The sequence below is a fragment of the Aegilops tauschii genome, chromosome 7 (assembly GCF_002575655.3).
Source record: "Aegilops tauschii subsp. strangulata cultivar AL8/78 chromosome 7, Aet v6.0, whole genome shotgun sequence".
Classification (NCBI taxonomy): Eukaryota; Viridiplantae; Streptophyta; class Magnoliopsida; order Poales; family Poaceae; genus Aegilops; species Aegilops tauschii.
The window spans coordinates 3,259,804-3,331,892 of record NC_053041.3 but is presented as its reverse complement, the minus strand read 5'-3'; the positions used below and the strand labels follow the sequence as shown (position 1 = coordinate 3,331,892).

General features: G+C 44.6%; 1 protein-coding gene and 3 pseudogenes across 1 annotated transcript; 1 reads left to right on the top strand and 3 right to left on the bottom strand.

The window, feature by feature from the left end:
* Positions 1-2,399, bottom strand: part of LOC109787198 (uncharacterized) — a 4,186-nt pseudogene extending 1,787 nt beyond the window's left edge.
* A 9,983-nt stretch (positions 2,400-12,382) lies between these two features.
* LOC141026418 (uncharacterized) lies at positions 12,383-22,201 on the bottom strand. The gene is made up of 9 exons (XM_073502909.1): positions 21,392-22,201; positions 20,832-20,939; positions 20,557-20,682; positions 20,094-20,229; positions 20,004-20,011; positions 19,248-19,913; positions 17,290-17,442; positions 15,751-15,849; positions 12,383-12,943 (listed from the first exon to the last, which is right to left on the bottom strand). Exons 1-9 carry the CDS (start codon positions 22,199-22,201, stop codon positions 12,383-12,385), a joined length of 2,667 nt encoding a protein of 888 aa, XP_073359010.1.
* Positions 22,202-32,855: 10,654 nt separating this feature from the next.
* Positions 32,856-37,040, bottom strand: LOC141026413 (uncharacterized; annotated as a pseudogene).
* Positions 37,041-37,591: 551 nt separating this feature from the next.
* On the top strand, positions 37,592-47,756 carry LOC109787197 (uncharacterized; annotated as a pseudogene).
* The last annotated feature ends 24,333 nt before the right edge of the window (positions 47,757-72,089 follow it).

Below are 72,089 nucleotides of genomic sequence, written 5' to 3'. Positions count from 1 at the left end.
AGCTAATAAAATAGCTCTAGACTTTTTTCCGTGTCCACAACTTCGAGGAAAATCACAAGGGGGCAAACCTTTCACGACACCGCACAATTCCTTATTATGCCAGAACCATCTGACCGAAGCTTCTTCAAAGAGCCTAGTATGTGGCACTTGCCCTTCTAATTTGTTGTAAGACACATCCATGGATAGGAGGCTGGTCATGCTCTGAAATGACGATGGAATGTTGCCGCTAAGTGCATTGTGAGAAACATTCAAGGCTTGAAGCATATGAAGACCACCTAACACACTCGGAATAGCACCATCAATTGAATTGTCACTTAGATCCAACAGATCTTGCAGGTTTACCAAAATCCCTAGCTCGATAGGAATGGTGCCATTGAGGTGATTATGGCTCAACTTTAGAAAGTGAAGCTTAAGACAATTTCCAATTGATCTTGGTAACTGCCCAGTTAGGTTGTTTGATGATAAATCTAGATACTCCAAATTGTTCAGCGATCCAATTTCTTGTGGCACTTCTCCGTGGAGCAAGTTACCGGAAAGGCTCAAATTGAACAACGTCGTTACACTGCCAATTTCTGGTGGAATATGTCCTTCAAGCTTATTTGATGAAACATCAAGTATCCTCAATTGAGATAATTTCCCTATGCTTGATGGTATTACTCCATTTATATTATTGTTTGATGCACGTAGCTTGGTAAGTTTGTGGGACTCACCCCAATGATGAGACAATTTACCAAATAGTCTATTTGAACTGATATCAATATAGACAAGATTTGGATGAGCTCCCATTTTGGTGATATCTCCTTCGAGGTTATTCCACTCAAGTCGAACCCTGACTAGGCTTGTACAACTTAGCAAGCTTGATGGCAAGGGCCCAACCAACTTGTTGTTCGTAGCGGACAAATGTTGTAGCCGACCTCCCGCACAAAGACCAGATGGAAAGGCACCGGAGAGGTTGTTAAAAGCGAATGCCAATAGAACAAGACTAGTTAAGTTGCCAATTTCTTGAGGAAGTGAACCGGAAAGTTGGTTTTGGTCAAGATGCAAGTTTCCGAGTTTTGTTGAATTCCCTAAACTGTTTGGATGGAACCTGACAGTTTGTTATAACTAAGATCGAAAACTTCTAAGTTCGTAAGGTGACCTAACTCGTGTGGAATTTGACCAGAAAGTTGGTTTTGGTAAAGGTACAAGGCACTTAGTTTTGTCAAATTTCCTGAGTTGTTTGAGATGGAACCTGCGAGTGTGTTTTTGCTAAGACTCAAGTATTCTAAGTTCACAAGGTAACCTAATTCTCGTGGAATTTGACCAGAAAATTGATTCCTTTGAAGTTCCAACCTAGTGAGTTTTGTCAAATTCCCTAAACTCTTTGGGATGGAACCTGAGAGTTTGTTATGACTAAGAAGCAATTCTTCTAAATTCTTTGTGTAAGCCAAGTCGTTTGGAATTTTTCCGGAAAGTTGATTTGCACTAAGAAACATATGCTGCAAGTTCACGAGGTACCCTAATTCTCGTGGAATTTGCCCAGAAAGTTGGTTCTTGCCAAGGTACAAGATAGTGAGTTTTGTCAAATTTGATAAGCTATTTGGGATGGAACCTACCAGCTTGTTGAAGCTAAGGCGCAAGTCATTCAAGTTGGCCAAACGACAAAGTTCCATTGGAATTTGGTCAGACAGTTGGTTCTGGAAAAGGAGCAATGTAGTGAGTTTTGTCAAGTTACCTACATTGCGTGGGATTGAGCCAGAAAGATTATTACTAGACAAATCTAACATAACCAAGTGCTTCAGGTGGCCTACTTCAGAAGGGATATGACCAACTAAGTGATTGTCTGACACGGTGAGTGTCATGAGATTGGTCATGTTGCCTATGTGCCTTGGTATTTCACCAGAGACTTCATTTTCATCAAGCATCAAGGAACGGAGTTTTGTGAGGTTTGTCAGGCCTAGTGGGATTGAGCCTCTTATCTGGTTGCCTTGCAGAAGGAGATTCTCAAGCTCCACGAGGGCCTTGATGTCAGGAGGGATGCTCCCGGCGAGGTGGTTGTGCGAGAGGTCGAGGTGCGCTAGGGTTGTCAGTGCCGAGAAGTTGAGCGACCCGAGCGAACCTCTCAGCCGCCTCCCCCGCAGGGAGATGCCGCTGATCACTGGCCGGCGCCGGTGCCGGTGCATTGTGCATCTGATGCCACGCCAGTTGCAGGACGCGGAGGTGTTCTCCCAGGACCGCAGAGTGTACTGGCTTTGATTATCAAGGCTGGCTTTCCAGGTGAGGAGCGCCCTTGCCTGCTCTGCAGGCACGGCTGCCAGGTCCGGCGCGGACGTGACGACGGTGGCCATCAGCAGCAGCAGCAGGAGAAGTGTGGCGAGAGAGGCGAGCATTTTGCTTGGCTCCGTATCTATGACTATCATTTTGGCTTGGATGGAAATCGCTTCGATGGTTGTGTGGGCGTTGGTGAGAGGTGTTTGCATGCTTGGCACCCCTATTTAACACCACTACGTACGTAGAACTTTGCTAGGTCGACTAAGCATGCAGGTAAATGCTGGGCACCTTCTCCTTGGTTCTCAGCCTAGCTTGTGGATACATCTATTTACGAGACAAGTAATTTCGAACGGAGGGAGTAGATCGATGCTTGTCCAAACCAAACAAACAAACCCCCACATGAGTACTACGTACTACAGGACCCATTGATCTGATTACTACTCCCTCCGTTCCGAATTACTTATCGCTGAAATGGACGTATCTAGCATTAACTTGGTGCTAGATACATTCATTTGAGCAATGAGTAATTTGACATGGAGGGATTACTTCGTTGCTCAGCGGTCTTTGAGCAATTGATGAGTATTTTCTCAGATTCTTTAGCAGTGCTCACATTTGACCGAAGACCGAAGACGTGCATCCCACACCGTCACGCCATGACGCTGCTGGGTTAGCACACATGACCATGTGGACACCATGCATGTTCATCTGGGCGCCAGGCCAGAGATGAATTGACATGCCGTGTGTGCCCGGTCGGTCGTCTTCTCTCTCTGACACATCATGAGCTAGCATGGCACCTCCGCAATTGCCTGTGAGCTTCGCGTTGCGTCGGTCGTGAAAGTTGTACTCTCCAATCATACCACTTTAGACAATTGTGCACTCCAATCATACATAGTACATTTTGTAACTGATTTTCATACAATTCATACTACATAATACAATCAATTGTGCACTCCAATCAGTTTTACGCTCCATCGCATGGAAAAAAGGGAAGACCGCCTACTACTATAGCTACACATGTCAAGCCGTCATGTACCCCAGCCCAGTAACAAATTCATACTACATAGTACGTAGTACATGCCAACTGCCAAAGACTGACCTATCCCGGAATCACACCTCTCAACCAGCCAAGCATCTGTCCACTGCCAACAGCTAGCACTCGTCAAGTCATAACGAATGCATGTCGTTCACATGCAAGCCGAATCTACAACTTGAACCCTCATTCCCACGTCAAATGGGGAGAGACTAGGATAAAATCTGGGCTTGTGTTGCCCAAAAAGAAAAATGCATTCTGGACCATTGGATCGAAGATGAATGGCACATATTCTTGTGGAGGGAGCTCATGCCATTTAATGTACATTTGATGGAAACCACCCTGCAGACAGTTGGATATAAGACACAACTTTTGCAGTAAACACCCTAAGTTTCTCATATCTATTTGTTTGTCCATTGTACGTAAGACTAATTTTCAAATCGTTGTTGATGCTTCAACTTTGCGCATAGTCATTGCATGTATATTCAAGTACAATATTGGCTTCTACTCCCTCCGTTTTTATTTACTCCGCATATTAGAGTTGACTAAAGTCAAACTTCGCAAAGTTTGACCAATATCATCGAAAATAATATAAACATTTACCATAACAAATTTATACGATGTGAAAGTACATTCAATAATAAATCTAATGGTATTGATTTGTTATTGTATATGTTAATATTTTTGTTTACAAAATTGGTCAAAGTTTACAAAGCTTGACTTTGACCAAAGCTATTACGCGAACTAAATAAAAACGGAGGGAGTACTATATCACTAATTATTCAAGAAAACTTAAAAATGTTGATCACCACAATAAGTGTCAATGTATACCACAAACATTTGAGAAGATGAGGAATTTAAGCCATCTCCTTCAAGTATATGACAAACTGGACCATTCCAGGCACAAATATTTGAAATATCTGAGTACATGACAAACTAGAACTTGCACAGATCTTGTCAAACTAGACCTCCCCAGTCACAAATATTTATCAATCTAAAGCATCCCGGACATCCAGAAATAAGAGTAGGATGTTCCTACAAGCTCTCTCAGAGCTCAGCCACTCTCGGCCGTCGGATCGGTTCCCTTGATGCATTCTCGTCCGTCGGATCGAGCGCATGGAAGAGCTGGGCCGTCAGATCTGGGGCTGGCACTATAGGAATGAATAGTTACTCCCGTTTCGTGCCATCGTGCGTAATTAGCCTGCCCCACCGGGGGCATTTTCGTCATTTCACGCATAAGGGGTATAAAAGGGCCGGCTCCCGTGGAGACAACCCTAGCCGGCTCCCCTCCCGCGCGCCTCCTGTCCCCTCCCCTCCCACGCGCCTCCTCTCCTCCCACCTCCTTCCCCGCCGCCGCCCGGCCTCCTCCTTCCACCCCTCCGACCAGCTCCTCTCACGCTCGCGCCGCCTCCTCCTCCCCACCAGAGCCTCCCTCTCGTCCTTCCCCACCTTCGCCCGGCCTCCTCCTTACGCCCCTCTGATCTGGCGCCGCCCAAACCCTAACGCCCCGCCCCAGCCCTGGGTCGTGCGCCGCCTCCGCCGCCCGCAGGAGGGGGCCGCGGCTGCTGCCACCCACCTCCTTGAACCGCGCCGTCGGCGGCCAGATCCACCGCAACAAACCCCCTCCCCCCAACGACGATGAGCAGTAGCGGAGGGAGGACGAGGAGCACGACGGCGGCGGCGGCGGAGAGCAGCAGCAACAGGCGACACAGCAGTAGGCCTTAGGCAAGATTCCTCCGACCCCCGTCCCGCGTCACCTCTCCTCCGACCACACCACCGTGCTGTGACGGCGAGTGGGCGCCCGCCCTCCCCGTCCCGTGACGGCCGAGATCCAGTTCGTCGCCATCGGCCTGAGAAGCGCTTGGGCCGCTGCTCCCCATCGAGCTCGCGTGTGCGACGCATCTGATGGCCAACACAGCCATGTACAACTCTGCTGCCTCCAGCTCGAGCGCCCATCTCCACTATGTCCAGGTTAAACTCTCTCCCTCTCTCTCTCTCTCTCTCTCTCTCTCTCTATCTATCTATCTATCTCTCATCGTCTTTGCTTGCAGGTTGCCGCCGTCGCGGAGCTGGATGAGGTGATGGCTTACTTGACGAGGTCAACAACTAATAGAGGTGCACCACCTTGTGCTAAATCATGAGGTTGGTTACTTTTTAGGCTAATGCCCTGCTGGATGCCGTTTTTAGGTTGCAGTGTACATGCAGATAGTTATTTGTTGCCTAGGTTCTCCATGGTCCATACCTATCTATAGGAAGGAGAAATTACTTGATTAGATCTTAGTTCTTTCTTCACAGCAATTGTAGGGTATTTTAACTTTCCATTCTAGGTTATTTACTTAGATCAAGGTTCTCTTTTTACTAGCAGGATATTTTTAACTCAAATAGGATATAAATAGCAGTGTATTTTAACCTATAGTTCTAGGCTATGCAAATAAACATGTAAATAAACAATAGGTTGTATTTTTCTTAGTAACCCATAGGGCTATAAATGATAATTTAACATAGGCAAATCAATCTACAAGGTCTCCCTCATTTTTGCAATCTGTATCAACAGGGTGTGTTTGTATGACGCATAGGTTACCATATTACTAAAGCAGTATATATCTGGTCTTCTAATGTATGACCTGGTGTTTTTCTATTGAATCATTATCTTGGTTTACCCTAATTGTTGCCTTAAGTAGCTAATAGTCTTTTTGTTCTGCTATGTGATGTATTTAGGTTGCTCGAGAAGTTCTCTCTTGCTGTTTCTGTTCATTACGTTTAATACTTGAAGCTTGCTAAACTAGGTGGACTTTATTTATGTCCAGCACAAGACTGCTGCCAAGATCAATGCACATTTTGATCTAGAATCTCTCTTGTTGTTTCTGTTCATTACATCTAATACTTGAAGCTTGCTAAACTAGGTGGACTTTATTTATGTCCAGCACAAGACTGCTGCCAAGATCAATGCACATTTTGATCTAGAATCTCTCTTGTTATTTCTGTTCATTACATTTAATACTTGAAGCTTACTAAACTAGGTGGACTTTATTTATGTCCAGCACAAGACTGCTGCCAAGATCAATGCACATCTTGATCTAGAATAAAGAGTATCCAATGGGCTCATTGACACGGATAATGCCGACAACAAGGTAGTAAGCTGGTGCATTACTATGTTCAATTGGTGCATTAGTTACTTCCTTGGTCGACAATTGGTGCATTATTAAGTATACTTAATTTGATTTTATAGATAGGGTTGCTACTTTATATTCTGGTAAAGAAGATGATGCTGTTTTGGTCCTGAGAAAACTGAACCAAAGAGATGTGCAAGGCGAACTAGGATTTATTAGCAGCATGATATTATAATTGATGTGGTTCTTCCATGAACCCGTATGTGATTATTTCCAGTTTTGCAAGGGAGTGAGTAACTACAAACTTTAGCGTGTTCTAATACTTAATGCATATGTATCGTGGGATTGTGGAAATAAAAATTTAATATTCTTTGATCGCAACATCAAATGATATGTTATCTATTTGTCATTGACCTTTGCAAGTTAGAACTGCCACTATAAATTTTTTTATTGTTGTTTTGTGGTCGATTCATCTGCAAAAGCAGATATGCAAATTTGAGACCAATGATATTGTGCTCACTAAAAATAACAACTCTAATAATTGCATAGAGGATAGGTCTGAAACTTCTATTTACATATTTAGCTTCATTTTATCTGATAAGAGTATCCTCAAAGTATGGCAACTATTCACTTATTTAATTGTTGTTGGCCTTTTCTTCCTTTACTTGTACTCATTGAAACCATTCCCTTTTGCTTGTAGTGGTGTCAACTATGGACTGGAGAGAGGTGTTTAGACACCCTAAGATGGCATGTGTCGCTGAGGAGATGTGATCTCCGAGCAGCCCTCCTCATAGCTCGCAGTCCAGGTACTATTATTAGCGGTCGTCTAGATACTCTACAGTTCCAGTGATAGATGAACTGGTCTATCAAATATGCATTGCTTTGTGTATTGCCTAGCCCCGCTTCGATTACATTGTCTGTTGTACTAGATGTCTATTCGCCTGTTGTGATAGCATATCTGATTGTTTATATTGTTTGACATGTATTCTGTGCACAGGGTCACTTGGTTGTTTCATGCGTTCGTGCTCGTCGGCCGGACAATGCAAGGCGCAACTCCGGCGCGGTTCCTTGCCGGTTGGACGGCGTTCAGGCGCAACCCCGGCGCGCACTGAGTACTGCCTCCGCTACAACCTCCCTCGGTGAGCTCCATCTTCCTTATGCTCCTCTGCTTCGGCTACTGTATGGGACATGGCCGTGGCTATATTGATGTGGTGCTCGTCTGGTTGATGCTCTATGCCCTACTCATGCATTGGTTCCTAATTGAGCTCTGTAGTTGTGGATCCATGCTATTTTAGGGTTTGTAGGCTGTTGTTCATGTTTAGTTGCTATCATAGGAGCTCGTGTGATTTGCTCTGATTTACCTATGGATGCCCTGGTCCTATAGCTATGCTCCTCGATTTGCTAGATTGATCAGTGGCGTTCGTGCTAGGGCGGTGATGATTAATCGTGGCTGAAATTAGTGTGCCTATAAGAAATCGAGGCACTTGTGGGTATCTAGTTGGATCCTCCCTCTTGTCTCCAGAATCCTTTTTGATCCTGTGATACTTGTTGTTGTCCTTGGATGGTCATTCTTGTTGAGTGATAACCAGGGCAGCTCCATTGTATGAAAAGCTTGATGTGGTGATAAGAGATGACGGGGGTAAGTTATATGATCGAGGAAAGGAGAATCTGAGCCCACTATGCAGTGAACCCACTATCCAATGAACCCTGAACCATTTTTATTTGTATTTAAAGGTGTTGCTTATTTATGCTCAAGTGGTCTTCGTGTTAGGGCAATGATGATTACCTTGGCTGAAATTAGAGTGCCTTTGAGAAATCGAGGCACCAGTGGGCATCAAGTTGGATCCTCCCTCTTGTCTCTAGAATCCTTTTTGATCCTGTGATACTTGTTGTTGTCCTTGGATGGTCATTATTGCTGAGTGATAACCAGGGCAGCTCTACTGTATAAACAGATTGATCTGGTGATAAGAGATGATATGGGTGGGTTATATGATCGAGGAAAGGCGAATCTGAGCCCACTATGCAATGAACCCTGAATCCTTTCTATTTGTACTTAAAGGTGTTGCTTATTTATGCTTCAGTGCTTATAGCCATCTTATGTAAAGATTTCTTCTCTCATATCTTGACTTAATATAAGTTGTTCTTTATCTTTTATTCTTTGTTGTTGATTCTTAATTTAGTCTGGTAAAGAGTAAGTTGCACTTTGTTGGTCCATTTGGGTTGTGGATTTATTTATGATGATGGCGAGACACACCTATGGTGAGATTCTATTTTGATGATGATGTGCACTCTTCACACCTCGCTCTGAATTGGCACGAGAAGATCGTTCTAGATTGGAATCCATATAACTTTGAGAAGGTCAGCTTTGGACCTTATTTGATTGTTCATTTCTTTTGTTCCTCAAAATGGCATATGATATTTACTGTCTACTCTGTACTATTGCAGGTTGATGTCTGTTCTCTCTCTCTCTCTCTCTCTCTCTCTCTCTCTCTCTCTCTCTCTCTCTCTGACTACCTCTCCTCCCATTGACTTGGCATGCTGGTCACCGCCGTGTCTCCTGCTGGCTTGCCCCTCGACCTCGTCAGGAGGGTTGTGTGGGTCGTCCTACATTTTAATCCACATAACTTTGAAAAGGTCAGATTTAGTCCTTATTTGATTCTTCATTTTTCTCTCATAATGCCATATGATATTTACTAACAAGGAATCATATGCTCGCAGGTCGCCACCATGCCGTCTCTCTCTCTCTCTCTCTGACCGCCCCTCCCGTTGTCTTGGTTTGCTGGTTGCTGTTGTGTCTCCCGCCGGTTCGGCCGTTGCCATCGCTAGAAGGGTTGTGTAGTCCGCCGCTCATGCCAGTACTCTGCAGTGACCAGTGAGGACCATGGCATCGAGACAGCCCAAAAGGAAACACCGCCGACTATAGCACCAGTGGTGGCCTCCCTGTCTGTCAGCCCACAACAGGTTTGCATGCTTTGCCCTTGCCTCCTACTTTTCTCGCCTTGCTGGTCCCTGTACTATGCCATGTCGCCGAACCACTCGCCATGGGATGCTTAACGTCGTGTTGGATGATGCCACACATGATTTTGGGCAACAACCCTGCCACATAGGCCCAATAAGCAGACATTAATTTTTTTGGTTGTGCTGTTTGTTAGCATCATGCCTTCACCTTAATGTAGCGAAATAGTTCATTATTGATTTTGTGGGGTTCTTTTGTTGCCAGTTTCTTCATATGACAAAGAATTTATGGTGGATGATTTCACTATGGGAGGAATTATCAGGCACACAACCAGCGAGCGGTGGCAGAAGCAACTTCTCCCTTGAACTACATGCCAGGTAAGATTCAGACCTTTAGAGGTGAAAAGAAGTCTCTGTGATATTGTTTTCTTCCCTTCCTCTGAAGCGCCTTACCTTGAACCGCGATCTTTTTGCAATGATAAAATATGTATTTTTTCTTTATCTTCTTGATGATTGTTTCTAATACATTTAATTTAAGAGGAAACACGGACATAAGCTATGTGGGAACACTTTATCCTAAATAGATTTTGTTTTAAAGGAATGTATATGTTCTCGAATGAAGGGAATGAAAATATCAATTAGATGAAATCTGGAGATCAATAGAATGCATTTGCATTCATAATGACATAAGTAGACAGTGCAATTGGTGATTACTTTGTTAAGAACAATCCTCCATAATTGTAAATTAATTTGATCTGAGAGAGAGCCAAAATATATAGCATCTGGTGATTATCATTTTGATTTGAGCAAGGATTGTGCATTTTGACCACTGTTGTTTATATTTCGTTCTGAACTGAATTTTAACTCTGTTTTCCCTTAGTGGTATTGGAGGTGTATTGATGGTGAGATTAAAGTGTCACGGTGATCCTGGGCCATGACTTTTACACCATGTTCTTCACAAACACTTCAAAGTAGAACCCTTCATTCCGGGTTAATGATAATGCTTCATGTGCGGACGCATTTTTCTCTTAGCCCTATGGTTGGCTTTGGCCCCAATAACTTCCAAATGTCATACCACTAGCTGCTGTGATGTGTTATGCGAACGTCTGATTGTCCTTGCCTTATGTAAGAGGGCACCACTCTAAGAATTATGGCATTCTTCATGTTGGCCACTATATATTAGTTATATTGATGCATAGCTGGTTCTTTATAGCGGAAGTATATAGGATTGTTAAAACTATATAGGAATCTAATATGCTGCTCTGGCTTGCTTTCGCTGTCTAATAACCCAACTATTTTATCTACTTAACGAGAACCCATCGTTTTGGCTTACTTTTGCCACTAAATATATATCTCCCCTTTCTCATGAACTTCTGGCTTGTCTTGCTTTTCGTATAACTGACTGTCTCGCTCTTCTAATATTGCTATTGATCTAAACTTACCGTATTGGGTTGATCTATCCTGCGCAACACGCGTTTCCTATATTTTTATTTTTTTTGTGAGTAGAGGCGATCCTTACCAGCAAAATGTCTTTCCAGTATGCACTACCAAGTGACTACTCCTTTTTATTTTAGTCCTTCCCTTGCCCTCCACCTTATGTTTTATTTTTAGGCTGATGATAAAGTGGGGACCTTAGAAACCATTTACAACAGCTTAGTGCCCAGGAGATCCCTCTCTGATTTAGTTGAGTAGTATATAGTTGGTTGATAATCAGGTTGTAGGTTAGTGTTTTGTAGTCGTGCATCATCCTTTTTCCTTCGTTCACACCACAATAAAAATAAGAAACACAGTCCGTATTGATATACTGTTTCCTTGACAGGGCAACTTTATTCTAAGAGGCTCCAAAATCTGAAGAAAGATGTGGCTATACAGGATGCCAAGCATCGCAAGACTGAGGTGGCTAACACAATGGAGCTAGAACATCGACCTTTTGTTTCGTATCGCCTAAGCCAGCATGTTTGCCCTTTTGATGTTCTTCTGAACAGGAAATGTATAGCGTTTAGATTCCTGTTGTCGTCTTTGTAATGGAAGGTAGCACCTTTTGGCATGTTGCTATTTTCACTTTGCTCTGAACAAGGCATGTATAGACTTTAGATATTGATTCCTATCTATGTCGTAAAAAGTAATGTATGGTCTTGTTTTATCTCTATTCAAATGAAAGCACCGAGCTTGATTCTGTCTTATAACCTGATGTTCATCTTCAATTTCATTATGTTTTGCTTCTAACACAATTGATTGGCTGCACATGCTATACCTGGGTTCCTACCGACAAATTGTTACACGCTTTGTCAAAATGTTGTGACCGGCACCTTTGCGCCAAGGCGCGAACCCGATCTAGTACACAAGAGACATGCGTACATACATATGAAGCACATGCGGAGCTCTCGGTAGGGCGAGGCTGGGCGCTCGCCCTACCTTGATTCCCTGCCAAACGTTATATATACGTACGTATATACACATAGGACAGATCGATCGCCAATTTTTGAAGGAACTAAATCGCATCGCTGGAAAGGAAAATTGGCAAAGGCCTTTGGTCTATCTGTTGTTGAGCCAGACAGCTAGCGAGGCCTCATGCACGATCCAGTGTATGCATTTAAAAAAAAATATGCGATGAACATTATTACAAACAATGTTATATACTCCATTTCGAAAAGGAAGGAGAACTAATTTGAAAAAGCACATACATTTTCCATATTCATGAACATTTTTTGGCATACGAGAATATTGTTTTTAAAATGCAAGAATATATATTTTCATTTGATAACTTTTTTGTTATAGAGAAAACAATTTTTTCAAATAGACATAAACATTTTTTATATCGGCGAATACCTTTTGAAACACATGGATATTGCATGGTTGGATGGTTAGAAGGACAGCGGTATGCTCAGCCGTTGTTGAGAAAATCTTCCAGCTAATACCTTTTTTGACCCGCGCTGTTGCTAAATTTCTGTGTATAAGGTTCTCCCTTGTAGTGGTTGGGGGAGGGGGAGAGGGGAGGGGAAAGGTTACATGGAGAGCTTAAGCTATAATCTCGCAGCTAGGTGAAACAACATGGAGCCCCAATCTCTAAGCAGAATCTGATTGGCAGAGTTGGCACAGGAGACCAGAGGCGCAGGTCTTCCCCAGCGGAGCGAGCCACCAAGTGAAGACCTTGATGTTCATTCCTGAAAACCTTGGCGTTCCGTCTTTTCCAGATATTCCAGAGGACGGCCATCAGGACTGTTGACCGACACTTGTTGTTGAGCTCTCCCTCCAAGGCGTGAAGCAGACCCTGAGGAGCACCTTGACATAGACTGTTTAGTTCGTCCCAAATTGGGGCAAGCTGGTGGCATTGGAACAACAGGTGAGTGATTGATTCACAGCGGGTACAGAAGGGGCATGTGTCGGCAGTAGCAATGCCCCGGCGGAAGCGGCGTTCATTGGTGAAAAGATGGTCCTTCTGGGCAAGCCAAACGAAGATGCGGCACTTGTTCGGGGCATAATTTCTCCATATTGCCAGCGCCAGCTGGTCCCTAGGTCGTTGCTTCCAAACTGCTTTGTATGCAAGCTTATTGGCGAAAGGTTTCCCTCTGTCTCTCATAGTTCTTCTGTCGGCAGCCTGCAAATTCAAGTTTACTGTAGCCAAGGTAGCACGCAAAGATATCAGATCGCAATTTGCCGCATGCGACAACCGAGGTGCAAGGTCTAAGGTTAGGTCGTTCGAAGCCAAAACCCTAGCTACCGAGGTGTGGGTCTGGTGGAGTGGGAGAAGAGGGCAGGGAAACGCTGGGCGAGGGTGGAGGTGGAGTGTGGGATCCACAGGTCAGACCAGAAAGACGTCGTAGAGCCGTTCCCAATGTGAACCATAGTGATGGAGCGGAAGAAATCGAGCCCTTTTAAAATATCCCGCCAAATCGGAGAGTGAAAAGAGTGGGACACCACCAGATCGTTGGTGGTAGACCAGCCATATTTGAGGCGTAAGTAGGGAGAATCCTGGGTTGGCTCGGAGGCATGAATTTTTGATAAGTGGTGAGGAGGAGACATTGGTTCATCTGGTCTAGATTCGTGAAACCCAGCCCTCCATGAGATAAGGGAGCGCACACCAGGTCCCAAGCAACTTTGCATTTACCACCCGTAACTGAATCTTGCCCGGCCCAGAAGAAAGTGCGACACCGTTTGTCTATCTCTTGCAGGGTGCCCACTGGGAGCCGAAGAACGCTCATAGCATAGATTGGGAGAGCGCGAAGGACCGCCCGGACAAGAACAGCTCTACCAGCCAGAGACAACAAAAGGCCTCTCCAACCAACCAAACGACGGTCCACCTTGTCGATGATGAAGAAGAAGTTCGCAAGATTTAGTTTATGGGTCGAGAGTGGCAACCCCAAGTAGGATTGAGGGAAGGAGGCCACCGGACAGCCAAGAATTGCCGCGAGGTCCGTGGAAAGGTCGTGATCGACGTGAATGGGGGTGAAGGTGCTTTTTTGAAAATTAATGGTGAGCCCTGTGGCCTCAGAGAACTGGGTCAGGATATGTTTAAGGGTGTGGAGCTGAGCAGCGTCGGGCGGAAGGACGATAAGCGTATCGTTGGCATATTGGAGGACCGTGCAAGGAAGAGAAGCGTCGAGAGGGTGAGAGAGATGCCCATCAGCAGCAGCCTGGATAATAAGTCTCTTAAGGACATCTGCAACAATGATAAAAAGATAAGGGGAAAGGGAGCCCCCCTGCCTAAAGCCCCGGCGGCATTGGAACCAGGGCCCAGGTTTTCCATTTAAAAGCACAGAAGAACTCGCCGAACGGTTCAAGTTTTCAATCCAGGAGCACCAGAGAGGGGGGAACCCTTTGGCGCGCATAATCAGGGACAAGGCTGTCCAGGAAACTGAATGAAAGGCTTTGTGGAAGTCTAATTTGAGGACAATAGCCGGACATTTTCTTTTAAAACAAGACTGAACGATGTCCGCCGCATGGGGAAAATTGGAAGCAATCCCGCGGCCTTTGATAAACCCGGTTTGATCATAGTGGATGAGAAGATTGATTAAAGGCTGGGCCCGAATAGCGAGGCATTTAGACGCCAGCTTGATGGAGCAGTTTTGAAGAGAGACCGGCCGGTAGTTCTCCGGGCTTGCCGCATCGGCCTTTTTGGGCAGCATGACAATGTGAGCTTGATTGATACGCTTAAGATCCGCCCTGCCCGAGTGGAAATCAGTGAGAAAATTGAACAGATCAGATTTGACAAGGTCCCAGTTAGACATAAAAGGTCGGGCCAAGCCCATCCGGACCCGGGCTAGCGTTATCGTTCATGGCCCAGAGAGCTTCCTTGATTTCGTCCATGGAGAACGGACGAGAGATATCTAAGGCCTGGGTAGAGGTAAGCGAATTCGGAAGCAGGAGATTGGAGAGGTCAAGGGATGTGGAAACGACAGGCTGAACCCCCACAAGGTTTTTGAAGAAGTTATGGAGGACAGCCTCCTTGTCGGAATGAGCAGAAAAGGTTGAGCCATTGCTAGTGAGGGTTTTAATCTGGTTTTTGCGGTGGCGAATCGAAGCGCAAATATGTAAGTAGGCAGAGTTCTCGTCCCCAAGGACACAGTCCCAGTAGGCGGCGATGACCGCATTATGATGGTGGAGGGAAAGCTTGACTGCCGTCCTAAGTTGGGCTTCGATCGAGGAAAGCGGTCTAGCTTCTTCCAGCTTATCAATGAGATTAATGGTAGTGTGACAGTTGAGAGCTAGGATCTTGGGCGATCTGCGACCGGCAGTCCATTTTTTGGCCATGTTTCTCATGCGCTTGATCTTAAGGGAGAGGAGCCCCGCAGATCCAAGGTGTAAGTGCCTAGCCCGCACGTTGTTCCAGTTGACAGCAACCTTTTCTTTGAATTGTGGGATGGCTAGCAGCGAGCGATCAAGGCGAAACACAGAGGATTTCGGGATAGATGTTGCTGCCGTTAAAAGAATGGACACGTGGTCGGAGGTGGTTCTGGTGACCGAGGAGAGCGAGGTATCTGGAAATTGTGACGCCCAAGAACGTTAGCCAGAGCCCGATCGAGCGAGCAAGGACGGGCGCGTCCTGCTGATTTGACCAAGTGAACCGCCTGTCTAGAAGCGGAAGATCCTGGAGATGGAGAGAGTTGATTGTCGATGCAAAGAGGTTAGCCTCGTGCATATTAAAATGAGAAGAAGATTTATCCGCCGGTCTTAGGGTTAGATTGAAGTCGCCAATGATAGCCCATGGACAAGAGATATCAGGTAATAGGTCCATCAAGGACTGCAAGAAGGCTGGTTTGGCTGAAGCATCGCACAGACCGTACACATTTGTGATAGCAAAACTAAGGTCATCTGCCCTAGCTTCGAACCAGCAAGTTAAGGAGTAGGGGCCGCGGAGAACTCTGGAGCAGAGAAGGAGATCGTCGTCCCAAGCAGTAGCAATACCGCAGAAGCACCGATGGAAGGGATGGAGTGGATATTTCTAAGATGGGGCAGCAGAAAGGAAATAGCCTTGAAGAGAGTAATCTCCTGCAGCTTGGTTTCCTGGAGACAAATAACCGAGCAGGGGCAGGAAGAAACGGCAGATTTGACGTCGGTGCATTTTTTGTGGCGTCCAAGGCCGCGGACGTTCAAAGGGAACACCAGAGGCAACACAGCCTAGGTTACACACACACTTAACGCTGGAGCAGTGGAGAACATAACAGATACGGGGGCACAAGGGCAGAAAAAAGAAAGATACATAGGGTAGGGTAGAACGACGCGCCCTGAAAACTAAACTGCCGCTAAAAAAGGAGGTGGAGCCGTAGTTGCAATACGAGGCCAGCAAGAGCGAGCGCCGCCGAGGAGCATGCTTGAGATGGCCGTCACACATCATCACTTCAGAGAACTTTTACCATGGTCCTTCATTCAGTATGCTGTTAAAGGATCATCTATCTGTATGCTGTTGACAACGCTATGTAAGAAGTCTGACCTAAGAATTTTATTTTAACAGTTACAGTTAAAGCATATCAAATTTACAGATTTTGCAGTGTTTTTTTTTCTTTTTCTTTTACTCCTACGTACTAGTATCTCTGAAGTCTGAACTAAGAATTGACAGACAGAGCAAGTGGATGTCAGATAAAAGAAAATGCAGCCTCCTCTGCCCCAGCGGCTCCATTTATCGTCTAATGGCAGATGCTATCCTTTTGTTGGAGCGGGGACTCAGAGTGCCGGGCCACCTCCGCCACGGCCGCTGGCAGAACCATCCCCTCACCTCTCCGGCATCTTTCTCTCCTGGCCGGAGAGACGCCTTACGTCCGAGATGCACGTGTGCTTGAGCAAATCACCGCGCCGTCGGATGGCCACCAGAACCCATGTGCGATATAGTAAGCCCTTTTTGTTTTCAACGGCATGCGATGGAAGAGCCAAATCATGGATCATGAATCCAATTCCGAACTGAATGTGCTTGTTTCCGAATGATTTCTTCTTCAGAATCTGAACAATCTTCAGCACGAAAGAGAATGTTAGGCGATCTCACTCTCTATTACTCCATTGATTTCGAATTCGAGCTACAATCTGAGAGAGGAGGGGAATTGGGGGAGGAAGATACAGATACACACGCAAGCCTCTCGGCAACTAGCCGTTTGCCACCGCCTGCCTTACACACACACCGATGACCCCTTTAAGTAATGGGCATCCTACTGAGCCCATTCCGGCCCAGCTAGCCGAGCGGGTCGACGAGGCTCCCTTCTGGGCTGACCCGATGCTTGAATCTCCTCCTCGCGCTCTTCTGATGCACTTCCACTGGCTTGATCGCTGACAATTTCCCCCTTTCTTAGAAACGGCTTGTCCCCAAGCCGGAGCCGGTGGAAACAACTGTTTCAACGACTCCTTATCCTCCCAAGTAGCGAGTTCATCAAAAGAACCACTCCAGCGAATCAACACTTGAACCAAAGAGCTAGAACCACGTCGGATCACACGCTGCTGTAAAATTTCTTCAGGTACCTGAAGATGAGCATCAGAAGGAGGTAACTGTGAAAATGCTTTGCAACCCGGAGCCAAAACCTTCTTCAACAACGAAACATGGAAGACCGGGTGAACTTTGCTAGAAGCAGGCAAAGCCAGTTCATAAGCCACTTCTCCCACACGAGCAGTAATCTGGAAAGGTCCATAAAACTTAAAGGCCAACTTATGATTAGCGTGTGGAGCTGATACGTCTCCAACGTATCTATAATTTTTGATTGCTCCATGCTATATTATTTACTGTTTTGGGCAATATTGGGCTTTATTTTCCACTTTTATATTATTTTTGGGACTAACCTATTAACCGGAGTTTTTTTAGGCCCAGCCCAGATTTGCTGTTTTATGCCTATTTCAGTGTTTCGAAGAAAAGGAATATCAGACGGAGTCGAAACGGAACGAAATCAACTGGAGAAGTTATTTTTGGAAGGAAACCTACGGGATAGACTTGGACCCTACGTCAGAAGATGAAGGAGGTGCTCACGAGGGTAGGGGTCGCGCCCACCCCCCTGGGGCGCCCCCCTGCCTCGTGGCCCCCCCTTCGGTCCACCGACGTACTCCTTTCACCCATATATACCTACGTATCGTAAAACTTCCAGAACAGAAGATAGATCGGGAGTTCCGCCGCCGCAAGCCTCTGTAGCCACCAAAAACCTCTCGGGACCCTGTTCCGGCACCCTGCCGGAGGGGGATCCCATCACCGGTGGCCATCTTCATCATCCCGGCGCTCTCCATGACGAGGAGGGAGTAGTTTCCCTCGGGGCTGAGGGTATGTACCAGTAGCTATGTGTTTGATCTCTCTCTTTCGTGTTCTTGATTTGGCACGATCTTGATGTATCGTGAGCTTTGCTATTATAGTTGGATCTTATGTTTCTCCTCCCCCTCTTCTCTCTTGTAATGGATTGAGTTTCCCCTTTTGAAGTATTTTATTGGATTGAGTCATTAAAGACTTGAGAACACTTGATGTATGTCTTGCCGTGATTATCTGTGGTGACAATGGGATATCATGTGCCACTTGATGTATGTTTTGGGTGATCAACTTGCGGGTTCCATGAACCTATGCACAGGGGTTGGCACACGTTTTCGTCGTGATTCTCCGTTAGGAACTTTGGGGCACTCTTTGAGGTTCTATGTGTTGGTTGAATAGATGAATCTGAGATTGTGTGATGCATATCGTATAATCATACCCACGGATACTTGAGGTGACATTGGAGTATCTAGGTGACATTAGGGTTTTGGTTGATTTGTGTCTTAAGGTGTTATTCTAGTACGAACTCTAGGGCTGTTTGTGACACTTATAGGAATAGCCCAACGGATTGATTGGAAAGAATAACTTTGAGGTGGTTTCGTACCCTACCATAATCTCTTCGTTTGTTCTCCGCTATTAGTGACTTTGGAGTGACTCTTTGTTGCATGTTGAGGGATAGTTATATGATCCAATTATGTTATTATTGTTGAGAGAACTTGCACTAGTGAAAGTATGAACCCTAGGCCTTGTTTCAACACATTGCAATACCGTTTACGCTCACTTTTATCATTAGTTACCTTGCTGTTTTTATATTTTCAGATTACAAAAACCTATATCTACCATCCATATTGCACTTGTATCACCATCTCTTCGCCGAACTAGTGCACCTATACAATTTACCATTGTATTGGGTGTGTTGGGGACACAAGAGACTCTTTGTTATTTGGTTGCAGGGTTGTTTGAGAGAGACCATCTTCATCCTACGCCTCCTACGGATTTTTAAACCTTAGGCCATCCACTTGAGGGAAATTTGCTACTGTCCTACAAACCTGTGCACTTGCAGGCCCAACAACGTCTACAAGGAGAAGGTTGCGTAGTAGACATCAGGAGCCACAGAAGACTGTAAGTATGGCTGCAACTTGAGGAACACAAATTCTCCCACCTCAAAAGAACGTTCAGTGCGATGCTTATCAACCTGAACTTTCATTCGCTGTTGCGCCCGAAACAGATGCTGCTGAACTGAATCCAAAATCACCTTGCGCTGATCAAGCCACTGTTTCAGATCCTCAGACTGAATTGTATCATCCACAGAAATGCCAAAATGATGAGGAGCGTGCCCATAAACAACCTCAAATGGTGTTTGCCCAGTAGCTGAGTGCCAATTCGTGTTATGCCAGAACTCACACAAAGGTATCCATTGTGCCCAACGAGCAGGGTGTGCACCGACAAAACATCGAAGGAAGCATTCCACCTGCTGATTCACACCCTCCGCCTGACCATCCGTCTGTGGATGACGAGCAGAACTCGTGCGAAGTAAAACACCTGTCTTAGCAAATAACTCCTTCCAAAAAAGACTAGTAAACACCCGATCACGATCTGACACAATGGACAGTGGCATGCCATGGAGACGATAAACTGAATTCAAGAACGCCTCAGCCACAGACACAAGAGTGAAGGGGTGGTGCAAAGAAATGAAGTGGCCATATTTTGTCAACTTATCAATGACCACAAACAAACAATTATACCTGCCAGATGTGGGAAGACCTTCAACAAAATCTATGGTCACCATTTCCCAAGGCAGATTAGGAATAGGCAAGGGTTGCAACAATCCCGGGTATGGTATACGGTTAGGCTTAGCTTGCTGGCAAATCAAACAGTGTTGCACAAACTTTTTAATAAAACTCCTCATGCCTGCCCAGCGAAACAACTGTCTCACACGCTTGTAAGTTACAGGGAAACCTGAATGTCCACCAATGGCACTATCATGGAAAGCACTAACCAATTGATGATGCAACTGGGGTTTATTGCCAACCCAAAATACACTGATCAATGCGCAGAATGCCAACTCTTAGTGAAAACTTCTTATCAGACTGAGGATGAAGTGCCAATCGTTGCAATAATGCAGCAGAAAAGGGATCATCAACATAACTCTGTATGATTTCTTCCAACCACAGTGGCTGAACAGATGAAATATGATGGAGTTCAAGAAGTACTTCATGTGCAGAATGAGGTCTCCTAGATAAGGCATTAGCAGCTCTGTTCTCAACTCCTTTTTATAACAAATGGTGTAAGTAAGACCAAGCAATTTAGTCAAAGCTTTTTTGTTGCCAGACTGTGTGCAAACGCTGGTCAGACAAACTGGCTAAACTCCTCGGATCTGTCTGAATAACAAATTCAGACAATTGCAAATACTTTCGCTAATGATCCACAGCAAGAAGTATAGCTAAATACTCTTTTTCATAAATAGACAAGTCCTGGTTCGTAGGGCCCAAAGCTTTGCTAACATATGCTAAAGGGTGACCATCCTGCATAAGAACTGCCCCAATGCCCACATCACAAGCATCTGTTTCCACAACAAACATTTTGGAAAAGTCTGGATGAGCTAACACATGTGCTGAAGCAAGAGCTGCCTTGAGAGCCAGAAAAGACTGTTGTTCAATATCTGTCCAATGAAAATATATACCCCTTTCTTAAGCAATAAAGTAAGGGGTCTGCTGATAACTCCATACAACTTAATGAACTTCCTATAATAACCAGCCAAACCCAAAAATCCCCTGACCTCCTTAACAGATACAGGGACTGGCCAATCCTGAATGGCAGAAATCTTAGCAGGGTCAGTGGATACACCTTGACCACTAATAATATGACCCAAATACCCAATTTCTTGCTGTGCAAAAGCACATTTGGATAATCTGACTTGCCACTGGTGCTTAAGTAACAACTGAAGTACTTATGCCAAGTGCTGCAAATGAAGTGCATAAGTTGCACTAAAAACAAGAATGTCATCAAAAAAGACTACTGCACATTTCCTCAACACAGGAGACAGGTCACTATTCATAGCAAACTGAAAAGTGTTAGGCCCCCCAGTCAATCCTTGTGACATAACCAAAAACTCAAAATGGCCATTATGAGTTTGAAGTGCAGTCTTATACTCCTCTCCAGGGGCAATCCTTATTTGATGATAACCTGATCTCAAATCCAACTTAGAAAACCATGAAAACCAGCTAATTCATCCAATAGCTCATCAATCGCTGGAATTGGATATTTACATTTAGAAGTGATAGCATTAAGATGCCTATAATCAAAAATAGGCCTCCAAGAGTGATCCTTCTTTTGTACCAACAACATGGGGGAAGAGAAGGGACTGTTACTAGGTCTGATCACACCAGAGTCCAACATTTCTTGCGCCTGCCTTTCCAATTCATCCTTCAAAGAAGGAGCAACTCTGTAAGGTCTGATGGCCACAGGCCCAGCTCCAGGAATGAGAGGAATTGTATGATCATACTTCCTTCTAGGTGGTAAACCACTAGGAGCTGCAAAAACTAGAGCAAATTTCTCAATCAGCTCTTGAACTTCCTGAGGCAATTCAGATAGAACAACTTCTTCAGTTACTAACAGGGCTGACATTTCCATTACTGCACACAACTGAGGACTAGCATCTGCACCAAGCAATGTGATCAAAACATGATCCTTCTGAAAAGAGATCCAATGTTCAGCCCAATCCACTTGCATAGGGCTATGAGCAGCAAGCCAATCCATGCCCAATATGCCATCATAAGTTCCCAAGGGAAAAACCTTAAACAGACTAGTAAAATTGTAACCACCACAAGACCACTGCCCTGTTTTCAACTGACTAGAGCAAGGAATCAATTTACCATAAGCCACTCGAACCATGGAAACTGGCATTTCTAAAACACCTGACATGGAAGCAGCTACAACTGTGTCAAGGAAAGTGTGACTACTACCAGAATCCACTAAAAAATACAATGTACGCCCTTGCAACTGAACTCTGAGCTTCATAGTGGACACAGCAGGAACAGTAGGATCACCAATAGCAGCTGCAGACAATGTCATAGCATTAGCTTCACCCAGCATCTCTTCCTCTGAATTACTGAACTCATCATGCCAGCACTGCACATATTCCAACATCTCCTGAACCACATGCAACTGAATTTCCTTCTTACACTTATGATCTCGAGCCCAACGCTCACCACAGACAAAACATAATCCCTTGGATTTCCTGAATGCACGCAAAGCTGACCACCTATCTTCAGTCGTGGACGATTTAACATAGTCAGCTACTTTCTTCTCTTCCAAGGGCTTAATTGGACCTGAACGACTAGACCCATCGTCCCTGACGATGTTGAACGAGGAACAAATGGAATGGGATGAGCCGACGAGTTAGCAGGGGCAGACCCAGGACAAAAATGACCCGGGGTCCCATGTGTATCACATATATGTGGATATCAAGTCATAATATAGATAACCCCGCAAAAAAAGTCATAACATAGATAGAAGTAACACACTTAACAGGTACGTACAATATACCTAGAATACGATATGACGATGAATATGATTGCCAAAGGTCCAAAACAAAGAGTTCGCTCGAAATATTAGTTGATTGCTGGAAATTGAATAGTAAATGAGAATCAAAGTGTCCAAACTATGAATAAAGTATAACCGATGATGAGAAAATGCAACAGTAGATCTTGATTGCCTGCAAATAAAAAAAACCACTTAAAAGCAAAAAAAACCACTTAGCACATATTAATTATAGTTGTGTAATAAGTAAGTTAAAACCATTACCTTTCTAAAATGGTTTCCTGCGTTCTTTCATGGCCTCAAAGCGATCAGTTACTGCATCATTTGTAACCTTCCTCATTTCGCTTTTCTCCACATAACAAATAAGGTTGTACTTCAAGGCGTCGCCGCCAAGACGATTGCGCAAATATGTCTTCACAATTCTCATAGCTGAAAAAGATCTCTCAACTATAGCAGTGGCAACATGTGTCGGTGTCAAAACCGGCGGATCTCGGGTAGGGGGTCCCGATCTGTGCGTCAAGGCCGATGGTAACAGGAGACAAGGGACACAATGTTTACCCAGGTTCGGGCCCTCTCGATGGAGGTAAAACCCTACATCCTGCTTGATTAATATTGAAGATATGGGTAGTACAAGAGTAGATCTACCACAAGATCGTAGAGGCTATACCCTAAGAGCTGGCCTATGATGGTATGATTGTGATTGTGATCGGCCGTCTAAGGACCAACCTCTCCGGTTTATATAGACACCAGAGAGGGCTAGGGTTTACATGGAGTCGGTTACAAGGAAGGAAACATAATATCCGGATCGCCAAGCTTGCCTTCCACGCCAAGGAGAGTCCCATCCGGACACGGGCCGAAGTCTTGAGTCTTGTATCTTCACGCTTCAATAGTCCGGACGTTGTATACAGTCCGGCTGTCCGGATACCCCCTTATCCAGGACTCCCTCAGTAGCCCCTGAACCAGGCTTCAATGACGATGAGTCCGGCGCGCAGTATTGTCATCGGCATTGCAAGGCGGGTTCCTCCTCCGAGTACTCCAAAGTTCCTGTTATGACGAATAGCGTCTGGCATCCCATCAATGTTGTACTCCTCGGCTTCAGCGTATCAATAATGACCACCTCCACGCGTCGAGCGAATGCGAAGAGTCGAGTTATTTTTGCACCTGCCATCTTCAATCCTCCAGGCTGACCGTCTATTTGAAGGGACGGGGATTTACAGATCCAAACCTCACTCTCCCTCCCTGAGCTAGCATCCAACAGAGCGCTCCGCAAAAAGCCATTCTAACATGGCCGGCCGTCGCAGCTCTTCTGCTCGCCCTCCTCGTTCTATGTCGGGGGATTGGGGAGAGTGTTCAGTCCCTCATAGCCATTTAGTAGAGCTACAAACCCAAGGGTTTCTCCCTCCGGCGTTCATGGTCCCAGTCTGAGTCGGAATTGCCGCTTACGATGGAGGGGAACAAGCGGAGAGATCTCCAAATCCTTCTCCAGAGGAGCGTATATGCCTCATCCCGCATCTGCTGAGGGGCGTCGGGTTTCCCATCCATCCGTTTGTTCACGGACTCCTGGAGTTCTATGGCCTCTAGTTGCACAACCTCACTCCTGCCTCTATTCTGCATATAGCGGGGTACGTCGCCCTTTGCGAGTTATTTTTAGGTTGCGAACCACACTTCGGATTATGGAGGAAGCTGTTCTGCCTTGTCCCCCGCACCCAGGGAGAATCCCTAAGTCAAGTGGGCGGGGCCGAAGTATGGCGCATTGCCGAGACCAGATACCTGTCCGGCACTCCAAAGAAGGCACCAGAAAATTGGTCTTCAGAGTGGTTTTATATCAATGACGTTCCCCTTCCGGATCCAGTCCGGACCGGTCTCCCCGAGTTCAGTATCGCCCCGCCGAGGGCACGCCTCAGCTGGCGTCCCCGGGGCCCCCAAGAAGAGGACACGAGGGAAATACACCTCCTGATGAGCAGGATAAAGTTACTGGCCAAATCCGGACTGACGACAGTCGAAGTTATGGCAATATGCATAAGGCGGGGAGTGCAACCGCTTCAATATCGGGGGAAGCCCATGTGGCATTTCAACGGGGAAGACGATGCCACCCGCTGCGGCCGTAAGGGTCCGGACTCCGCCACTGCTTTGGCAAGGATATTGTCCGATTTATACCAAGGGGAAGAAGAGGAATTCCTCCGCATCGAAATACGGGATGGATTCTCCATGTACAACCCCCCAGAGTGGGTAAGTCGTCATTTCTTTCCCTGTTTCACTTACTTTTAGCGTTCTTCCACTAAGATTGCCTGCATCGATGTTTCCGAGGAGGAACTGAGGAGGGCCGTAGAAGGAATCTTCAGCCCCTCCCCGCAACCAGAGGACCCTTGAAGGGCCCTAGATCCAGGTCTCAAAGGAGATCCGGATATCACCGTGGAGCTTATCGATGGGGTATTTTATCAAGCGAGCTGGGATGGTACCATGGTGGCCCTTACGACTGACCATCCCGGACTGCTCCCTGCGTCGCGCGTAAGCCTGAACTTTAAAAACCCTATCCTCCGAAGAGGACTCCCCTCAGGTATTATGATTCACCCTTGAGGTGTCGCGCTGTTTGCAGAGGCGACGGCCGGAGCGCGGGGCCCCTGGGGACTCATCAACCACAGGCGTCCGGATCGGGCAGGCTCAAAAGAAAGGCGGTGAGGGTGGACACACCGCTGCAGAGGTAAAGTAATAACCTGACTTGCAATTATAGTATTTGAAATATGACAGCGCCCTTCGTGTCTGGCAGGAAGAGGAGTAGCCGGACTATATCCGGGGATCCTACCAATCACGCTTCCACCAGCCATGTTCCAGAACCGGCTCCAAGGGCGGAAGCGGACACGGGGCCCGTACCGCATAGTTCTTCGACAGAGGATGCAGATATGTGTTCGGCCACGAACTCCGAAGTGGAGAGCGCCATGAATCACCGACGCCGGAGGGCCGTGCTTCGGCACAACATCTTTTCCAAAGAGGCATTTAATGCCTTCAATTCGGCAGATGCGTACATCCGAGCTGCTCAAGGCGGGATTGCCCAAGCGACGAACCAGTATACCAAAGATATACGGGTAAGAAATTTTGATAAGTATATATAGCAGTAGCCCTTGAGACTTGAAATGGTTGGAACAACTGTTTGAAGGATCAACCTATACACAGGTGCTCGTGGATAAGAATGAACAATTGGCTCGGGAGCTGGAGGAATGTAAGTCCCAGCTGAGGGACGCGGTTACCAAATTAGAGGAATCCCAGAAGGCCTCCCTTGGTAACATTTATCTCAATTGTACAAGGATGCACCAGTTAGTAAATGGCTGGTATGACTAGTCTAACAGAAAATTCTGCAGACAATCCCGGGGTGAATCCGGAGGGCGTAACGGATGACGACTCGCATCTTAAAAGGCAGCTAAAGGCTGGCGAGCGCATCCTTACGCAAGTGAGGCAAGAGAAGAACAATCTTCAAGATGCCAATATTCGGCTGGACATAGAATTAAAGGACGTCCGCGCTCAACTGGCGGACTCCGTGAAGGAGAACCAAAGGCTGCGACGTGGCATTTATGGTGAGTGCCCTGACGAACTGTATGATAGTTCGCCGAGGAAGTATATTGAAAGACTGTTGCTTGGAGGGATGTTAACGGGTCGCCCTGAAGAGGAGATGCCCTCATCTGCAAGTGATTTACTGCAAGAAATGTCACAATTGCACGAGCGAGCTGGGCGGGTGATGAATGGCATTGCTCAGGCCTTGTGGCCATCAAGCCTCCTGCCAAATGGCATGGGGGAACTTGTGGACCTGCTTCAAGGAGCCCGGCGGCGCTTCCGACTGTGGAAGATATCAGCGTGCCGGCAAGGTGCCAGAGAAGCCTGGGCAATGGTGAAGACGCGCTACACCAAGCTGGACCTGAACCATATGGCCGAAGTAGGACCGGCGGGGCCCGATGGGCAAGAAATTCCCGTGAATCTGGTATATGACCAGGTAGCGTTAGCCGCTAAATATTCTCAACAAGATTGTAAGCTAGATAGTCTGTTGGATGGTATAGAGGAAGAATATAGTCAGTCCAAGTGACTGTTTAATGTAATGGGCGTAAGAAGCCCCTAGCAGGATTAAAATCATTTGTCATGGCGGACCTTTTCGCTTCAGCCCCCGGGGTCCGAATACCCGCTCAGTTATACAAAACCGGGGTATGCGTGGAGACCAGGCGGGGGTCATAAGTGCTTGAACAGACAAGTACCCAACTAGTTATGTTATATTACATGGATAATAAGAAACATCTTCCAGGGACAATAGTTCCGTTAGGGGTTCCTTTCCCTAGGTACGCATGCGGCAATGCGCATGCCCGTACTGCGAACGATGGCGCAGGATAAAAAACTTCTGGGGATTTACGTTGTAATAAACGAATACATCTTTTGTTCACCGATCGAATATTCTCTTAAGGAAACTAGCTTTCGGCTTCACTCAGTCTGAGGTACACATCCGGCTGAACCGGCAGTACAATCGCAGAATTAACGGGAACGTAGGGCATAAATACAAGAGCCAGGCAACCCAGCTTGGCCACATCTTAAGTCATATCGATGCATATAATGGTGAAGAAAAGGCACATATGAAAAAGAAACTCATATGCGATGGGCAAAAAGCCATTTGAGTAATTATTTTTAGCTTCCGTGCAGGAAGCCCCCAGGTATTGCTTACACACATAGTGCGGCCGGAGTAATCCGGGAGTCCGCACTGTATGAAATACTTTGTGTGAAGAGAAAAAAGTTCGAGAAAGGAAAAATGGGGTGGAGCATATAAAAAAAAGAAAAGAGGGAGCAAGGAGACGAACTTTGAGTTCGGCGTTAGGCGTAGAATCTCCGGAGTCTTGCCGCGTTCCATGGGTTTGGCTCGAGTCTGTTATCGGATGCATTACGTAAGCGGTACGCTCCTCCGGTGAGAACTTTGTCAATGACGAAGGGACCTTCCCACTTGGGTTTTAATTTGTCCTCCTTCTCCGGTAGGCGTAGGACGAGCTCGCCAATATTGTAAGTTTTGGCCCGCACTTCTCTGCTTTGATATCGTCGAGCCTGCTGCTGATAGAATGCGGAACGGGCTTTTGCGACATCGCGCTCCTCTTCCAAGGCATCCAAATTATCCTGCCAATCTTACTCGGCTTCCTTCTCTTCGTACATACGTACACGTGGCGAATCATGTATTATGTCGCCGGATAGTACTGCTTCCGCCCCGTACACCATGAAAAATGGTGTATATCCGGTGGTGCGATTCGGTGTGGTCCGCAGCCCCCAGAGTACGGAGTCGAGCTCCTCGACCCAGTGCGTATCTGACTCTGTCAAAGATCGCACTAGTCTGGGTTTGATGCCGCTCATGATGAGACCGTTTGCCCATTCGACCTGGCCATTTGTTTGGGGATGGTAGACGGAAGCGTAATCGAGCTTAATGCCCATTTTGGCGCACCAAGTTTTCACTTCATCGGCTGTGAAATTTGAGCCATTATCAGTGATGATGCTGTGGGGGACACCGTATCGGTGTACGACCCCGAATATGAAGTCTATCACTGGTCCGGATTCGGCCGTTTTGACTGGTTTGGCTTCTATCCATTTGGTGAACTTGTGCACCATGACCAATAGGTATTTTTTCTTATGGCTTCCCCCTTGAAGAGGGCCGACCATATCCAGCCCCCAGACCGTGAAGGGCCATGTTATGGGGATTGTTTGGAGAGCGGTAGGGGGCATATGACTCTGATTGGCGAAAACTTGGCAACCGACGCAATGTTGAACAAGGTCCTGTGCGTCTGCTCGAGTCATCGGCCAATAAAAGCCTGTACGGAACGCCTTGCTAACCAGCGCTCGGGCCGCAGCGTGGTGTCCGCCCAGTCCGGCATGGATTACAGCCAAGAGTTGCCGCCCTTCCTCTTCGGAGATGCACCTTTGGAGCACTCCGGTCGCGCTTTTCTTATAGAGTTCCCCTTCATGGACTTTGTAAGCTTTGGAACGCCGTACAATGCAGCGTGCTTCATTTTGGGCTTCGGGGAGTTCCTGCCTATTTAGGTAGGCCAAGAAAGGCTCAGTCCACGGGGCGATGACGGCCATGATTTCGTGGGCTGAAGATGTTATTTCGGTGGCAGAGCCTCCGATTGTGTCTGATGGTTCGGTATCTGGGGGTGTGTTCGGGTCCGTGCTGGTATTGCCGGACTCCCCTTCCCATACTACGGATGGCTTGAACAACCTTTCCAGGAATATGTTAGGTGGGACGGGGTCGCGTTTAGCGCCGATGCGGGCGAGGACGTCCGCTGCTTGGTTGTTTTCTCGGGCCACATGGTGGAATTCGAGCCCCTCGAACCGAGCTGACATTTTGAGGACGGCAGTATGGTAGGCCGCCATTTTCGAATCCTTGGCATCAAAGTCTCCATTGATCTGTGATATTGCGAGGTTCGAATCCCCGCGCACCTCTAGTCATTGGATGCCCATAGAGACTGCCATCCGAAGACCATGCAACAGGGCCTCGTATTTGGCTGCATTGTTGGAGTCTGTGTATAATATTTGGAGGACGTACTGGATCGTGTCTCCGGTGGGAGATGTCAGGACAACACCTGCTCCCAATCCGGCCAGCATTTTAGAGCCGTCGAAGTGCATGATCCAGTTGGAGTACGCGCCGTACTCTTTAGGGAGTTTGGCTTCCGCCCATTCGGCAACAAAGTCTGCCAGTACTTGCGACTTGATGGCCCGCCGTGATTTGTATATTATGTCGAACGGAAGGAGCTCAATAGCCCATTTAGCAATCCGGCCCGTAGCATCGCGGTTATTTATTATGTCATTGAGTGGTACTTCGGAGGCTACTGTAATCGAACACTCTTGAAAGTAGTGTCGCAGCTTCCGGGATGCCATGAAGACCGCGTATGCTATTTTTTGATAGTGTGGGTATCGGGATTTGCATGGAGTGAGGACCGTGGATACGTAATAAACCGGCTTCTGGAGCAGGAATTTGTATCCGTCCACCTCTCGTTCGACGACGAGCACTGCGCTTACAACTTGATGTGTTGCGGCTATGTATAATAGCATAGGCTCGCCGATATTTGGCGCGGTTAGGACTGGGTTACTGGCCAGTAAGGTCTTTATTTCATCGAGTCCGGCCACGGCTGCGTCCGTCCACACGAAGTGTTCGGTGCGCCGAAGGAGGCGGTAAAGGGGTAATGCCTTTTCTCCTAACCTGGAGATAACGCGGCTCAAAGCGGCCACGCATCCCGCTAATTTCTGTATGTGCTTGAGGTCTGTTGGTATAGCCAACTGTGACAGTGCTCGGATTTTTGCCGGATTCGCTTCAATTCCTCTATTGGAAACAATGAAGCCCAGCAGTTTCCCCGAGGGGACGCCGAAGACGCATTTTTCCGGATTCAACTTGATGTCATATGTCCGGAGGTTATCAAATGTGAGCCTCAAGTCGTCTATTAGAGTTTCGACGTGTCTAGTTTTTACAACTACGTCGTCGACATATGCCTCCACTGTTTTGCCAATTTGTTTTTCCAGGCATGTTTGAGTCATGCGTTGATAGGTTGCACCGGCATTTTTGAGCCTGAAAGGCATAGTGTTGAAGCAAAAAGGGCCATGTGGCGTTATGAAAGCTGTTGTAGCTTGGTCAGACTCTGCCATCTTTATTTGATGGTATCCAGAGTATGCATCGAGAAAACATAGCGAGTCGTGTCCGGCTGTGGCATCGATGATTTGGTCGATGCGAGGGAGGGGAAAGGGATCCTTGGGGCAAGCCTTGTTGAGGTCTTTGAAGTCAACGCATAGGCGCCAGGATTTGTCCTTCTTTGGTACCATTACCAAATTTGCCAGCCAATCCGGGTGTTTAATATCTCTGATGAACCCGGCCTCGAGTAGCTTAGCTAACTCTTCCCCCATTGCTTGTCGTTTGGGCTCTGAGAATCGCCTTAGGGCCTGTTTGACAGGTTTATACCCCTTTAGTATATTACGGCTATGCTCGGCCAATCTACGCGGGATGCCCGGCATGTCCGATGGGTGCCAGGCGAAAATGTCCCAATTCTCGCGTAAAAAGTCTCGTAGTGCGGCGTCCATTGCGGGGCTCAACTGTGTCCTGACGGAAGCTGTCTTCGTGGGGTCCGTTGGATGGACATGGAATTTGACTATTTCGTCCGCGGGTTTAAATGAGGTGGACTTGGGTCGCTTGTCGAGTATCACGTCGTTCCTGTCCACGGTGTCCCGCAGCGTTGTTAGTTCTTCGGCCGCTAGGGCTTCAGATAATGCCTCCAGGGCCAGCACTGCGGTTTTGTTTTCGGCGCGGAGTGCGACGTCCGGATCACTTGCTAGAGTGATGATTCCATTGGGCCCGGGCATTTTAAGCTTCATGTACCCGTAATGGGGTATGGCTTGAAAGCTTGTAAACGCGTCCCGCCCTAAAAGGGCGTGGTATCCGCTGCTAAAAGGGGCCACTTGGAATGTGATCTCTTCGGACCTGTAATTGTCCGGGGTGCTGAATACCACATAAGTGTGATTTTTCCCGCACACATCGCTTCCCGACTAGGGATGATTCCCCTGAAGGTGGTGCCGCTTTGTTCAATGCGGCTTTTGTCAATTCCCATCTTGTTGAGCGTTTCTTCATAGATCAAGTTTAATCCGCTTCCACCATCCATGAGTACTTTAGTGAGCCGGAAGCCGTCCACGATTGGGCTAAGGACCAGAGCGGCCGATGCCCGGACAGTCCGGAATCGAGGTTCGTCACTGGCATTGAAAGTAATAGCAGTGTCGTTCCAAGGGTTTGTCTTTGCCATATGGCAAATTTCAGCAGAGCTTCGATGAGCCCTCTTGCGCCTATTGTTCGAGGCGAAAGTCTCGAAGACTGTTAATACCGCATTGTGTTCGTTGGCGGGATGTTGTTCTGCTTTATGGCTTGCAAGAAGATCCTCGCTGCTTTTTGCGACCTGCCGGAGTATCCAACATGCTCTAAGGCTATGAGTTGGTGTCGTGCCCGGAGTGCTGTGGAGTTTACATGGCCCATTGAGCCATTCTTCCAATACGGTTCCCCGCCCCGAGATATGCTTCGGTTTCTTGGGGTCGGGATCGGGCGACTTACGAGAGTTTGCCCGTTTAGTTCGGACAAAGGTCTTGGTGAGAGCCGTACTGTCCCAAAATTCTGTTTGGGTTTTCCAGGCGCTTTCCATTGCACAGTACTTCCGTACTATGAGTGTCAGATCCGTGAAGTGTACTATGTCACGGCGGTTTATAGCATTAAGGAGTCCTTCGTCCGTGCAGTTTTTGCAGAAGAGTAAGACTACGTCCTCCTCGCGGCAGTCCTTGACCCTGTTAAGCACAAGGAGGAATCTGGCCCAGTAGTGATGTACAGTCTCCTGGGGCTCTTGCCTGATGCGGGAGAGGCGGTTTAAGTCCTGGAGGGTGTCATTGGCAGAATCCGGATTCTGATCCGACCTGACACCCAGGGGCGTGGGAAGTTCCGAGCCTGACGGCTCGGGCTCCGGAGTGCCGCCTGATTTCTTTTGCCCAATGCCTGGTTCCAAGTCTGGGACTTGGGTTATTCCCTCCTTTGAGCGTGTATTCGGCTCAGGGAGTTCGGTGATCCGGACATAGCTCGTCCTCAAAGTCGAGGGGCGGTCCGTGTGCGGTTCCTCCACTACCGCTATCTCGTGGGTGGCCGGCGGGGATCTGATATCCCTTTGATCGGGTTTAAGCCCGATCCGATCATAGTCTGTAGCGACTCCCAGAGCGGCGATGCGATCCAAGAGCTCATTAAGGGAGGAGAGCTCCATCAGATCCATATGTTCGGCGAGTTCCGAACTGACGCGAAGGTTACGATTGATGATCGAGAGGTCATCGTCGGCTCTACCGCCGATGGGGCGGCCATGATAAAGCCGCCAAAGCGGAGAGTTTGGCCTACAGCCAGAGCTCCCCCTGAGGTGATGTCGTCCTTGACGACGAGACGAGCCATCGGGCCTTGAGGGGACGACACAGAGGAACTCTCAATGAAAGCACCAATGTTGGTGTCAAAACCGGCGGATCTCGGGTAGGGGGTCCCGATCTATGCGTCAAGGCCGATGGTAACAGGAGACAAGGGACACAATGTTTACCCAGGTTCGGGCCCTCTCGATGGAGGTAAAACCCTACGTCCTGCTTGATTAATATTGAAGATATGGGTAGTACAAGAGTAGATCTACCACGAGATCGTAGAGGCTATACCCTAAGAGCTGGCCTATGATGGTATGATTGTGATTGTGATCGGCCGTCTAAGGACCAACCTCTCCGGTTTATATAGACACCGGAGAGGGCTAGGGTTTACATGGAGTCGGTTACAAGGAAGGAAACATAATATCCGGATCGCCAAGCTTGCCTTCCACGCCAAGGAGAGTCCCATCCGGACACGGGCCGAAGTCTTGAGTCTTGTATCTTCACGCTTCAATAGTCCGGACGTTGTATACAGTCCGGCTGTCCGGATACCCCCTTATCCAGGACTCCCTCAACAGGCAATACTAGTGCTAGCTTCAAAAGTCGATAAACCAAGGGATATACAATATGTTTCCTTGTCTCCACCATTTTTTGAGAGAGCTGACAAATATTACTTAAACCAGAGAAGCGATCATCTGCTCGGACATCAGCAATGTAAAGAAGAAGGTGATGTCTAAGGTCCCTGAGTTCTCCATCATCAAAATCTTTTGGATAAAGTTTGGCTAGACTCATCAAATGCTCTAAATTGAAATCACGAAATGATTCAATTGGACTCAAAGCCGCCGAGCAGACAAGTAGTTCAGAATTTTTCTCATTGAAGTGATTATCAAGTTCTTGAAGAAGCCAATCAATGACATCATTAAAACAATCCACTTCATAATGATGCCTATTAGTGATACCTGTTTTTTGCCGTGGCTTCTTTGGATTCACATATTGGTCTTCCATTTCCAACTTGGAAATGTCATGCTTGTCACAAAAGACATATGCTTCATGTAGGACAGAATCCCATCCATCTCTCCTTAGATCATTCAAAGAGCCTTTGGTTGAATTCACACAATTAATGGCATTCACAATGTCTTGATTCTTACGTTGTAGAGCCAATGATAATGTGTTTGTGATTATCAATATAGTGGACATAAGCTGTAAGTAGAACACAAAATCAAAAGACTGGAAATAAACAAGAAGACCACATGCTTGCCTTCTATTTGTATCATCCCTGTCTTCTTCTTCCACATATTCTAGCACCTTGACAATTGTAGGGAACATATCAATCAAACTCTTAAGAGTCTTGTAGTGAGAACTCCATCAAGTGTCTCCAGATCTTTGAAGAGCTAGTTCTTGATTTAATCCTGTCCCACTTTTCAATAGTCCACAACCTAAAGCTTCACACACTTGTTCTTTATATTTGTCTCGAATCATGTCTTTTCTTTTTGATGATCCAGAGACAACATTCAACAAGACCGAGATCATATCAAAAAAATTACCAATGCATTTATGCTTACGAACAACAACCACAACAACTAACTGAAGCTGATGTGCAAAACAGTGAACGTAATATGCTGTGGGGTTCTCTCTCATTATTAAGGATTGCAAGCCATTGAACTCACCTCTCATATTGCTTGCACCGTCATATCCTTGACCTCTAACTTGCTTGAAACTTAATTTATATTCTGCAAATAAGTCATCAATGGCAGACTTGAGATACTTGGAGGTTGTCTCCTTCACATGAGTAAGGCCAACTAATGTCTCTATGGCACTTCCAATTTACCAACATACCCCAATACCACTGCCATTTGCTCTTTACCAGCCACATCCCTCGACTCATCAACCAACAAAGAAAATACATCATTCCCAATTTCCTGAAGAACCGAATGTAATATTTCCTTTGCAAAACATTCAGCTATGTCCTTCTGAATCTTCGAAGAAGTCAACTAATTATTACCTGGAGCATTATGCGCCACAACTTTTCTTACAGCTGGATTCTGCTCTGCTGTGTAAGCATGAAATTCCATGAAATTGACTTTTATTGAGAGACTCCTCGGACTCATCATGGCCACGGAAAGGCAACCCTTGCTTCAGTAACACTCTAGCAACATCAATTGAGGCATTTGTCGAGTATAATAAGCAATCCTCTCAGCATTACTTTAGTTATTTAGAGCAACATAAATGTGTTCCTTTTGTTTCTGCAAAGCATCACAATCTCTTTTTGCTTGGTTGTGAGCACTATTGATGTCTCCTACATGCTCCTTTAATCTATATTTTTATTCCAACTTGACCAACCATTTGCAACAAATGCATCATATCCAGCTTCTTTCTTCTTGCGTGGTCTAAACAAGAAACAACAAAAACAATATGCTTTGTGTTCGGACTCGCTATACTCAAGCCAGATCTCAAACTCATCAAACCATTCCCGAACGAACCTTCTATCTCTACCACATATTTCTGTTACTTTAAAATCACCAGTACGAGGCTGACAAGGTCCATTGGCCAAATACTTTCTTCTTACCATATCTCTCAGATTCGGATGATACTCATCTATACTTCTCCTTTTACCTGGATCAAATTTAATTTCTTCTTCCCAATTGATCTCTTCTTCAACTTGAAATAAATTCCTTGTATTATTGGCAGAATTAGGTTCATGTGTGGAGGCATCATTCTGTCCAGGTGGTGATGGCGGGGCTGGGACATCAACCTGTTCATGTGGTGAGGGGACATCATTTTGTTCGACCGACAGTGGCGGGATCGAGGCATCATTCTGATTATGTTCGTGACGGGCCTTCATCTTGCACTATGGTTCTCCTCTTTTTTTAAAACCTTACCACGAACTGAGCTTCTCCTGAAATTTTTAATTATTTAGATAATTAATTTTTTCACAAAGGAAAAAAAACTTAGAATCATGTGTATACATACATAACATGAATTGCAATTGCATAGCTGTAAAATAAAACTTACTTGACATGTTTGCTGCCTTGCCTGTGATTCCAGCCGTCCTAATCTCCTAGAATATTGCAGTATTCTTCTCCACTCATCCACTGACCACTACAATAGCCAAATAGTCCAATAGCTAATACAGTCAAAATTCTAGTCTCACCGAATAGCCCTAATTTCCTAGGGTTAGACAAACAAATTAAGAATTAGAGCAGAATTTGGGAATTGAAATAGAGGCAGACACACACTGCGAATTGGGGTCTGATGGAACATACCTTCACTGATTGGGCGAATTGGGGGGATCTGGCGAAGTAGATGAACAGGCGAGGGGTCGAGGGCGACGAGGCGACAGGCCACGAAGCGCATCGGCCGAGCGGCGAGTAGACGAACAGGCAAGGCGATACGCGAAGCCACGTACTGACGTACGTATAGATGGATCGATGCCTGGGCCTGGGCTTTCACCAGGGCGTGCTGTGCTGCTAGTCGGCCGGGCCTTGTTGGCTAGTTGTGGCCGTTTTGTCTGTACGGGGGTGTCCCATTAGGAAATTTAGGGGTGTCCAGGCCTTCGTGGGCTCTATATGTATAAGGTAAGGTAGTTTTTTACCCGGTGTCATGGGCTACCTGCTGGGTCAACGTGGGCCCGCCCCTGCGAGTTAGTTAACTCCTCTGACAACAAGGCCAATGCATATGCAGAGTCCAAATCAAGTGGTTGCTGAATGCCAACTAACATACGCACTGCATGTGTCAATCCTTCAATAAAACGAGTTACATAATGCACTGTATTTGGGTGATCTTCATAAGCAGTCAACTGATCAAACAATTCTGAAAACCGCTCAACATACTCTTCAACAGTGTTAGTCTGACGAATAGAAAACAACTGACGCAACAAATTCTGATGCTTATTACGGCCAAAACGGGACATCAACAAGCTACAAAACTCTGACCAAGATGCATTAGGTGCTCTGCACTGAACTGACTCCAACCAACGAGCAGCTGACCCGTCAAACAAGGATGAAGCAAAGGAAACCCACTAATTTTGCGGTGTGTTCCAGAAAGGAAAATAATCCTCACATCGAGTTTGCCATAACTTCAGGTTAGATCCATCAAACCTAGGCAACTCAATCCGAGGCCCAAATCCAAACGCCTCAACAGGGAACTGACGGAAACTCTCCTGGGGTGCACTGACATGCCTAGGAGAAGTGTGCTCTGAATGCATACCTCGAACTGGAGGAGGAACATACTTGGGGATCGACCCGTCAGATCCAATCGCGGCACCTGGCACCGGCTGTTTACTGGCAGATGGATCTCCCGGTGACGGAGGCGGTGTGGCTCCAATTTCGCCGCGGATCTCGTCGAGGTCGATGCTGAGGGAGAGCTTGACTTCATCGATCCGTCCCAAGAGCTGATCCAGCTTGGTGTCGAGCTTGGCGAGCGCAGACACCGTCGCCTCGTCCCGCTCAGAAGAGCTCTTGGCGAGAGCGGCGTCGAAATCCGCCCGCAGCAACTCGTACAGCGCCTTCGTCTCCGGTGGAATCCGATCCATAACCTCAGCGCGACGGCGGTCGGCGAAGCGGGTGTGGTGGGGGTGGCGAGGGAATTCCAGGATGGGAGGCTCTAATACCAGATTGTTAGGCAATCTCACTCTCTATTACTCCATTGATTTTGAATTCGAGCTACAATCTGAGAGAGGAGGGGAATTGGGGGAGGAAGATACAGATACACACGCAAGCCTCTCGACAACTAGCCGTTTGCCACCGCCTGCCTTACACACACACCGATGACCCCTTTAAGTAATGGGCATCCTACTGAGCCCATTCCGGCCCAGCTAGTCGAGCGGGTCGACGAGGCTCCCTTCTGGGCCGGCCCGATGCTTGAATCTCCTCCTCGCGCCCTTCTGATGCACTTCCACTGGCTTGATCGCTGACAGAGAACAAGACTGGACTTGGTGACAGGCAACCGAGTTGAAAATAGAAGAGCCATAGCAGAGCAGCAACCGGGTTTCGGTGGCCGTCGGATTGGCGCTGCGATCCGTGCGAGCACACGTGCCGCTAATACGCGGGTGTCTCTTTGGAAGAGGGGTCGAGAGAGAAAGAGATGCCGGAGAAGCGGCGAGCGAACGGTTTCGCCGACGGCGGTGGTGACGGAGGTTGCCCGGTGACGGCACCAAGAGCTCGAGTGGAATCGTCGCTGATTGATCTGCAAGTGTTGGGTCTGTGGACTGTGGCGCCGTATCTAAATATCATCGTGCCGCGCCAGCGCTACATCGCGGTGCCCAAGGCGGCACTGCTGGACCTGGACGCCGCCCTCTCCCTCTTCCCCTCCCAACCCGGACGCGGTCATGCACGCGGAGCACAAGGAGACGCTCGAGCAGATGCGTGCCTACTGCATGCTTCAGGACGACGACGAGGGGGAGCAGCGTGGACAGGTCTCTGGCGAAAACCAGGCGACGGCGACGGTGAACTGCAGGGGCTCTTGGCTCTTCGGCATGTCCCATGACAGCGACGACGACGATGATGGCAGGATGTCATTTCTGTCCAGAAGCCTGGACTGGCAGACTCTGCTCGGCCTATCCCCGGATCCCGCCCCTGTGTCTCCCACCAGGTAGTGAAACCCACTCTGATTCTCGCTAGTTATATAGTTGCTCAACTAGTAAAATTTGGTGCTACTAGTACTGGCTAGCTAACCATGATTCATCGTTTATTGATGCAAAAGCGCGCCTTCATGAACCTCCTGCGCAACGCGCAGTTCGAGGAGCTCTCTGCGCAAGATCTGCTCCTGACCTACTCCCTCAACAGCGATTACCTCCTGACGCTGCCGGTTTACGTCGACTGGAAAAAGGCTGCTGAGTCCAATGCGATCATATTCCGGTGAGTTTTAGTTTGGTGCTGGATTATCTACTGCCCATATGGCTGCAGATGGGAAATGGGAGGTACAACTAACTTTTTACCTTGGCAGGCGTGGGTATTCCACCGAGAGCCAAATAGGCCTCCTGTTGGTAGAGAAACTTGATTACCCGCAGTCCAAACTGTTGCAGAATATTTTCTCGGCCTTTCCAAACCCTTGGGGAAACTGGGGAAGTGGACCAATGAGGTCAGTCAATCTTCCCCTCATGACAGTCCATTTGATCACAATCTTCCCCTCACCTCGCATTTAATTGCATTCTGATTTTCTGACATAACTCATTCGGTCGCACTCTAACTGAACTCACATATACATGTACTCCCTTAGATCGTTGTGAATTGAACTGTCGAGAATATTTAAGTTTGCATGAACGTGCTGTGGTAATTTTCCTACCATGGCTACGAAAGGCTGAATAGAATGATATTCATGTTATTATTCTCTTGTCTCAACTTATAATGACGGTTAGACCTGTTACTTTTATGATTCAGCATGCCCGTACCACTCTTAGCTAATTGTATGTGATTATTTTAGTTCATGCCAGGCATTGAAAAAATCAACAGGGAGCCCGGGATTATAGATCTGGATTGACAAATTGAAGCTCTGGCTGAAAGAGCAAACTTATGCAGAGAATTCACTGTTGTTGATAGAAAACTATTCTAGAGGCAAGCTTACGCCAGATCAATTGCCAGATGCAGATCTTCCTATTTGGATTGCTGCACAAAGGGCAGTCTCTCACTATGAAGGATTTCTGTCACCTGTCGGCCCTCGCGGCAGACTCCTAAGGAGAGTGCTTACATGGACAGGATTAATTCCATCTTTGCCAGAAGCAACGCTGAAATCTGATATTGAAACAAAACAATCTGAAGGCTATGTGAGGTTAGATTCTGAGTACATGCTGGTTTTTGTTTGCTTTTCAGGGGCGCATCTAACTTTTATACCACCTTTGGCAATCTATTTCCACACTAGTACTAGCGGAGCCCATGGTTTCACTAAGAATGACTTAACCATGTGCTTATCGCAAACTTGCACATTTTTCGAAGCCTATTCCACATTCTCATTTTCCTTTGCCTACATCCTTGCAACTCACCAGCAACCCATAAGTACTGCTGTCTCCCTTATTTATCATTTTTTAAAATATAATCCTTGAAACAAGTTTGTTATGATCAATATTAAAATCATCGCTTAGTGGAATATATATGAATAGTGTTTCACTTGTTAATATGTTCTGCTTACATACTTGATCATTGAATGTTCATGAATTTTAAGAAGTATATTCTGCTTTCTCTTCAGGCCAAATTTTCTGCCTAGAATTACGCTTGCAAATATATGGGAGCCAGCGAGCAGAGAATCTTGTGACAACAATGTTTGGGAGATAGTGAAAGCTTCTTTTGGCATTCTATTTGCCCAGTCTACTCTGCAGGTATGCTGTGATTTTTTAATACCCAGTAGGTGATGAATATAAATGTCCATTTATGATTGTGAAGTATTCGTCATGTTGTGTGAAAAATAGAGGGTAGAGAAGTTTCTGTGAAATGGTTGAGCATTATTATAGAACTGGCGTGCAATCTGTAGTCTTACATATGGCCATTAAGTACCTTGGATAATAAGCATAAGAAACAATACAATTGTAACAAACATATGATGGACACAACCTTTGCCTAAATTACCCGAGACATATTTTGATTTTGCAGGAAAGTAACAATATTCAGATGATTATTTGTTATTATTTTTCTGGTTACTGTGGATGCTCATAAGCTACAGTAATGTTGCTTTATCAAAATAGTATACAAAGAAGGTACATAATTCAATTTTGTCAATTGCCAGGAACCAGCATTCGAAGAACTGATCATACTTTATTCTGATGATTCTGCTCAAAGTAATGAGAAGGAGAGCTCTGAGATGCAGATGCTACCGCCGCAGTTGAAAATTTACCAGAAAATACCCATCCCAGATCTGCCAGTAAGTGCATCAGTCTCATGGATGCATTTGGTTTACCTGCATCTGCAATACATTGCTCATAATTCCTATCTATTAAGATGGAAAAATTGGCCAAAAAACTTCGATGCATATTTCAGTAGTGAAGTTGCATCCAAAAAGCCTATGCACTATTCAGAATATATTTAGCATCATAGTACTTTCTGTTTCGGAAAACACAAGAGAAATGCATATCTTCTGCATTAAGGGAACATTGCCAAATACCAGAATATAAGGTGTATTGGTTTCCGTGCAATTCAACCATTTGAATGTTTGGCCAAGATTATAGAATAAAATAACAACATCTGCCATACCTAATAGATAAAGTATGAAACTACTTTTCATGATGGAACAAATGATATAAATTTCGTATTGTGAATATTGATATATTTTCTAAAAACTCGGTCAAACATGCACTCGTTTGACTTAAAAAAACAAATAATCCTTATATAAAGGAACGGAGGGAGTAAGTAACTGCCATATGAACCTTGTATGCAGGTGGTTTTTCCTCACAAAAAGTTGTCCTTCCGCATCCTTGATACAGTAATTCCCTCTTGAACTCTTTTTCTTTCTCGTTTCTTCTTCCTGCCTTTTGGTTTGTTCATACTGTTTTCCTTCAAAAATACAGGTAAGGCTGGATATAGCTACAGTAATAGGATTGTTGGCATATGTTGTCAACTACAAATTCGAGAGTTTAGCCCATCGCCGTAAGTATGTAATTTGCATCAGTATTATTAGGGAATTCTTTCTTATTTTCACAAAACAAGTAATACTGTTTACATTTCTTCCGCGTAATGTAGGTCAGCTTTCCTTCTTGATCTAGCTGCTTTTACTGCACTTGCAATACTGGTGTTCCGTGTTACGCTGGGCTACAAACAGACCAGGGATAGATACCAGGTGGATCATTTATGTTGCTCTATATTTTGATAATAAAGGAAAATTTATGCGGTTCAATTTGCAAACGATAGTTTATTTGACATCAATACCTCTTCTCCAGCTTCTTGTCAATAAGACGCTCTATGAGAAGACATTAGCAAGAGGCTTTGGTTCAGTATACTTTCTTGTAGATGCTTCCGAGCAACAACAGGTAGCACATTCAGTGAGTTAAGTATGTAAACTTCCTCACTGTCTCTTTCTGTATAGTATAAGGAAGCACTCTTGGCATATGCTATGTTACTCGGCAGAAATAAGTATCAGGTATGTGTTGCTTTACAACTAAATGTATACAGTCCAGACCTGGAGGTCTTTGGATGTTTCCGAGAGCTTGTTGCCCTTGAGTTGGACACATGGTCAGCTCTCCATCATGACACCATGGGCGGTGCAGGTGCATTCCCCAAGCTGAGGGTCTTCAAGACACAAGCAACGACTTGCTCATTTCAAGAGGGAGATATGCCGGTCCTTGAATATCTTGATTTCCATGTCGTAGCACATGCCAATGATGATGAGATTAGCTTTGAATTTGACTTTAGTAGCCTAGGGAACCTCCCTTTCCTTCAGGAAGTCAGAGTCTACTTATGGGCCCCTCTTGCGGATTTCGAGAATGCTGCTGAAACGGCAAAGCGTGCAATTGATGTGCTTCCCAACTGCCTTAGGCATCGTATCATACAACAGGATACGAGGGATTGGAGTCGGAGGTAACAAAGTGTATATTTATTTATTCATTAGTACTCCCTCCGCAAACTAATATAAGAGCCTTGTGTGCTATCAAACGTCACAACATAACTGAGTGATTATAAAGATGCTCTACAGGTGTCTCTGAAGGTGTTTTTTGGGTTGGCATAGATCGAGATTAGGATTTGTCACTCCGTGTATCGGAGAGGTATCTCTGGGCCCTCTCGGTAATGCACATCACCATAAGCCTTACAAGCAATGTGACTAATGATTCAGTTGTGGGATGAAGCATTATGGAACGAGTAAAGAGACTTGCCGGTAACGAGATTGAACTAGGTATGTTGATACCGACGATCGAATCTCGGGCAAGTAACATACCGATGACAAAGGGAACAACGTATGTTGTTATGCGGTTTGACCGATAAAGATCTTCGTAGAATATGTAGGAGCCAATATGAGCATCCAGGTTCCGTTATTGGTTATTGACCGGAGATGTGTCTCGGTCATGTATACATAGTTCTCGAACCCGTAGGGTCCGCACGCTTAACGTTCGATGACGATTTGTATTATGAGTTATGTGATTTGATGTACCGAAGGTTGTCCGGAGTCCCGGATGAGATCACCGACATGACGAGGAGTCTCGAAATGGTCGAGGCATAAAGATCGATATAGTGGAAGGCTATATTCGGACATCGGAAAGGTTCCGAGTGATTCGGTTATTTTTCAGAGTACCGGAGAGTTACGGAAATTCGCCGGAGGAAGCAGTGGGCCTTAATGGGCCATACGGGAGAGAATAATTGTTATTCTATTTACATGAATAAAACCTTCTGTGGTCATACACCCAAGGTGAATGGTTTATTGAATCTCGATCATAGTAATACACATATTCATAATATTGATGCCAAAAGATGCAAAGTTGATAATGATAGTGCAACATATTTGTGGCACTGCCATTTAGGTCATATTGGTGTCAAGCGCATGAAGAAACTCCATGCTGATGGGCTTTTGGAATCACTTGATGCTTGCGAACCATGCCTCATGGGCAAGATGACTAAAACTCCGTTCTCCGGAATAATGGAGCGAGCAACTGACTTATTGGAAATAATACATACTGATGTATGCGATCCGATGAGTGTTGAGACTCGCGGCGGGTATCGTTATTTTTCTAACCTTCACTGATGATTTGAAAAGTTTAAAGAATTTCAGAGTGAAGTGAAAAATCATCGTAACAAGAAAATAAAGTTTCTACGATCTGATCGCGGAGATGAATATTTGAGTTACAAGTTTGGTCTTCATTTGAAACAATGTGGAATAGTTTCGCAACTCACGCCACCTGGAACACCACATCGTAATGGTGTGTCCGAACATCATAACCGTACTTTATTAGATATGGTGCAATCTATGATGTCTCTTACCGATTTATCACTATTGTTTTGGGGTTATGCATTAGAGACAACTGCATTCACGTTAAATAGGGCACCACTAAATCCGTTGAGACGACACCATATGAATTGTGGTTTGGCAAGAAACCCAAGTTGTCGTTTCTTAGAATTTGGGGCTGCATGCTTATGTGAAAAAGATTCAACCTGATAAGCTCGAACCCAAATCGGAGAAATGTCTTTTCATAGGATACCCAAAAGAAACTGTTGGGTACACCTTCTATCATAGATCCAAAGGCAAGATCTTTGTTGCTAAGACTGGATCCTTTCTAGAGAAGGAGTCTCTCTTGAAAGAAGTGAGTGGGAGGAAAGTAGAACTTGATGAGGTAGTTGTACCTTCTCCCTTATTGGAAAGTAGTTAATCACATAAATCAGTTCTAGTGATTCCTACACCAATTAGTGAGGAAGCTAGTGATGATGATCATGAAACTTCTGATCAAGTTACTATCGAACCTCGTAGGTCAACCAGAGTAAGATCCGCACCAAAGTGGTATGATAATCCTATTCTGGAGGTCATGTTAGTTGACCATGACGAACCTACGAACTATGAGGAAGCGATGATGAGCCCAGATTCAGCGAAATGGCTTGAGGCCATGAAATCTGAGATGGGATCCATGTATGAGAACAAAGTATGGACTTTGATTGACTTGCCCGATGATCGGCTAGCCATTGAGAATAAATGGATCTTCAAGAGTAATACGGACGCTGATAGTAGTGTTACTATCTACAAAGCTCGAACTGTCGCAAAAAGTTTTCGACAAGTTCAAGGTGTTCACTATGATAAGATTTTCTCACTCGTAGCGATGCTTAAGTCTGTCCGAATCATGTTAGCAATTGCCACATTTTATGAAATCTGGCAAATGGATGTCAAAACTACATTCCTTAATGGATTTCTTAAAGAAGAGTTGTATATGATACAAACAGAAGGTTTTGTCAATCCTAAAGGTGCTAGCAAAATGTGCAAGCTCCAGCGATCCATCTATGGACTGGTGCAAGCATCTCGGAGTTGGGATATACGCTTTGATAAGTTGATCAAAGCATATAGTTTTATACAGACTTGCGGTGAAGCCTGTATTTACAAGAAAGTGAGTGGGAGCACTACAACATTTCTGATAAGTATATGTGAATGACATATTGTTGATCGGAAATGATGTAGAATTTTTTGGAAAGCATAAATGAGTGTTTGAAAGGAGTTTTTCAAAGAAAGACCTCGGTGAAGCTGCTTACATATTGGGCATCAAGATCTATAGAGATAGATCAAGACGCTTGATAAGATTTTTCAATGAGTACATACCTTGACAAGATTTTTAAAGTAGTTCAAAATGGAACAGTCAAAGAAGGAGTTCTTGCTTGTATTGCAAGGTGTAAAGTTGAGTAAGACTCAAAACACGACCACGGCAGAAAACAGAAAGAGAATGAAAGTCATTCCCTATGCCTCAGCCATAGGTTCTATAAAGTATGCTATGCTGTGTACCAAAGCTTTTGTGTACCTTGCCATAAGTTTGGCAAAGGGGTACGATATTGATCTAGGAGTGGATCACTTGACAGCGGTGAAAATTATCCTTAGAAGACTAAGGAGATATTTCTCGGTTATGGAGGTGATAAAGAGTTCATCGTAAAAAGTTACGCCGATGCAAGCTTTTACACCGATTCGGATGACTCTGAGTCTCAATTTGGATACATATTGAAAGTGGGAGCAATTAGCTAGAGTAGCTCCATGCAGAGCATTGTAGACATCGAAGATTTGCAAAATACATACTGCTCTGAATATGACAGACCCATTGACTAAGCTTCTCTCACAAGCAAAACATGATCACGCCTTAGTACTCGTTGGGTGTTAATCACATAGCGATATGAACTAGATTATTGACTCTTGTAAAACCATTTGGGTATTAGTCACATGACGATGTGAACTAATCACATGGTGATATGAACTATTGATATTAAATCACATGGAGATGTGAACTAGATTATTGACTCTAGTGCAAGTGGGAAACTGAAGGAAATATGCCCTAGAGGCAATAATAAAGCTGTTATTTATATTTGCTTATATCATGATAAATGTTTATTATTCATGCCAGAATTGTATTAACGGGAAACTTAGTACATGTGTGAATACATAGACAAAACAGAGTGTCCCTAGTATGCCTCTACTTGACTAGCTCGTTAATCAAAGATGGTTATGTTTTCTGACCATAGACATGTGTCATTTGATGAACGGGGTCACATCATTAGCGAATGATGTGATGGACAAGACCCATCCGTTAGCTTAGCATTATGATCGTTGCGTTTTATTTCTATTGCTTTCTTCATGATTTATACATGTTCATCTGACTATGAGATTATGCAACTCCTGAATACCGAAAAAACACCTTGTGTGCTATGAAACGTCACAACGTAACTGGGTGATTATAAAGATGCTCTACAAGTGTCTCTGAAGGTGTTTTTTGGGTTGGCATAGATCGAGAATAGGATTTGTCACTCCGTGTATCGGAGAGGTATCTTTGGGCCCTCTCGGTAATGCACATCACTATAAGCCTTGCAAGCAATGTGACTAATGAGTTAGTTGCGGGATGATGCATTACGGACGAGTAAAGAGACTTGCCGATAACGAGATTGAACTAGGTATGATGATACCGACGATCGAATCTCGGGCAAGTAACATACCGATGACAAAGGGAACAACGTATGTTGTTATGCGGTTTGACCGATAAAGATCTTCGTAGAATATGTAGGAGCCAATATGAGCATCCAGGTTCCGTTATTGGTTATTGACCGGAGATGTGTCTCAGTCATGTATACATAGTTCTCGAACCCGTAGGGTCCGCACGCTTAACGTTCGATGACGATTTGTATTATGAGTTATGTGAATTGATGTACCGAAGGTTGTTCGGAGTCCCGGATGAGATCACGGACATGACGAGGAGTCTCGAAATGGCCGAGACGTAAAGATCGATATATTGGAAGGCTATATTCAGACATCAGAAAGGTTCCGAGTGATTCGGATATTTTTCGAAGTACCGAAGAGTTACGGGAATCCACCAGATGAAGTAGTGGGCCTTAATGGGCCATACGGGAAAGGAGAGAAGGGCCTCAAGGGGTGGCCCCCCATGGAAAGTCCGAATTGGACTAGGGAGGGGGCGGCAACCGCTTCTCTTTGCTTCTCCTTCTCCGACTCCTTCCCTCTCTCCCCTCTTGGAAAAGGAAGGGGATTCCAACTAGGATTGGAAATCCTAGATGGACTCCCCCTATAGGCGTCCCTCTCTTAGGCCGGCCTCCTCCTCCTCCCTCCTTTATATACGTGGCCAAGGGGGCACCCCAAGACACACAAGTTGATATTTTAGTTGTGTTGGTGCCCCCCTCCACAGTTACACACCTCGGTCATATCGTCGTAGTGCTTAGACGAAACCCTGCGCCGGTAACTTCATCATTACCGTCACCACGCCGTCGTGCTGATAAAACTTTTCCTCGGCCTCAGCTAGATCAAGAGTACGAGGGACGTCACCGAGCTGAACTGTGCATATCGCGGAGGTGCCATGCGTTCGGTACTTGATCGGTTGGATCGCGAAAACGTTCGACTACATCAACCGCATTATTAAAGGCTTCCGCTTTCAGTTTACGAGGGTATGTAGGCACACTCTCCCCGCTCGTTGCTATGGTTCTCCTAAATAGATCTTTCGTGATCATAGGCAAAATTTTAAAATAGCACGTTCCCCAACACCAGACACTCATGTCTGATACATGACGCAAGTTATTCGGCCCTCAAGATTGACTCAACTGAAAAACTGATCAACTGAAATTTGTCGGCATCATCGAGGCGCACACCTTTTCTTTTTGCGTCATCTCCATCTAGGGTCATATGCAACCTCGCTCCAAAGCTACTCAATCGGCTTCGTAGCGATCGATCGCTATATGTACTTCCTACTTCCACGGTGCTAAGCTCACGCCACCCACGACCACGAGAATGCAGATCTTGGTCAAGACCATCACCGGGCAGACTCTCACGCTTGGGGTCCAGAGCGCCGACACTGTCAACAGGCGTCAATGCTCAGATCCAGGACAAGCAAGGAATCACCGGCACCACCTCCCAAGACCCGCACCAGCTGCCGTCACTCGTCTTCGTCGGGAAGCAGCTAGATCTAGATGAGGAGGACGGCCAGACGCTGGCCGACTACGGCATCGGAAAGGAGTCGACGCTACACCAGGTGCTCGGCCTCTGCGACGGCTTTCGGCAACGAAGCTGCTATCCCCACATCGACCTCAACCTCCTAGCGCTTGCGCTCAGCTACAACGAGAACAAGATGATCAGCCGCAAGTACGTGCCACGCCTATAGTAATAGTATACATGCTTGATTTTTTTCATTTTTAACTTTTCCTATCTATATTGCTTTCTTGGTTTTCTTTTTTTTTTGCTGTTTTTTTCTTTGTCTTCGGATTTTTTAATTTGTTTTACTTTTTTTATTTGTTCCTGGAAGGTAAAATATATGCTTTTCAAAGAGTTATATGAACAATTACTTAGGTATGCAAACATTTATTAAACTATAGTTTCTAAGTAGATGAACATTAACCTGCAAAAAAAGTACATGAATATTTTATTTCATCGTCAACATCTTTTTTCTAAATTTCAAATAGTATGATTTTTTTATTACAAAAGTACTTGAACAGTTTACCTGCCTCTTTCTTATATTTGTAAAACGTACATTATTTTTTAATACATAATGTTTCCAAATAAATGGTGACCGTATTAATACACTTTGGACATCTTACAAATACACTTTGATTATTTATAAATACATAATGAACTTTTAAAATACACGATAGTTTTTTTATAAATAGAAGATGAACATTCTTTTAATGACACATTAATTGTTTTTAATTCATGTAGAACATTTAGTATTATAAGATGAATATTTGTTTTACACAAGAGCATTTGTCAATACATGATAATCATTTTCATAAATACACAACAAAGAGTTTTTCTTGCATAATGGACATTTTTTCATGCACGATAAACAGTTTGTAAATACACCATGAACATTTTTAGAAAAATGCTGAACATTTTTTAATACATAGTCCAACTTTTAATATATAAACGGTGAGCATTTTATAATACACCATGAATCTATACCCTAATATTAAAGGGAGGAGGCTTTCATAGTTCTCCATACGTCACACTTTTCTATCTCTTGATTTTATGTTAATCATAAAGATTGACGGCTGAGATTTAGAAGGAGGAAGATTTTTTTTTAGTCAAAAAAAAAAACGATTCGTTTGTTGCGTTCGCTGGTTGTTCCGATTCCTCTGTACGTCCCCTCCTGGGCCTCGGCTGGGCTGCAAAAGTATATAGACTTCTTCTTTTTCTATGTATCACCCAAAAACAGAAACCAAATACAACTCCATGAAATATCCGTGCTCGGACGTTCACCATCGGGAACCTTGTCCCCATCATATAATTCCTCTCATCTTCCCAACGAAGAGTTAGTCCATCGATTTGCTGCAAATCTCGAGTCCTTCATCACATCCCTATCGACAAAAAACTAGCTCCCCTACACCCGATCAATTCCGGGACTTCCTGAGGCAGTCGAGGTCTGTAAGAAGGGACTCACCCTTGAGGATCAAGCCGTCCAACAAGCCCCTCACGATGGGCTCGCATATGTGCGTGCCTGGCTCTGCTGCGGCTGACTCCATTGACAAGCTGTTTCACTCGCCGTACCTCTGGAGTAAGATTGTCTCAATCCCACCACACGCGTCTATCTCGAGCAGTCGGACTTGATGCAGCGGAATCCCAACAATCCCGCATGGAACAAGTACTCAGCTTCATATATAGTAACATGATGATCCAAATTCAAAACCAGTGGAGATGACTAAGGGGACTACGCAGAGAGAGATATGTGGTTCTGCATTATTCTGAAGTTCATGGCTGAGTATAACCGTATGATCCCATCCAGCTTCTCCAGGTCTCCCTAATTCCGTTCAGCGTAAAGGGTGGATCTCGTCGATCCTCTGACGATCCTCCTTCGACGGTATAATTTTCCTCAAGTTCTCTTCTCATGCCGTTGGCTTGGCGGCGACGGGCGAGCGAGGGCTTTTGTCCGTCCGTGGCTTCGGCTTAAAGCAGTTGCGGCGGCGACGGATCTTGGTGGCATCTGGAGGTTTGATGGTGGTGTGATGTGAGTGCGCTCCCTTCTCCCGGTTGTGGCCAGCACTGGAGACAGACCCGAGGCCAGAGGAGCACGGGGTGGAGCCCCGGCGGTGTTCCTCAACTACCGATTGGATCGCGTGGGGGCGGTTGTTGCGGCTCGCAAAGCCTTCCGCGGCGATGGTGCTCCTTTTTGCTTTATTTTGGCGTCTGTCTTGATCTTTCTCCGGTGGCCCTGCCTGCGTTTGCCTACCGCTGCATGCATGATTGGCTCGCGTGCATGTGGTTGTGTGATGCGTGCGTGCTGATGGAATGTACAACCCGATGCTTATTGTTTGCAACCAACGCTGGTTGCTATTGCTATTGTCGATTTTACTGCTGCTTATTGATTTATTTTTTAAAGATCGCTGAGTCGCTGCTGCTTATATTAATTGAACCGACTAGCTATATATATAGTAGATAGAAGATGATGTGCATTCCAAAAGAAGAAAGATAGAAGATGATATGTACCCCCTCCGTCCGAAAATACTTGTCATCAAATTGGATAAAAATGGATGTATCTATAACTAATATATGTCTAAATACGTCTTTTTTATCCATTTTGATGACAAGTATTTCCGGACGGAGGGAGTATGTTTTACAATTCTTGAAAGTTGAACCCACTATTTCTTATCTCTTCTCTAATCTTTACAATTTGGTATGGATTTCTGCTGGGTAATAACTATTTGTATTTAATATTTAAATGTTGTTGGTTTGATCCAATTGGGATTCGTAGTGTTCAATAATGATGTCTCATTATGTAAACAGGTTCAATTTAAGTGGGATCCGTGAAGGGCTTGATCCACGTACTCTTCAGTTTCAGAAGTAAGGTAGCAGTCCTTATACAGATAAGAGCTGATGCACCGTCAAAAAAATAGAGACACTAGTAGAAAAAGGGCCATTTGTCCCAGTTCATAAGGGCCTAGAACCGGGACTAAAGGGTCAGTACTAAACGCCCCCTCTTTAGTCCCGGTTCTTACACCAACCGGGACAGATGGGGCTTCACGTGGCCGCTGCGGCTTGCCCAGGCAGGGGGGCCTTTTGTCCCGGTTGGTAGCACCAACCGGGACTAAAAGGCATCCACGCGTCAGCAGTACAGGGGCTGTTTTTTTTTTGAAAATGGGTGGGGGTTTGGGGGTTTTGGGGGGTTTTGTAGGGTTAATTTAGGTGTTTCATATATTGTTTTAGCTAGCTAATTAATAGAGAGAAGTGTCCTCTCTCATCTCGTCGACACTACGTACTATACGTATAGGGAGGACTCGACATGCTAGCTAGTAAGCAAATGAAGGAAACCATTAAGTACAGAAGATCGTCATGAACATATGCATATAGAGAGAAGTGATATCGACCTCTCCTTCTCCGAGAGATTGGCGAACAACAAGTTTTCGTATATCTATCCGACGCTACTGGCTACATATACACAATGTAAGATCTCTTACAATATATTCCCCTAACATCTCAAGTCAACTTCCACATGGTATTCTCCGTCTTTATTGATCAAGTGGTCAAGAAAGAATCCCGCCAATTCCTCTTGAATTGCTCGCATGCGATCTTGTGCTAGGAGTTCATCCCGCATCTGAAACATCTAATTTGAAGAAAGGGGTCAATACATATATATGAATGAATGAAACTCAACACAAATGATGGTAATAAAATAAAATTGTGAATATTATTGCTTACGCACTTCATATTGTTTTTTAGAGTAGCCCCACTCACAGGTCGTGTGGCGGATGGACTCGCAAACGTAGTATCCACAGTAATTATTCCCGGGTTCCTGCCACAACCACTTTACAAGAAATAGAGGTCAATCAAACTGATAAGCAAGCATGCTAAATGGTATTGACGAAACTAGCGCTTGAATCACTAGGAGAGATGCGCGGAACTAGCTAGTAGTACTTACTTTCGGGTGTATAAATCGGAGCTTCCCGGCAGTCCCGGAGCTTTTGCGGTGAATTTTTTTCAAACCCTGCCAGACAAAGAAAACAATTACTTGATATCAAGAAATGAACAAAGTTGCCGATATGGTGCGATAATGATCAATTTAACTTACTTCTCGAGCATTTCAGTCATGTCTGCATACTCCTAGGGATTTTTTCGTCTCGAGTCTAAGACGGTTACTAGTCCCTGCTCAAGCTTAATCTCTAGGAGAATATAGTGGAACCTGCGCACGCATGCATAACTCATCAATTACATTACTATAACCTCGACTAATAAGGGAAACCGAATATGCACAAGACAGTAACACTCACTTGAAGTTGTAAGGAAAGAGTATTATATCTTTGTTTTGATTTATTACCAACGATCGTAGCAAGTTGGCCTCGGTATCTTTGGCATGAAATTTAACCATATATTCATCTATGCGATTTGTGTTAATGAACCCAATATCACCGATTTGTCTTTTCTTTAATTCGGCGATTTTCAATCTGCATAATATAGTGAGGATCATTATATGTACATGCAATGAAAGAGCTGAGCTATATATAGAGACTTAATGACAGGAGTAGTACTTACAGAAAGTAGCAAGTGACCATTAATTTATCGAGGGCCTTTTGATTGAAAAACTTGAAGAACTCGTCAAATGGAACAGACAACAGCTCAATTCCAACGAGGTCATGCTCCTCTTTAACTCTCAGCGTCAAAGTATCCTTCCCCCTAGAGTCTCTGCAGGCTTTCATGTACCAATCATGGAATCTTCGCATCATCGTTGTTAGAGATCTTTCATCTCTGACGAGAGGCTTCCCGTAATGGTATTTGTGTTCGTCCACCTCCAATGTATCATAATGTACATCCTCAGGCAGGCAATCTCCAAGATTGGTACCGGGCAAAATCTACGGATGATTGGCGATGATATCGCTAGACACCTTGAGAGGGGGGTACGATTGGTTCGCTTGTTCGCCGAGCTGGGCAATTTTTTTCCCAGCTCGTCGTTCTGCTAACCTTTGATCACTGATAGTACTTCCCGAGGAGTCCGCTTCAATATATGACCTTTGAATAATGCGATCATAGTTGGATTGCGGCGGAGAAGGTGGTGGTCGCTTCAATGCATCGATAGAGCTCTTCACTTTCACCAGATCTATCTTCTCCTCCGGAGGTGGATGTTTCTTTGCTTTCACCGCTTCGAAGAAGTCCCTCACTTCGGCTTTCACGATCTTCGCGTTTTCCTCCACGGTCCTCTCGTATGGTAACTTCTCTAGAGGCTTGAGAGATGGACCGAATCTGTATTGCCTCCCGCCTCTGGCTGTACTGCTAGACGCCGGAGCAGACGGAGCGGCTGCGGCTGTCTTCTTTCCTTGCTTACGAGGCGGAGGAGAACGACTACGACGCGCCGAAGCAGCCGGAGCGGCGGCGGGTCTCTTCCGCCCTTGCTGACGAGGCGGAGAAGGAGGAGGCTGGCTGCTCGGGCGCGCCGGCGCAGGCGAAGAAGGTGGCGGAGTGCCGCCACACGCTGGAGGAGGAGGCGTAGTGCCCTGATTACTCGCCGGAGGAGGAGGCGGAGTGCCCTGACTCGCCGGAGGAGGAGGAGGAGGCGGAGGCATCCAGTTCAAAAGGTTGATGAGCTCCTTCCGCCATAGGCATGGAGTCTTCAGAGCAGAACCCAGCCGAGTCTCCCCTTCACCGGTAGGGTGGTCAAGCTGGAGCTTCTCAAATCCCTCCGTTATTTCGTCCACCGTCACCCTAGCATATTCTTTGGAATTGGACGGCAGTGAAAAGTTGCGCCGGGTTCAAGAGGTCGAACAGAGCCGACAGCCGCCTTGACTTTGAAGTTGTGCCATTGCGTCATAAGGTGGCAATGTTGAGACTCCGTGATAGCATGCACGGGGTAGCTAGTAGCAGCCGTGAAGACAGGCTCCAGCTGAAGCAGCTCAGTGGAAGCCCTGCTGCTTCTCCGCTGAGATGGCGGGGTAGCTTTGGGGGTAGGTTCGGCAGGTCGCTTGCTGCGAACTGCTTCTCGTTCCTCTAGCCCTTGTACCCTTGCGTGCAGCGCCTGGAGTTGGGTCTGCTCCACTTTCTTCCTCCTCTCCCGGCTTGTAACCGCCTGCGTCCGAAAACCCAGCCTTCCACGAAACGGAGCCTGGCGTGCCTCGTGTCCGTCCAGGGTGCTCAGGATTCCCGAGGGCCATTGTGAGCTCGTTGTTCTCTCTGTCTGGAATGAATGTCCCTTGCTGTGCTGCATCGATATACTACTGAAGCTTCTTGAGGGGTATGTCAAGTTGGTCGTTCGTCCAAACGCACTTCCCTGATACAGGGTCCAAGGTTCCACCAACCCCGAAGAACCAAGTCCGGCAACAGTCTGTCCAGTTCAATGTCTCTGGTTCGACCCCTTTATCAAGCAGGTCATTCTCAGCCTTGGCCCACAATAGCCGGGCTTTGAGGTAGCTACCTGACCCCGTGCGATGGTGAAGCTCCTTCTTCGCAGCATTTTTCTTGTTTGTCGCCGACATCTTCTTACTCTTCTCGATGTCTTGTGGGCCACAAATGCGGGCCAGTGATCTCTGATCTTCTCATACCGGCCGGTGAATTCTGGTGTCTTTTCTTGGTCGACAAACGATGTTTTCAGCTCATTCTTCCACCTCCTGAATCTGCCATCTTCTTAAGAGCATGAGACTTGATCAATTTCTCTTTAACTGGCTTCTCCGGATCCTCCTCTGGTGGTAGGGTGAAATTTGCCTTTAGCGCGGTCCAAAGATCATCTTTCTGCATATCGTTGACATAAGACACCTCAGGGTCTTCCTTCTTAGGCTTAAACCATTGGTGGATGCTAATCGGGATCTTGTCCCTAACAAGAACCCCGCACTGAGCAGAAAATGCTTTGTTGGTCCGGATGGGTTCAATCAGTTGGCCATCGCGCGCGATTGCTGTCATCGTGAACCTTTCATCCGAGCGCAACTTTTTCTTCGGGCCTCGTTTCTTTACCGAAGTTGTGCTCGATCCGGAGGGCTAGAAAAAATAAGAAAGACGAGAGTTAATATGTGTACATACCAAAACAACGAATGCATCAATTAGCTAGTCAGCACAGGCTTAATTTGTATATATACCTGGCCGGACTCTATTCCGTCACCGGAGCCGTCATCACGGTCTCCTTCTTGCACCGGCATTCGGTCACCGGAGCCGTGATACGTCTCCAAGGTATCTATAATTTTTTATTGTTCCGTGCTATTATATTACCTCTTTTGGATGTTTATGGGCTTTATTTTACACATTTATATCATTTTTGGGACTAACCTACTAACCGGAGGCCCAGCCCGTATTGCTGTTTTTTTTGCCTATTTCAGTATTTCGAAGAAAAGGAATATCAAACGGAGTCCAAACGAAATGAAACCTTCGGGAGCGTGATTTCTGGAACGAACGTGATCCGGAGAACTTGGAGTGCAAGTCAAGAAGCAAACGAGGCAGCCAGGAGATAGGAGGGCACGCCCACCCCTCCAGGGCGCGCCCCCCCTGTCTCTTGGGCCCCTCGAGCGGCCACCGACCTACTTCTTCCTCCTATATATACCCACGTACCCCGAAAACATCCAGGGAGCCACCGAAAAACAATTTCCACCGCCGTAACCTTCTGTATCCGCGAGATCCCATCTTGGAGCCTTCGCGGGCGCTCCGCCAGAGGGGGAATCCATCACGGAGGGCTTCTACATCAACACCATAGCCCCTCTGATGAGTTGTGAGTAGTTTACCACAGACCTTCTGGTCCATAGTTATTAGATAGATGGCTTCTTCTCTCTTTTTGGATCTCAATACAATGTTCTCCCCCTCTCTTGTGGAGATCTATTCGATGTAAACTCTTTTTGCGGTGTGTTTGTCGAGATCCGATGAATTGTGGGTTTATGATCAAGTTTATCTATGAGAAATATTTGAATCTCCTCTGAATTATTTTATGTATGATTGAGTTATCTTTGCAAGTCTCTTCGAATTATCAGTTTGGTTTGGCCTACTAGATTGATCTTTCTTGCCATGGGAGAAGTGCTTAGCTTTGGGTTCAATCTTGCGGTGTCCATTCCCAGTGACAGCAGGGGCAGCAAGGCACGTATTGTATTGTTGCCATCGAGGATAAAAAGATGGGGTTTATATCATATTGCATGAGTTTATCCCTCTACATCATGTCATCTTTCTTAATGCGTTACTCTGTTCTTTATGAACTTAATACTCTAGATGCATGCTGGATAGCGGTCGATGTGTGGAGTAATAGTAGTAGATGCAGGCGGGAGTCGGTCTACTTGTCACAGACGTGTTGCCTATATACATGATCATGCCTAGATAATCTCATAATTACTCGCTTTCTATCAATTGCTCGACAGTAATTTGTTCACCCACCGTAATACTTATGCTATCTTGAGACGAGCCACTAGTGAAACCTATGGCCCCTGGGTCTATCTTTTATCATATAAGCTTCCAATATACTTTTATTTGCATCTTTACTTTTTGCATCTATATTACAAAATACCAAAAAAATATATATCTTATCATATTATCTCTATCAGATCTCACTTTCGCAAGTGGCCGTGAAGGGATTGACAACCCCTTTATTGCGTTGGTTGCGAGTTCTTTGTTTGTTTGTGTAGGTGCGTGGGACTTTGAAGGAGCTTCCTACTGGATTGATACCTTGGTTGTCAAAAACTGAGGGAAATACTTATGCTACTCTGCTGCATCAACCTTTCCTCTTCAAGGAAAACCAACGCAAGCTCAAGACGTAGCAAGAAGGATTTCTGGCGCCGTTGCCGGGGAAGCTTCCACCAAGTCAAGACATACCAAGTACCCATCACAAACTCATCTCCCTCGCATTTACATTATTTACCATTTGCCTCTCATTTTCCTCTCCCCCACTTCACCTTTGCCATTTTATTTGCCCTCTCTTTCCCAATCTTCTCCTCCCTTTGTCGCTTGCCCTTTTCCATTTGCTCATGTGTTAGATCGTTACCTTGTCATTATGGCTAGTCCTCCTATCCTTGTTATCACTCCCGAACATGAAATTCTCAATTTTAAGCAAAGGGAGGGAGAAAACTTAAAAGATGCTTGGTATAGGATGATGGGATTTTATCGTAATTGCACTTTAGATGTGAATTTCAGAATTTTACTTCACAATTTTTATGTTGGGCTAAATATGTCCCATAGACAACTCTTGGATTGCATTGCCAAAGGGAATTTTATTGAAATTGATCCTAGTATTGCGCATGAGATTATAGAGGGAGTAGTGGGAACACCACCTCAAAAAGGGGGATCACATCCTACCCAAGAAGAAACACAAGTGTTTGAAAAGATTTGGGAAGTAACAAAAATCTCTTGAACCTCTTAAGAGTGTTAGCGGAAATCTTCACCGCATGAATATGTTGATTACTCTTTGCAATAAGCAGTTGGATTCTTTAGATCTAAAAATTTCCTAGTATGAGGGGAAATGTAAAGAACCCCCTGGATTCGAGCATGACTCCGCTAAAAAACTGAAAATCAAAGATGGCACCACTTAGATCTATCTTTGCTTTTATGCCTAGCTAGGGGCGTTAAACGATAGCGCTAGTTGGGAGGCAATTCAATTTTATTTGTGTTTTTTGTTTTTGTTTCTGTTTAGTAATAAATATTGCATCTACTTTCTGTTTAGATGTGTTTTTATCTTTTAATTAGTGTTTGTGCCAAGTAGAACCTATAGGATAACCTATGATGATAGTTGATTTGATTCTGCTGAAAAACAGAAACTTTGCGCGCACGAGATTTTTATTAGAAAATCACAGAAAAGTGATTTTGCGTTGATTCGTTTTGCTGCTGATAAATAGACAAATTTCTTTGGACTTCCTATTTTGGTAGAATTTTTGGGGTTCCAGAAGTTTGTGTTAGTTACAGATTACTACAGACTGTTCTGTTTTTGACAGATTCTGTTTTTCGAGTGTTGTTTGCTTATTTTGATGCATCTATGGCTAGTAAAATAGTTTATAAACCATAGAGAAGTTGGAATACAGTAGGTTTAGCACCAATATAAATAAAGAATGAGTTCATTACAGTAACTTATGTGGTGGTTTTGCTTTCTTTCACTAACGGAGCTTACGAGATTTCTGTTGAGTTTTGTGTTGTGAAGTTTTCAAGTTTTGGGTAAAGATTTGATGGACTATGGAATAAGGAGTGGCAAGAGCCTAAGCTTTGGGATGCCCAAGGCATCCCAAGATATTCAAGAATAGCCAAAAGCCTAAGCTTGGGGATGCCCCCGGAAGGCATCCCCTATTTCGTCTTCGTTCATCGGTAACTTTACTTGGGGCTATATTTTTATTCGCCACATGATATGTGTTTTGCTTGGAGCGTCGTGTATTATATTAGTCTTTGCTTTTTAGTTTTCAACAATCATCCTTGCTGTACACACCTTTTGGGAGAAGCCTACTTTATTAGAATTTATTAGAATACTCTACGTGCTTTGCTTATATCTTTTGAGCTAGATAGTTTTTGCTCTAGTGCTTCAATTATATCTTTTAAAGCACGGCGGTGGCTTAATTTTGTAGAAATTGCCAGTCTCTCATGCTTCACTTATATTATTTTGAGAGTCTCTTAGAACAGCATGGTATTCGCTATGGTTATAAAATTGGTCCTAGAATGGTAGGCATCCAAGTTGGGTATAATAAAAACTATCATAGGAAGTGAATTGGATGCTATGATCAATTTGATACTTGATAATTGTTTTGAGATATGGAGGTAGTGATATTAAAGTCATGCTAGTTGGGTGATTATGAATTTAAAGAATGCTTGTGTTGAAGTTAGCAAGTCCCGTAGCATGCTCGTATGGTTAAAGTTGTGTGACAAATTTGAAACATGAAGTGTCATTGGATTGTGCATCCTTATGAGTGGCAGTCGGGGACGAGCGATGGTCTTTTCCTACCAATCTATCCCTCTAGGAGCATGCGCGTAGTGCTTGGTTTTTGATGACTTCTAAATTTTTTCAATAAGTATATGAGTTCTTTTGACTAATGTTGAGTCCATGGATTATACGCACTTTTACCTTTCCACCATTGCTAGCCTCTTCGGTACCGTGCATTGCCCTTTCTCACCTTGAGAGTTGGTGCAAACTTCGCCGGTGCATCCACACCCCGTGATATGATACGCTCTATCACACATAAACCTCCTTATATCTTCCTCAAAACAGCCACCATACCTACCTATTATGGCATTTCCATAGCCATTCCGAGATATATTGCCATGCAACTTTCCACCGTTCCGTTTATCATCATGACACACATTACTGTTGTCATATTGCCATTGCATGATCATGTAGTTGACGTCGTATTTGTGGCAAAGCCACCATGCATAATTTTTCGTACATGTCACTCTTGATTCATTGCACCATCCCGGTACACCACCGGAGGCATTCATATAGAGTTATATCTTGTTCTAGTTTTGAGTTTTAGTTCATGAGTTGTAAATTAATAAAAGTGTGATGATCATCATTATTAGAGCGTTGTCCCCGGAAAAAAAGAAAGAAAAAATAAAAAGAAAAAAGAAAGGCCAAAAGAAAAAAAGGGGCCAAAGAAAAAAGAAAAAAAGGAAAAAAAAGGAAAAAAAGAAAATAAATAAAAAGGGGCAATGTTACTATCTCTTTTTCCACACTTGTGCTTCAATGTAGCACCATGTTCTTCATATAGTGAGTCTCATATGTTGTCACTTTCATATACTAGTGGGAATTTTTCATTATAGAACTTGGCTTGTATATTCCTACGATGGGCTTCCTCAAAATGCCGTAGGTCTTCGTGAGCAAGCAAGTTGGATGCACACCCACTTAGTTTCTTTTGTTGAGCTTTCATTCATTTATAGCTCTAGTGCATCCGTTGCATGGCAATCCCTACTCCTCATGTTGACATCAATTGATGGGCATCTCCATAGCCCGTTGATTATCCTCGTCAATGTGAGACTTTCTCCTTTTTTGTCTTCTCCACACAATCCCTATCATCATATTCTATTCCACCCATAGTGCTATATCCATGGCTCACGCTCATGTATTGCGTGAAATTTGAAAAAGTTTGAGATTATTTAAGTGCGAAACAATTGCTTGGCTTGTCATCGGGGGTGTAGAATTTGGGAACATTTTTGTGTGACGAAAATGAAGCATAGCCTAACTATATGATTTTGTAGGGATAAAATTTCTTTAGCCATGTTATTTTGAGAAGACATAATTGCTTTTATTAGTATGCTTGAAGTATTATTATTTCTTGTGTCAATATGAACTTTTATTTTGAATCATTTGGATCTGAACATTCATGCCACAATAAAGAAAATTACATTGAGAAATATGCTAGGTAGCATTCCACATCAAAAATTCTGTTTTTATCATTTACCTACTCGAGGACGAGCAGGAATTAAGCTTGGGAATGCTTGATACGTCTCCGACGTATTTATAATTTTTGATTGTTCCATGCTATTATATTACCTCTTTTGGATGTTTATGGGCTTTATTTTACACATTTGTATCATTTTTGGGACTAACCTACTAACAGGAGGCCCAGCCCGTATTGCTCTTTTTTTTTTGCCTATTTGAGTATTTCAAAGAAAAGGAATATCAAACGGAGTCCAAATGGAATGAAACCTTCGGGAGCGTGATTTGTGGAACGAACGTGATCCGGAGAACTTGGAGTGCAAGTCAAGAAGAAAACGAGGCGGCCATGAGATAGAAGGGCACGCCCACCCCTCCTGGGCGCGCCCCTGTCTCCTGGGCCCCTCGAGCGGCCACCGACCTACTTCTTCCTCCTATATATACCCACATACCCCGAAAACATCCAGGGAGCCACCGAAAAACAGTTTCCACCGCCGAAGGGGGAATGGATCACGGAGGGCTTCTACATCAACACCATAGCCCCTCCGATGAGTTGTGAGTAGTTTAGCACAGACCTTCGGGTCCATAGTTATTAGCTAGATGGCTTCTTCTCTCTTTTTGGATCTCAATACAATGTTCTCCCCCTCTCTTGTGGAGATCTATTCGATGTAAACTCTTTTTGCGGTGTGTTTGTCGAGATCCGATGAATTGTGGGTTTATGATCAAGTTTATCTATGAGAAATATTTGAATCTCCTCTGAATTCTTTTATGTATGATTGAGTTATCTTTGCAAGCCTCTTTGAATTATCAGCTTGGTTTGGCATCCTAGATTGATCTTTCTTGCCATGGGAGAAGTGCTTAGCTTTGGGTTCAATCTTGCGGTGTCCTTTCCCAGTGACAGCAGGGGCAACAAGGCACGTATTGTATTGTTGCCATCAAGGTTAAAAAGATGGGGTTTATATCATATTGCATGAGTTTATCCCTCTACATCATGTCATCTTTCTTAATGCGTTACTCTGTTCTTTATGAACTTAATACTCTAGATGCATGCTGGATAGCGGTCGATGTGTGGAGTAATAGTAGTAGATGCAGGCAGGAGTCGGTCTACTTGTCACGGACGTGATGCCTATATACATGATCATGCCTAGATAATCTCATAATTATTCGCTTTTCTATCAATTGCTCGACAGTAATTTGTTCACCCACCGTAATACTTATGCTATCTTGAGAGAAGCCACTGGTGAAACCTATGGCCCCCGGGTCTATCTTTTATCATATAAGCTGTCAATCTACTTTTATTTGCATCTTTACTTTTTGCATCTATATTATAAAATACCAAAAATATATTTATCTTATCATATTATCTCTATCAGATCTCACTTTTGCAAGTGGCCGTGAAGGGATTGACAACCCCTTTATTGTGTTGGTTGCGAGTTCTTTGTTTGTTTGTGTAGGTGCGTGGGACTTTGAAGGAGCTTCCTACTGGATTGATACCTTGGTTCTCAAAAACTAAGGGAAATACTTACGCTACTCTGCTGCATCACCCTTTCCTCTTCAAGGAAAACCAACGCAAGCTCAAGACATAGCAAGCCGTCATCACGGTCTCCTTCTTGCACCGGCATTCGGTCACCGGAGCCATCATAATCATTTCCTTCCTCCTCCATTGTTCGATAACCGTAGCCTACTTCACCCTCTCCTTCCAGACCATCGGTTTCATTGAGATACGATATGACATCACCTCCGGCTGCGATTATGTCCCCCAACACCTCTTCTGCTGCCTCGTCTCGTCCGTGCTCCATTGTTTCTGCAAATATTACAGCATGGCAATTATTATACAAACATGACAGCAGGTGGATATATTAGTGGCAAACGTAGACCTAGCTACCTAATCACAACAAGGAATCATTAGTGGCCTCGACGCTTCTCTAGGGTATGGGGTGGCCTCGGCAACGCTTCAAGGGTTCGGGGGGGCCTCGACGACAACGCTCTTTTAACTTGGTAAATTTGGGTGGCCTCGAACCCTCGGCGACCCTCGACCCGTTGGTGACCCTCGACCCTCTACCCTAGCTAGTTCCCGACCCTCGCCCCTCGAACCCTCGGCGACCCCTGCCCCCCCTCATGTCGAAGTTATCGGGGAGGGGGTATATCGATAACGACATACCCGATAAAAAATAAGAAAAGGAAGAATATTTTTTCTTCTTCTCCTCTATTCCTTTCTTCTTCTCCTCTTTTTTTTCCTTTTTTCCTCTTCTTATTTATTTCTCCTCTTCTTCTCCTGTTTCTTTTCCTTCTTCCTAAACTAAACATAAACTAAAACAATCCTAAAACTAAACGAAACTTCTCCTCCTCCCTTTTTTTTTTCTTCTTCTTCTTTTTCATCCTAAAACTTTATGAACAAAATTACAACAGAAAAAACAATAAAAATTCTATGAACAAAATAAAAATTCTATGAACAAAATTACAACAGAAAAAAATCATAAAAATTCTATAAAAAATGACATATTCTTTCCATATGAACATACAAACATTTGCATATTCTACAATAATATCACCAAAAAAATCTATGAACAGAAAAAACCTAACTTTTGCATGTGAACATACATACATCATCATCATCATCTACTACTACTACAATATGAACAATATATATATATATATATATATATATATATATATATATATATATATGTGAACAGCGCCTTCGTCGTCGGGGCGCGGGGGGGGGGGGGGGGGGGGGGTAAGGGAGGGGGAGATGTGGGGGAACGGCGCCGTGAGGCTCACAGTGCAAGCGAGTGGCGGCGAGGTCGGGGCAGGGCGCTCGGCGTGCGCAACGGCGAGGCTGGGGCAGCGCTCGGCGAGGTCGGGGCAGGGCTCGGCGACGGCGAGGTCCGGGCAGGGCTCGGCGACGACGAGGTCGGGGCAGGGGCGACGGAGATGGCGGACGGGGGCGGCAGCCTGGCAGCGTCGATGTCATCGGCGTCGTCGGGGCGGCAACTGCGAGATGAGAAGCAAAAATTTCCACAAGTCCTGCTTATATACCCAGAGCATTGGTCCCGGTTCATAGCACCAACCGGGACTAATGCCGCCTTTAGTCCCGGTTGGTGCCACCAACCGGGACCAAAGGTCTCTTTTCAGCAGCCCAAAGGGCGGGAAGCAGAGGCCTTTGGTCCCGGTTGGTGGCACTGATAACCCACAAGTATAGGGGATCGCAACAGTTTTCGAGGGTAGAGTATTCAACCCAAATTTATTGATTAGACACAAGGGGAGCCAAGGAATATTCTAAAGTATTAGCAGTTGAGTTGTCAATTCAACCACACCTGGATAACTTAATATCTGCAGAAAATTATTTAGTAGCAAAGTAGTATGGAAGTAACGGTAACAGTGGCAAAAGTAACAGTAGCAGTTTTGTAGTAATTGTAACAGTGGCAACGGTAAAGTAACTAAGCAGAGAACAATATGTGGAAATCTCGTAGGCATTGGATCGTTGATGGAGAATTATGTCGGATGCGATTCCTCATGCAATAGTTATAACCTAGGGTGACACAGAACTAGCTCCAATTCATCAATGTAATGTAGGCATGTATTCCGAATATAGTCATACATGCTTATGGAAAAGAACTTGCATGACATCTTTTGTCCTACCCTCCCGTGGCAGCGGGGTCCTATTGGAAACTAAGGGATATTAAGGCCTCCTTTTAATAGAGTGTCGGACCAAAGCATTAACACTTAGTGAATACATGAACTCCTCAAACTATGGTCATTACTGGGAGTGGTCCCGATTATTGTCACTTCGGGGTTGCCGGATCATAACACATAGTAGGTGACTATAGACTTGTAAGATAGGATCAAGAACTCACATATATTCATGAGAACATAATAGGTTCAGATCTGAACTCATGACACTCGGGCCCTAGTAACAAGCATTAAGCATAGAAAAATCATAGCAACATCAATCTCAGATCATAGTGGATACTAGGGATCAAACCCTAACAAAACTAACTCGATTACATGGTAAATGTCATCCAACCCATCACCGTCCAGCAAGCCTACGATGGAATTACTCACGCACGGCAGTGAGCATCATGAAATTAGTGATGGAGGAAGGTTGATGATGACGACGACGACGGATTCCCCTCTCCGGAGCCCCGAACGGATTCCAGATCAGCCCTCCCGAGAGATTAGGGCTTGGTGGTGGCTCCGTCTCGTAAAACGTGATGAATCCTTCTCTCTGGCTTTTTTTCTCCCCGAACGTGAATATATAGAGTTGGAGTTAAGGTCGGTGGGGCACCAGGGGGCCCCCGAGGCAGGGGGGCGTGCCCCCCACCCTCGTGGACAGGGTGTGGGCCCCTGGCCTTGATTTTTTCGCTAGTATTTTTTACTAATTCCAAAAATAATCTCCGTGGAGTTGCAGGTCATTCCGAGAACTTTTATTTCTACACAAAAATAACACCATGGCAATTCTGCTGAAAACAGCGTCAGTCCGGCTTGGTTCCATTCAAATCATGCAAGTTAGAGGCCAAAACAAGGGCAAAAGTGTTTGGAAAAGTAGATACGACGGAGACGTATCAACTCCCCCAAGCTTAAACCTTTGCTTGTCCTCAAGCAATTCAGTTGACAAACTGAAAGTGATAAAGAAATTTTTTTACAAACTCTGTTTGCTCTTGTTGTTGCAAATATGTAAAGCCAACATTCATGTTTTCAGCAAAGATTATGAACTAACCATATTCACAATAACGCTTAGGTCTCATGTTTACTCATATCAATGGCATAATCAACTAGCGAGCAATAATAATAAATCTCGGATGACAACACTTTCTCAAAACAATCATAATATGATATAACAAGATGGTATCTCGCTAGCCCTTTTTGAGACCACAAAACATAAATGCAGAGCACCTTTGAAGATCAAGGACTGACTAAACATTGTAATTCATGGTAAAAGAGATCCAATCATAGTCATACCCAATATAAATTAATAGTAATGCATGCAAATGACAGCGCTGCTCTCCAGCGGGTGCTTTTTAATAAGAGGGTGATGACTCAACATAAAAGTAAATAGATAGACCCTTCACAGAGGGAAGCAGGGATTTGTAGAGGTGCCAGAGCTTGATTTTAAAGCGGAGATAAATAATATTTTGAGCGACATACTTCCATTGTCAACATAACAACCGAGAGATCTCGTTATCTTCCATGCTACACACATTATAGGCGGTTCCCAAACAGAATGGTAAAGTTTATACTCCCCCACCACCAACAAGCATCAATCCATGGCTGGCCCGAAACAATGGGTGGCTCCAACTAGAAACAGTCCCGGGGGTGTTTTATTTGCAATTATTCTGATTTCATTTGCTTAGAGCATGGGACTGGGCATCCCGATGACCAGCCATTTCCTCGTGAGTGAGGAGCGGAGTCCACTCCTCTTGAGAATAACCCGCCTAGCATGGAAGATACAGACAACCCTAGTTGATACATGAGCTATTCGAGCATACAAAACAGAATTTTATTTGAAGATTTAGAGTTTGGCACATTCAAATTTACTTGGAACGGCAGGTAGATACCGCATATAGGAAGGTATGGTGGACTCATATGGAATAACTTTGGGGTTTATGGAAGTGGGTGCACAAGCAGTATTCCCGCTTAGTACAAGTGAAGGCTAGAAAGAGACTGGGAAGCGACCAACCAGAGAGCGACAACAGTCATAAACATGCATTAAAATTAATAAACATGGAGTGCAAGCATGAGTAGGGTATAATCCACCATGAACATAAATATGGTGGAGGCTATGTTGATTTTGTTTCAACTACATGTGTGAACATGTGCCAGGTCATGTCACTCAAATCGTTCAAAGGAGGATACCACCCTATCATACGACATCACAACCATTTTAATAGCATGTTGGCACGCAAGGTAAACCATTAGAAACTCCTATCTAATTAAGCATGGCATAAGCAACTATAATCTCTAATTGTCATTGCAAACATGTTTATTCATAATAGGCTAAATCAGGAACGATGAACTAATCATATTTACAAAAAAAGAGAGGTCGAGTTCATACTAGCTTCTCTCCTCTCAATCGGTCCATCATATATCGTCATTATTGCCTTTCACTTGCACGACTGAATGGTGTGGATAATAATAATAGTGCACGTGCATTGGACTAACCTAGAATCTGCGAGCATTCAATACGATGGAGAAGACAAGGTAATATGGGCTCTTTGTTAAATCAACAATAATGCATATAAGAACCACTTAACATTTTCATTATGGTCTTCTCCTCTCGACCCCAAAGAAAAGAAAAGAAATAAAACTATTTACACGGGAAAGCTCCCAACAAGCAAAAAGAAGAACAATAAATCTTTTTAGATTTTCTTTTAGTGACTACTACAAGCATGGAAAGTAAACTAGCTAAAAGATACAACTAATTTTTTTGGTTTTTCTTAAGGTTTTTCAAACACACAAGAAGAAGCTAAGAAAAGAAAATAAACTAGCATGGATATTACAATGAAAAAGTATGAGCACCGACAACTAGAATGAGTGTTTGAACATGAATGTAATGTCGGTGAGAAATACGTACTCCCCCGAGCTTAGGCTTTTGGCCTAAGTTGGTTTATGGCCACGGCTGGCCTGGCGGATATCCAAAGTTGTAGCTGGGGTCGTACTGAGATGCAGCCTTGGGGTACCACTGATTGGCGATCTCCTCCGGATCCCACTGGTAAATAGACTGACGTGGAGGATCAAGTTGTGGCTCCGACTCTGGCTCTGGAGCAGGTGCTAGGCTCCGGTAGACATGAAAGGCCTTCGGTAGGACAAGATACTTGCCTGAAAATAAGTTAAACAAAGAAGGAGCAGGCAAAGTAATAGTCTCAAAATAATTTTTATCAAATATCAGTCTATAGTTAAGCTTCTCTTCCTTATTCTTAACAATAAAATCATGTGCTACCATACTCTTATAGTCTAGAAAAACAGGAGGCAACAACTTTTCTTCTTTCTCATAATGCCTAATAGGTATGTTAAAGTGTGCAGCTAGGCACGAGGCGAAGATAGCTCCCAAGATGGGACCCTTCGTGCGGTTCAGATTTAATCGCTTTGCAATAATGGCGCCCAGACTAAAGGAGTTATCACGAAACAAGGCATGGCACAAAATAACAATATCAGGGGCACTAAGGTTTCCACAGTTTCCGCGACCAATTAAACATCTACTAGCAAATATTGCAATGTAATGCAGAACAGGAAAGTGTATGCTAGTGATTCTTGCATCGGAAACTTTCCTCGTTTCCCCTACAACAATCATATCAATAAATCCTTCCACATCATTACGATGTGGTTCCTCTATGCTGCCCGTAAAGGGTATCTTACAGACCCGACAGAAATCAAATAGTGACATCTCCTTAAACTCATCATATAAATAAAAATCTACCGAAGGTGGTGACCTTCTAGCATGGAAATGAAAATTTTGCACAAAAATATTAGTGAGTAGGAGATATTGTTCGCGTTGGTCGTGGAGGAATTCGGTGAGGCCCGCATTCTCAGCCAAATAATAGAAGTCATCATGAATCCCGATTGCTGTCAAGAACTCATCACAAGGCCATTCACACGGCCGAACCTCCACGGTGCGAGGGAGATTATATTTGGGCCTTTTATCCTCTTCACTTTGCTTATCCTTCGAGCTTCGGCTAGAAGAGCCCCTAAAAAATCTCTTCATCACTTTCTGAAAATTTCTGAAATTTTTAGTAACTTAAAATAAAAGTGAACCAAACTCAACAAAATTGATAGAAACTACTCCCACAAGTGCCTAGAGACTATATCATGCATTAGAACTACTTGGGACCAAATAAATTTGACATGCAAGCTCAAGAACAGGGTCACCTAGGCAGCAAAATTTGCAATGAATAAAGCACTAGAACAAAAACTAATTGGACCATTGGAGGAGTCACATACCGAAGAACAATCCCCCAAAGCAGTTTTGTGAGTGGAGCTTTGAGCAAGGAGATCGAAAATGGCAGCAAGATGAGCTAGAACTCGTGCTTGAGCTGGTTGGTCATTTTTTTGGGAGGAAGAAGGAGTGTGTGGGTGCAGGAATAAGTGGAGGGGAGCCACCAGGGGCCCATGAGGCAGGGGGGCGCGCCCTGGACCCTCGTGGCCAGATGCTTGCTCCCCCTGATGTGTTCTCAGTGCCAGATATTCTCAAATATTCTAGAAAAAATCACATTTCATTTTCAGGGCATTTGGAGAACTTTTATTTTTGGGGTATTTTTTTATTGCACAGATAATTCAGAAAACAGACGGAAAATACTATTTTTGCTTTATTTAATCTAAATAACAGAAAGTAAAAGGAGGGTACAGAAGGTTGTGCTTTCTAACTTCATCCATCTCATGCTCATCAAAAGGAATCCACTAACAAGGTTGATCAAGTCTTGTTAACAAACTCATTCTGAATAACATGGAACTGGAGAAATTTCGAATAACACTAGGTTACCTCAACGGGGATATGCACGTCCCCAACAATAAGAATATCATATTTATTCTTGACAGTAGGAAGAGGAAATTCAAAACCTCCAATAGTAATCGATGGATTTTTTCCAATAGAATTTATGTTGTGGACTTGAGGTTGTTTCCTCGGAAAGTGTACCGTATGCTCATTACCATTAACATGAAAAGTGACATTGCCTTTGTTGCAATCAATAACAGCCCCTGCAGTATTCAAAAAGGGTCTACCAAGGATAATTGACATACTATCGTCCTCAGGAATATCAAGAATAACAAAGTCCGTTAAAATAGTAACATTTGCAACCACAAGAGGCACATCCTCACAAATGCCGACAGGTATAGCTGTTGATTTATCAGCCATTTGCAAAGATATTTCAGTAGGTGTCAACTTATTCAACTCAAGTCTATGATATAAAGAGAGAGGCATAACACTAACACCGGCTCCAAGATCACATAAAGCAGTTTTAACATAATTTCTTTTAATGGAGCATGGTATAGTTGATACTCCTGGATCTCCAAGTTTCTTAGGTATTCCACCCTTAAAAGTATAATTAGCAAGCATGGTGGAAATTTTGGCTTCCGGTATCTTTCTTTTATTTGTAACAATATCTTTCATATACTTAGCATAAGGATTCATTTTAAGCATATCAGTCAAACGCATACGCAAAAAGATAGGTCTAATCATTTCAGCAAAGCGCTCGAAATCCTCATAATCCTTTTTCTTGGATGGTTTAGGAGGAAAGGGCATGGGTTTCTGAACCCATGGTTCTCTTTCTCTTCCGGGCTTCCTAGCAACAAAGTCTCTCTTATCATAACGCTGATTCTTTGATTGTGGGTTATCAAGATCAACAGCAGGTTCTATCTCTACATCATTGTTATTACTAGGTTGGGCATCAACATGAACATCATCATTAATATTATCACTAGGTTCATGTTCATTACCAGATTGTGTTTTAGCATCAGAAATAGAAATATCATTGGGATTCTCAGGTGTGTCAACAATAGGTTCTCTAGAAGCATGCAAAATCCTATCATTTTTCTTTTTCTTCCTTTTATAAGGACTAGGTGCATCAACATTAGTTCTTTGAGAATCTTGCTCAATTCTCTTGGGGTGACCCTCAGGATACAAAGGTTCCTGAGTCATTTTACCCCCTCTAGTCACAACTCTAACAACATTATTATTTCTCTTACTATTTAATTCATTGAGCAAATCATTCTGAGCTTTAAGTACTTGCTCTGCTTGAGTGGTAACCACAGAAGCATGTTTACTAGTGAGTTTAAGTTCACCTTTAACTCTAGACATACAATCACTCAAGTGTTCTGTCGTGGATTTGTCACGGCAGATGTCCTTAGTGTCAGAACTTAGTTGCGAGGCCAACACATCTATGTGATAGCTTGAGAGGGGTTGATCTGGATGAGAGACGCGAAGCGGATCATCACACAAGACAACGATTTAGCCAGCTTCGGACCCCGGGAAATATCATCCGGTAAAAACCCTACATGTTGTTTGTGGCTAGGTCTCATTATGCTCATGAGGGAGACGTCGTGTCTCCGGCTCTCTTCTAGTTGGGTCTATCCCTAGAGATTGTTTCTTTCTTGCTTGTCCCTCTTGGGGTGCCCTTCCTGTCCTTATATAAGTTGGAGGGGCGAGTTACATGACTAGTCCTAGTAGGATTAGGATTGCTCTATTACAAGTGGATTCCTAGTCTTGCTTCCTTTGTAAGGGAATATTACTTATGCTTTCCTCTTAAGCCGGCCCACCACAACATGAGCCGTCCTTCTGGGCCTTGGGCTTAGTCCTCTATCTGACCCGCCCGCCGGGTCACTAATAGGTCGCCGATGATCGGGTGGGTCTCCTTGAATCGTCAAATGTCTGTCGTGTCTCTGGTGAGCCGCCAAGTCCGCCCGGGTTATACCACGGGGTATATCCCCGACATTAGCCCCCAGTTTAGCTTGGATTTATCCATGGTAAACTTATCCTGCAAAACAAGACCAACTTTGATAGATAATACGCCGGGTCGAAGGTTCTTCTGAGCCGGCATTTGATCATCGTTAAGTCCTTGTAATTTCTTTGTTGATATATACATGTCCATGATCTCATAGCAAATCTTCCTTAGCATATATATTTCAACTTTATCAATGCAAAAAATCCAGATACTTCTTCTGAAAAAATCCGGGTCAATAGACCAGCTTCATAATCAATTTGCTAACATTAGTTTCTCGTAGGGAAATATTATAAGAAATAATCCATTTGAGTCGGTTTCCAAAGCTCCGGATTAATAAACATATTGGACTCAAGATTCATCTGGTGATCCGCCGGTTTAAGGATATAGAGGCTGGCGAGTTATAATTGCCAAAACTGCCGACTTGTAAATACTGATAGTACCGGGTCACAACTGTTGCTCACACCAATTTTGAAAGTGTACCTCCCTTATTTATACCACGGGGTATATCCCCGACATGTTCAATCATATAAGCATTTCTTTTCAATTGTCTACCAACATAAGCATTGAAGTTTTCTTGTTTAACAATAAATTTATCAAACTCATATAAGCATTGGCTAGTAGACTTATAACGAGGAATATCACCTTCATCAAATCTATAGAGGGAATTTAGCTTTACTACCTGTGTCGGGTTATCAAGACCATGTATTTCTTCAACAGGCGGCAGATTAAGACCATGTATTTCTTCAATAGGAGGTAAATTCTTAACATCTTCAGCTTTAATACCCTTTTCTTTCATAGATTTCTTTGCCTCTTGCATATCTTCAGGACTGAGAAATAAAATACCCCTTTTCTTCGGAGTTGGCCAAGGAGTTGGTTCAGGAAGTGTCCAATTATTTTCATTAGTCAACATAATATTCAATAGCAATTCAGCTTGATCAACTGTTCTTTCCCTGAAAACACAACCAGCACAACTATCCAGGTGGTCTCTGGAAGCATCAGTTAGTCCATTATAAAAGATATCAAGTATTTCATTTTTCTTAAGAGGATGATCAGGCAAGGCATTAAGCAATTGGAGAAGCCTCCCCCAAGCTTGTGGGAGACTCTCTTCCTCAATTTGCACAAAATTATATATTTCCCTTAAAGCAGCTTGTTTCTTACGAGCGGGGAAATATTTAGCAGAGAAATAATAAATCATATCCTGGGGACTACGCACAGAACCAGGATCAAGAGAATTAAACCATGTTTTAGCATCACCCTTTAATGAGAACGGAAATAATTTAAGGATATAGTAGTAGCGAGTTTTCTCATCATTAGTGAACAGGGTGTCTATATCATTTAATTTAGTAAGATGTGCCACAACAGTTTCAGATTCATAGCCATAAAAAGGATCAGATTCAACCAAAGTAATTATCTCAGGATCAACAGAGAAATCATAATCCTTATCAGTAACAAAGATAGGTGAAGTAGCAAAAGCAGGGTCATATTTCATTCTAGCATTCAAAGATTTTTCTTTCAGATTAACTAATAATTTCTTAAAATCATTTCTATCATTGCAAGCAAGAAAGTCTCTAGCAGTTTCTTCATCCATAACATAACCCTCAGGCACAACAGGTAATTCATATCTAGGGGGAGAGTCTTCATCATCACTTTCATCAATATTATCAGTTTCAATAATTTCATTCTCTCTAGCCCTAGCAAGTTGTTCATCAAGAAATTCACCTAGTGGCACAGTAGTATGAAGCATAGAAGTAGTTTCATCATAAGTATCATGCATAGCAGAAGT

Excerpts from the sequence above, each read along its gene's own strand:
- LOC141026418 (XM_073502909.1), bottom strand. The coding sequence starts at position 22,201 with ATGTTGGAATATGTGCAGTGCTGGCATGATGAGTTCAGTAATTCAGAG. Across the intron at positions 20,230-20,556 it reads ATGGTCACCCTTTAGCATAT|CCACTGTGGTTGGAAGAAAT; the intron begins GTTAGCAAAGCT and ends TCATCTGTTCAG. Across the intron at positions 12,944-15,750 it reads CTTCCATCGGTGCTTCTGCG|GCTGCCGACAGAAGAACTAT; the intron begins GTATTGCTACTG and ends TTGAATTTGCAG.